The 72089-nt window shown below is 43.4% G+C and overlaps 1 protein-coding gene across 1 annotated transcript; it reads right to left on the bottom strand.

Annotated features, from left to right (window-relative positions):
* Nucleotides 1–20952: 20952 nt before the first annotated feature.
* On the bottom strand, nt 20953–58768 carry LOC118357491 (probable E3 ubiquitin-protein ligase HECTD2). The gene is made up of 21 exons (XM_035734636.2): nt 58216–58768; nt 56566–56683; nt 55484–55628; nt 55130–55232; nt 54643–54732; nt 54491–54555; nt 54280–54325; nt 53000–53109; nt 52532–52680; nt 51156–51279; nt 49673–49769; nt 44296–44403; nt 43892–44024; nt 43293–43381; nt 37064–37222; nt 33684–33758; nt 33471–33558; nt 33214–33320; nt 27758–27873; nt 24017–24160; nt 20953–23845 (listed from the first exon to the last, which is right to left on the bottom strand). Exons 1-21 carry the CDS (start codon nt 58306–58308, stop codon nt 23725–23727), a joined length of 2280 nt encoding a protein of 759 aa, XP_035590529.1. The 5' UTR covers nt 58309–58768; the 3' UTR covers nt 20953–23724.
* Nucleotides 58769–72089: the final 13321 nt, after the last annotated feature.

The following is a 72089-nucleotide window of genomic DNA, read 5'->3' as shown; positions in this document are numbered from 1 at the left end:
AGCATTGCATCTCAGTGCTAGAGGTGTCACTACAGACCCTGGTTTGATTCCAGGCAGTATTACAACTGGCTGTGATTGGGAGTTCTATAGGGTGGGGCACAATTGGCCCAGCGTCGCCGGGGTTAGGGTTTGGCCCGGGTAGGCTGTCATTGTAAATAAGAATTTGTTCTTAACTGACCTGCCTAGTTAATTAAATATTAATACAATTTGCCTTGATGACAGCTCTGCACACTCTTGGCATTCTCTCAACCAGCTTCACCTGGAATGCTTTTCCAACAGTCTCAAGACTGGAGTTCCCACATATGCTGAGCACTTGTTGGCTGCTTTTCCTTCACTTCCTGGTCCAACTCATCCCAAACCATCTCAATTGGGTTGAGGTCGGGTGATTGTGGAGGCCAGGTCCTCTGATGCAGCACTCCTTCACTCTAATTATTGGTCAAATAGCCCTTACACAGCCTGGTGTTGTGTTGGGTCATTGTCCTGTTGAAAAACAAATGATAATCCAACTAAGTGCAAACCAGATGGGATGGCGTATCGCTGCAGAATGCTGTGGTAGCCATGCTGGTTAAGTGTGCCTTGAATTCTAAATAAATCACTGACAGTGTCACCAACAAAGCACCCCCCACACCTCCTCCTCCATGCTGCACGTTAGGAACCACACATGCAGAGATAATCCGTTCACCTACTCTGCGTCTCACAAAGGCAAGGCGGTTGGAACCAGAAATCTAATATCCATTGCTCGTGTTTCTTGGCCCAAGCAAGTCTCTTCTTATTATTGGTGTCCTTTAGTAGTGGTTTCTTTGTAGCAATTCAACCATAAAGGCCTGATTCATGCAGTCTCCTCAGAACAGTTGATGTTGAGATGTGTCTGTTACTTGAACTCTGTGAAGCATTTATTTAAGCTGCAATCTGAGGTGCAGTTACCTCTAATGAATTTATCCCCTGCAACTCTGGGACTTCCTTTTCTGTGGCGGTCCTCATGAGAGCCAGTTTCATCATAGCGATTGATGGTTTTTGCGACTATACTTGAAGAAACTTTCAAAGTTCCTGAAATTTTCTGGACTGACTGGCCTTCATGTCTTAAAGTAATGATGGACAGTCATTTCTCTTTGCTTATTTGAGCTGTTCTTGCCATAAGATGGACTTTTACCAAATATGGCTATGTTCTGTATACCACCCCTACCTTGTCACAACACAACTGATTGGCTCAAACGAATTAAGGAGGAACGAAATTCCAGAAATGAACTTTTAACAAAGTACACCTGTTAATTGAAATGCATTCCAGCACCAGTACCTCATGGTTAAGAGAATGTCAAGAGTGTGCAAAGCTGTCATCAAGTCAAAGGGTGGCTACTTTGAGGAATCTAAAATAAAAAGTATATTTTGATTTGTTTAACACTTTTTTGGTTAGTACATGATTCCATATGTGTTAATTCATAGTGTTGATGTCTTCACTATTATTCTACAATGTAGAAAATAGTCCAAATAAAGAAAAGGCCTGGAATGAGTAGATGTGTCCAAACGTTTGACTGGTAGTGTACATTGAGTGCTAAACCCCCGTAGGTTAAAAGTTGGGTCAAAAAAATAAGAAAATCCCTTATGTTGATGATTTTTTCCCCAATCCAATCAGTTTTCCACATTGAATTGTTTTTGGGCCAGCGGGATAAGGTCTCTTTTGACATGACTTGTAATGATAAACAATAAACTGTAACATGTGTTCTGGGTATAAATAACAGCCTACAGAGTACAGATTATGCAATATATGTTTTTATCATAGTAAAAGCTAGCATATAGCCTTAGTGAAAAATATGTTTTTTTTTAATGAATTCGTAGGACTAATAAAAAGGGATAAAAACATAGGTGCTGGATGTAGGATAAACAGGGGTGGATGTAGGATAAACAGGATACCTATCACCAGACTGTGCTGTGACGCAGCAGATCTTGTTTACATGGAGAGGACAGTACAGGTTAAGGTTAAGGTGGAAAGCAAGACTCCATTGTTGTTTTGACATGACCTGACTCTCTTGTACCCACAACAGCAGATGAGACAGAGAGAGAGAAAGAGAGAGAGACAGAGAGAGAGAAAGAGAGAGAGACAGAGAGAGAGAGAGAAGGGTAAACCAGCCTTTAAGGGCAGAATCTGAAAGCACCCTCTGCTCCACCCTCAGGCCTGCACAGCACTTAAAGGGATGGGTGTGAATGAGTGACTAAGTGAGTGCATTCCCAGTGTGTGTTCTTCACTGAGCACTCTATCCTTTCTGACTGTGCTGCCCAGCCACAGAGGCAATGATGAATGTGGGATGACAGACATGTCTTGGAAACTTTCCCGTTTCTAAAACGATTCATTCAGATGTCTGCCTCAAAATGAATGAGTCTTGTTTAGGCATACCTCATGTCAGATGAAGAAAATGACAGAATGTCTAGATCATCCTTTCACCATCAAACTGTTGAATTAATGTCATCCATCCAACCATGTCAATGGTGTGATCTAGCTCAGACTCTGAACATGGGTGTTGATTTGATTTCTTTGTTTGGTTTTCAGGCCCGTACCTGTCCTGACAGATAGCAATTTTGATCTAAGTCCAAGCAGGAAATGGGTTTTATAACTCTATCTCGCTACAGGCAGATAACAAAAATGTCCTGCTTTGTTGGAATGTCGTGCATGCCTCTTCTTTTCAATAAGCATGAGAAGCTACTGAATAACTTGTTAATTCTACAGTACCCCTTTTCACTACTCCTTGACCACTGTCAAGGGCAGTGGGGTGGTGGTATCCATTTTATAATCTGTTGATTCACTCGTACATTAGTATGGAAGCATTTACTCTAACCATGCACAGTCAGTTCCATTATTATTGGTGCCCTTGATAAAGAGGAGCGAAAAAGACTGTATAAAATCAGTACAAATACTGAGCTATACTGTATGCTTAAAAAATATAAAAGATATATCACTACAACTCCTCAGTGAAAGCGACTTGTTTAACAACTAAATAAAACAATTCTCAAAATTATTGGCACCCCTGTTTTCAATACCTTTCAACATCAATCAATCAAATTGTATTCGTCACGTGCTTGCTTTGTAGACAACAGGTGTAGAATAATAGTGAAATGCTTACTTACGGATCCTTTTCCAACAATGCAGAGTTAAAGATAAGATAAAACATAAAATACAAAATGTAAATAGTCACACAGTGAATAACAAACACAAAATAAAGAGTCAAAATAACATGGCTATTTATAGGGAGAAGAAAATAAAGATGACTATGTACAGGGAGTACCAGTACCGAGTGGATGTGCAGGGGTACGCGGTAACTGAGGTAGATATGTACTGTACATACTGTATAGGTAGGGGTAAAGTGACTAGCAGCAGCGTACAGTATATGCTTGTGTTCCTAGCTCCAACAGTGCAGTAATATCTAACAATTCACATCAATACACACTCATCTAAAAGTAAAGTAATGGAATTAAGAAATATATAAATATTAGGACGAGCAATGTCGGAGTGGCATTGACTAAAATACAGTAGAATAGAATACAGTATTAATATATGAAATGAGTAAAGTAGTATGTAAACATTATTAAAGTGACTAGTGTGCCATTATTAAAGTGAACATTAATTCCAAGTCTATGTTATATAGGGCAGCAGCCTCTAAGGTGCACGGTTGAGTAACCAAGTGGTAGCCGGCTAGTGATGGCTATTTAACTGACCTTGAGATGGAAGCTGTTTTTTAGTCTCTCGGTCCCAGCTTTGATGCACCTGTACTGACCTCGCCTTCTGGATGATAACGGGGTGAACAGGCCGTGGCTCGGGTGGTTGATGTCCTTGAGGATCTTTTTGGCCTTCCTGTGACATCGAGTGCTGGTGGTGTCCTGGAGGGCAGACCGCACCACCCTCTGGAGAGCCCTGCACTTCATGATGACAGAAGTGAGAAGTGAGTCATCACTTTATGATGACAGATAGTCATTTAGTTCAGTTACCTTTGCTTTCTTGGATACAGGAATAATGGTGGACATCTTGAAGCAAGTGGGGACAGCAGACTGGGATAGGGAGAGATTGAATATGTCCATAAACACTCCAGCCAGCTGGTCTGCGCATGCTCTCAGGACGCGGCTAGGGATGCCATCTGAGCCGTCAGCCTTGCGAGGGTTAACATGCTTAAATGTCTTACTCACGTCGGCCACGGAGACGAGTGCCCACATTCCTTGGGAGCGGGCCGCGCCTATGGCACTGTGTTATCCTCAAAGCGGGCAAAGAAGGTGTTTAGTCTGTCCGAGAGCAAGACGTCGGTGTCCGAAACGTGGCTGGTTTTCCCTTTGTAATCCGTGATTGTCTGTAGACCCTTGAGACCATTGAGTTGCGACACCACTTTGTCTCTGCACCAATGTTTTACCTGTTTGATTGCCTTACGGAGGGAATAACTACACTGTTTGTATTCTGCCATATTCCCAGTCACCTTTTCATGGTTTAATGTGGCTCTCTGCACTTTCAGTTTAATGTGAATGCTGCCATCTGCTGCCACCGCAGTTTCTGGTTTGAGTAGGTTTTAATAGTCATAGTGGGAACTATATCCCCTATACACTTCCTGATGAACTAAGTCACCATGTCCATGTATACATCAATGTTATTATCCAAGGCTACCCAGAACATATCCCAGTCCACTTGAACAACAATCTTGAAGCCTGGATTCCGATTGGTCAGACAAGTGTTGAATAGACCTTAGCACGGGTACTTACTGTTTGTGGGTCTGCCTATAGGAAAGGAGGAGCAAAATGGAGTCGTGATCTGATTTGTTGAAGGGTGGGGGGGCTTGTAGGCATCCAGGAAGAGAGAATAGCAGTAGTCGAGTGTTTTCCCAGCCGAGTACTACAGTCAATGTGTTGATAGAACTTCTGTAGCGTTTTCCTCAAATTTGCTTGGTTAAAGTCCACAGCTGCAATAAATGTTGCCTCAGGATATGTGGTTTCCTGTTTGCATAAGTCCAGTGTAGTTCCTTGAGGGCCGTCATGGTATTGGCTTGAAGGGGAATATACACGGCTGTGACTATAACCGAAGATAATTATTTGGCGAGGTAATACGGCCGGCATCTGATTGTGAGATATTCTATGTCAGGCGAACAAAAGGACTTGAGTTTCTGTATGTGATCACAATCACACCATGAGTGGTTGATCATGAAACATACACCACAGCCTTTCTTCTTCCTGGAGAGTTCTTTATTCCTGTCTGCCATGTACTGAGAACCCAGCTCGCTTCATGGACAGAGACAGAATATCCAGGGAGAGCCATAATTCTGTGAAACAGAGTATCTTACAGTCCCTGATGTCTCTCTGGAAGGAGATCCTCGCCCTGAGCTTGTCTACTTTGTTGTCCAGTCACCCCTGAGGGGCCTCCATGTTGAAGGTCAGTGTGGCGCATGTGTTGTTGTACTGTATAAGATAAGTAATACAAATTCTGAGCTACAGTTGAAGTCGGGAAGTTTACATACACCTTAGGCAAATACATTTAAACTCAGTTTTTCACAATTCCTGACATTTAATCCTAGTACAAATTCCCTGTCTTAGGTCAGTTAGGATCACCACTTTATTTTAAGAATGTGAATTGTCAGAATAATAGAAGAGAGAATTATTTAATTCAGCTTTATTTCTTTCATCACAATCCAAGTGGGTCAGAAGTTTACATACACTCAATTAGTATTTGATTAGCATTGCCTTTAAATTGTTGAACTTGGGTCAAACGTTTCGGGTAGCCTTCCACAAGCTTCCCACAATAAGTTGGGAGAATTTTGGCACATTCCTCCTGACAGAGCTGGTGTAACTGAGTCAGGTTTGTAGGCCTCCTTGCTCACACACACCTTTTCAGTTCTGCCCACAAATTCTCTATAGGATTGAGGTCAGTGCTTTGTGGTGGCCAATCCAATACCTTGACTTTGTTGTCCTTAAGCCATTTTGGCACAACTTTGGAAGTATGCTTGGGGTCATTGTCCGTTTGGAAGACCCATTTGAGACCAAGCTTTAACTTCCTGACTGATGTCTAGAGATGTTACTTCAAAATATCTACAATTTTCCTCCCTCATGTTGTCATCTATTTTGTGAAGTGCACCAATCTCAAAGCACCCCCACAACATGATGCTGCCACCCCCATAATTCACGGTTGGGATGGTGTTCTTCGGCTTACAAGCCTCCCCCTTTTTCCTCCAAACATAATGATGCTCATTATGGCCAAACAGTTATATTTTTGTTTAATCAGACCAGAGGACATTTCCCCCCAAAATACGATCTTTGTCCTCATGTGCAGTTGCAAACCATAGTCTGGCTTTTTTAACGGTGATTTTGGAGCAGTGGCTTCTTCCTTGCCGGACGGCCTTTCGGGATATGTCGATATAGGACTCGTTTTACTTTGGATATAGATACTTTTGTACATGTTTCCTTCAGCATCTTCACAAGGTCCTTTGCTGTTGTTCTGGGGTTGATTTGAACTTTTCGCACCGCCTTCCTGAGTGGTATGACGGCTGCATGGTCCCATGGTGTTTACACTTGCATACTATTGTTTGTAAAGATGAACGTGATACCTTCAGGCATTTGAAAATTGCTCCCAATGATGAACCAGACTTGTAGAGGTCTACAATAATTTTTCTGAAATCTTGGCTGATTTCCTTTGATTTTCCCATGATGTCAAGCAAAGAGGCACTGAGTTTGAAGGTACTACATGAAATACATCCACAGGTACACCTCCAATTGACTCAAATGATGTCAATAAGCCTATCAGAAGCTTTTAAAGCCATGACAAAGTTTTTTGGAATTTTCTGAGCAGTTTAAAGGCACAGTCAACTTAGTGTATGTACATTTTGACCCACTGGAATTGTGATACAGTGAATTAAAAGTGAAATAATCTGTCTATAAACAATTGTTGGAAAAATTACTTGTGTCCTGCACAAAGTAGATGTCCTAACCGACTAGCCAAAACTGTAGTTTGTTAACAAGAAATGTGTGGAGTGGTTGAAAAAGGAGTTTTAATAACTCCAACCTAAGTGTATGTAAACTTCCGACTTCAACTGTGTATTGTATGCTTAAAAAATGAGAAATTATATTGTTTTATTTTAATACAATTGCTCGCTGAAAGAGATTCTGTTTAAGTAATAAAACAAATCACAAAAAGATAGGGTTCAAAATGATTGACAGCCCTGTTTTCAATACCTTTCCATATCAATCAATCAATCAATCAATCAATCAATCAAATGTTATTTGTCACATGCTTCATAGACAACAGGTTTAGAATAAAAGTGAAATGCTTACTTAGGGGTCCTTTTCCAACAATGCAGAGTTAAAGATTAAAAAATAGATTAAAGATTTACAAAAATATATATATGGATATAGTGACACAGTGAAAAAGAAATACAAATAAAGAGTAAAAATAACATGTCTATCTATAGGGAGTAGAAAATAACATGGCTATACACAGGGAGTACCGGTACTGAGTCGATGTGCAGAGGTACGAGGTAATTGAGGTATCTATGTACTGGACATACAGTGGGGCAAAAAAGTATTTAGTCAGCCACAAATTGTGCAAGTTCTCCCACTTAAAAAGATGAGAGAGGCCTGTAATTTTCAGCATAGGTACACTTCAACTATGACAGACAAAATTAGATTTTTTTTCTCCAGAAAATCACATTGTAGGATGTTTTATGAATTTATTTGCAAAATGGTACCGCTTGCCGGTGCAGTAGCAGAGAGAATAGACTCAGACCACTGGTGTGCTTGGCCATAGAGCTATATTTTCATGCCAGGAGGCTGAAACTTGGCCACAACTGTTTTCAAATATGGTTTCCATAACAACTTGATATAAAAAAGTCTCAAGGCCGTTGGGGTGTAAGATTAAAAAGTTGTTTATCTGATTATGATTTCCACCAACCAACCAGACGGCATTGATTTTCTGTGTCATGGAGAAAATGTTTGCTCCACAGATAAATTATTAGACTGTATTAGTGATTTTAATACTGGATGTCTCACAACTTCCTCCAGCTAATTCAAGACAAGATTGAGGTACTTTTTATTGGACCCCAAAGCACAGGGGGAGAATCTGGCCGCACATTTGAATTCACGGGCAATAAAGATGAAACACCAGGTAAAAAACCTAGGTGTCATTTTAGATTCTGACCTCAATTTCGAATCACACATTAGGTTTGTGACCAATGTAGCTTTTTACCACCTGTGGAACATTGCCACGGTGCGGACGTTTCTAACTCAGGCTGATAAAGAGAGCCTCATCCATGCTTTAATTACAAGCAGGCTTGACTACTGTAATGATCTCCTGTCTGAAAGTCATTGCTCAACTGCAAAACATACAGAATGCTGCAGCACGGGTACTGACCAAGACCAGACAGAGAGCACACATAACACCAGTTTTAAAGTCTCTGCACTGGCTGCCTGCGAGTTTGAGAATTAATTTGAAGGTAATTCTATTGGTTTTTAAATCGATTCCCGATTGTGCACCCCAATACATATCAGACATGCTTTTAAGGTAAGTATCCAATAGGTCCCTCAGGTCCTCTGGCACTGGCCTTTTAACTATCCCAAAGCCTAGGACCAAGAGGCATTTGCCCCCTGCCTCTGGAATAGCCTGACATAGAACCTGAGGGGGCCGAAACTGTGGACATATTTAAAAGATGTCTTAAAACACACCTTTTTAGCATTGCTTTTCCTTAGGGTGATATTTTTTCACTCCCGTTTTTATTGGTATTCTTTTGTTTTTTATCCTCTTACAGTATGTTTGTTATGCCCTGCATGATCCAAAGTATGTGGACACCTGCTCGTCGAACATCTCATTCCAAAATCATGGCCATTAATGTGGAGTTGGTCCCCCTTGCTGCGATGACAGCCTCCACTCTTCTGGGAAGGCTTTCCACTAGATGTTGGAACATTGCTACTGGGACTTGCTTCCTTTCAGCCACAAGAGCATTAGTGAGGGCAGACACGGATGTTGGGCAATTAGGCCTAGCTCGCAGTCGGCATTCCAATTCATCCTAAAGATGTTCAATGGGGTTGAGGTCAGGGCTCTGTGCAGGCCAGTCAAGTTCTTCCACATCGATCTCGACAAACCATTTCTGTATAGACCTCACTTTGTGCATGGGGGCATTGTCATGCTGAAACAGGAAAGGGCCTTCCCCAAACTGTTGCCATAAAGTTGGAAGCACAGAATAGTCTAGATTTCCCTTCACTGGAAGTAAGGGGCCTAGCCCAAACAATGAAAAACAGCCCCAGACCATTATTCCTCCTCCACCAAACTTTACAGTTGGCACTATGCACTCGGGCAGGTAGAGTTCCCCTGGCATCCACCAAACCCAGATTTGTCCATCGGACTGCCAGATGGTGAAGATTGATTAATCAGTCCAGAGAACGTGTTTCCACTGCTCCAGAGTTCAATGGCAGCGAGCTTTACACCACTCCAGCCGACGCTTGGCATTGCGCATGGTGATCTTAGGCTTATGTGCGGCAGCTTGGCCATGGAAATCCATTTCATGAAGCCCCCAGTGAACAGTTATTGTGCTGACGTTGCTTCCAGAGGCAGTTTGGAACTCGGTAGTGAGTGTTGCAATCGAGGACAGATGATTTTTACGCACCTCAGCACTTGGCGGTCCCGTTCTGTGAGCTTGTGTGGCCTATCACTTTGTGGCTGAGCCATTGTTGCTCCTAGACATTTCCACTTCACAATAACAGCACTTACACTTGACCGGGGCAGCTCTAGCAGTGCAGAAATTTGACAAACTGACTTGTTGGAAAGGTGGCATCCTTAAATGGTGCCACGTTGAAAGTCACTAAGCTCTTAAGTAAGGCCATTCTACTGCCAATGTTTGTCTATGAAGATTGCATGGCTGCGTGCTCGATGTTATACACCTGTCAGCAACGGGTGTAGCTGAAATAACCGAATCAACTCATTTGAATGGGGTATCCAAAGACTATTGTACAGATAGTGTATTTCTGTTTTTATTTATTTGTCTTTTTTTTAAATGTTTTTTTCTTTGAAGGGCATTTCAATGCATTGATGTCTGAAATGTGCAATATAAATTAAGCTTGATTTGGTTTGATGTAAGGATGAAATTCCTCAGAGCTTTCTCACTTTTATTGGGAAAGGCCTTAGCTTACACTATGTGTGCAAAGTCACTGACACTCATGCACATTATATTTTTTGTATCTGTGGTTTCTTGCAAGCCAGTATTCCCATTCAACTACTCTCATGTGTTCTTTTAAGAGTTTTGTGGTACGATTACCTCGATGGCGCCACAATCCACCTTGAAAGTCTGCCGAGTGATTTTGTTTTGCCCCCAAGTTTTTAGTGAAAAACGAAATTCAGCTAAAAATATGTTTAGTTTAGCAAATATTTTCCCACAAATAAAAAAAAGAGACATATGTGATAATGCCTCAATGTAATCGAAGTAAATGATTGTCACACACACACAGCCAACGCTGCTGTCCCATGTATATAGAGATATCATACACTGAACCGTTTCTTTTATACCATTTTTCACACTGTGTATTCATATACTATATTCTCCACATAGCTCATTCTAATATATCGACTGCTATAGCCTACATTGCATTTTGTTACACTGTTTATTTCTACACTGGATTCTCGGCATAGCTCGCTGCATTATATATGCTGCTGTACATATCATACTTAGTACTGTATACATCTTTGGTTTGTATACGCATAGATCACACTTGGATTACTGATACAGTGTATTTTTGTTTCTAGTTTTTGATTATTACTTGTGTACTTTTTTGCTGCACTGTTAGGAGCAAGTAATACAAACATTTTGCTGTACCTGCTATAACATCTGCTAAACTGTGTACGCAACCAATAAACTTTTATTTGATTAGAATCTTTTTTTTTTTTTTTTTAAATATAAAGACATTTTTTGGGCTGAGTTGTGGTCAATTTGCAGTATACAAATTATTATAATTCTGTTCCGTGCCCCCGACCATCCACTCCGACAGAAATTGTCGAGTTGCCTACCTCTGGTGTATTATAAGTGTCTGCCTTAGACAGTTACCTGAAGCTATCAACTCCTGACAGGTATCCCCTAAAGCAATTTTATGTAAGTATGCTATAACACACAATAACAAAGATTGTGCATTTTTTAAACCTTTATTTTACTAGGTAAGTCAGTTAAGAACAAATTCTTATTTACAATGACATTTTTTCTTATTTATTATATTTACAATGACGGCCTACCCCGGCCAAACCCAGACGACACTGGGCCAATTGTGCGCAGCCCTCCCAATTACAGCTGGATGTGATACAGCCTGGACTGAGCTTGCACTGAGATGCAGTGCCTTAGACCGCTGCACCACTCGGGAGCCCAAATGCAGTAACAATGATGTGCTGCTCATTGACAAAAACATTTGAAATGCATCACATTGATGGTCATTATAATGCTGTGTGATCCTTGAGCAACAAGTGACCAGCAATTATGAAACACTATGTTGCTGTATATTACATATGATTATGATTATACTTATAATGCATTAGGAGTATTGTAAATGGAATTAAGAGTCTATGAGTTTTTACACGTGTCTATAAATATACTTATATTGCATTATTACTCTATCATTATGCATTATGAGTATAATGCTGTATAATGCATATGGGCTTCATAGAAAGTGATACTAAAACCTCTAGGTCCTAGTTATGGGCTATATAGTTAGGGCCCAGAGTCTTTCCTGGTTAGGTCATGTGGTCAGATAAAAGCACTAACCCTATGTATAGGACCGACCTACAGGTATCCCACAGTATGCCTTCGTTACCATTTCTAAGTCTTGGTGCAATAGCATAACCTTTTCAGAATTGCATCTATATTTCACAAATTAAACAAGTGCACATTGTGCTGGAGCAACAAGTGTTCAGCGTGCAGAAAGCATATTTTCCTTGAAAAGACAGAACAGACTTCAGGCACCAGCGCTCATGATAAGCAACATGCACTGCGCCATTGTCATATCAGATAAGGCTGTTGGAAACAAGTCAACTAAAAAAGCTCAGAACAATCATATGTTCTTTAGGTGTCATGTGCTCACATCCACATGCCATGGGCGGCAGGGTAGCCAAGTGGTTAGAGCGTTGGACTTGTAACCGAAAGGTTGCAAGTTCAAATCCCCGAGCCGACAAGGTACAAATCTGTCGTTCTGCCCCTGAACAGGCAGTTAACCCACTGTTCCTAGGCCGTCATTGAAAATAAGAATTTGTTCTTAACTGACCTGCCTAGTAAAATAAAGGTAAAAAAAATGTGCCGGATTGAGAGAACAGTTCAAAGTAACGAAATAAACCTGAACACTGTTGTGTGCTTCCAAGTGATTTTTATCTTCACGAGGACAACAACATCCTTAGTACAATAGCCTGACCTATTCTCTCAACCCTAACAGCCACTTCTAGCCACAGAGATGAGTAGATGAAGCCATGAGCTATGTGCAGCTCTGTTTACTTTCCCTTACAGAAGAGACCTCCCCCTCTCTCTCACCCCCCTCTAGTGCTCTGTGTGGTTTGAGATCTGAATAGGACTGAGCAGGGTGGGTGCATTGCCTCCCGAACCAACTGATTGGATGGATGAGGAAGACAGAACCAGGGCAAGCCACTGCACATCAGTTCACTCTGGTCTGCCAGAAAATGTACTAGCTGTTAAATCCTTGCTTCCTCCATCCCTGTTGTCCCTTTTCATTTCCTATCAAAGGCCATTCGAGGAGGAGGTCTGAGTGGGAGACCTTGGAAGCTCTACTCCGATGTGTTTTGAAAGGAACTGAGGAAACGAATGGTTAATACAGGACTAAGATCGAATCCTACTGCACTGGCTCTGATGCTCGTCAGATGTGGCAGGGCTTGCAAATTATCACGGATTACAAAGGGAAACCCAGCCGTAAACTGCCTAGTGACGTGAGCCTACCAGGCGAGCTAAATGCTTTTTATCCACGCTTCGAGGCTAGCAACACTGAACCATGCATGAGACCAGCCGGTCTAAGATCCCTCCCAATGTGTTCTCCAATCTCACAAAACATTTTAGAAAGAGGCTCTGTGCCGTTATCCTCGTAAGGTGAGGTAACCTATCTAAATGACTATCGCTCTGTAGCACTCACATCTGAGCCATAAAGGCTGGTCATGGCTCATAACAACATCCTCATCCCAGACACCCTGGACCCACTCCAATTCGCATACCACCCCAACAGATCCACAGATGACGCAATCTCTATTGGTGTGGCAACTGCTTGGTATCCGGCTGTAAGGCGCTAGAGAAGGTAATGCGTATGGCCGAGAACATCAGTTGGGTCGAGCTCCCTGCCATCCAGGACCTCTATACAAGGCAGTGTCAGCAGCAGACCCTAAAAATTGTCTTAAACTCCAGCCACCCAATCATAGACTGTTCTCTCTGCTATCGCACGGTAAGCAGTACCAGTGCGCCAAGTCTGGGACCAAAAGGCTCCGGAACATCTTCTACTTCCAAGTCATAAGACTGCTGAACGGTTAATCAAATGGTTACTCTGACTATTTGCATTGACCCTCTTCTTGTTTGCACTGACTCTCTTGCACCGGCTCTACGCACACTCACCCACACACTGACACTCCAACACACACATACACACATATACTGTACTGTAGACAACATACAACTATATACGCTCACACAATCAAAACACACATATGCATAAAAAAAAAATCAAATCAAGAGTCGGCTTTCTATTCCGCAACAAAGCCTCCTTCACTCACGCTGCCAAGCTTACCCTAGTAAAACTGACTATCCTACCGATCCTCGACTTCGGCGATGTCGTCTACAAAATCGCTTCCAACACTCTACTCAGCAAACTGGATGCAGTTTATCACAGTGACATCCGTTTTGTCACTAAAGCACCTTATACTACCCGGCTGGCCCTCGCTACATATTCGTCGCCAGACCCACTGGCTCCAGGTCATCTACAAGGCCATGCTAGGTAAAGCTCTGCCTTATCTCAGTTCACTGGTCACGATGGCAACACCCATCTGTAGCACGCGCTCCAGCAGGTGTATCTCACTGATCATCCCTAAAGCCAACACCTCATTCCTTTCGTTCCAGTACTCTGCTGCCTGTGACTGGAACGAATTGCAAAAATCACTGAAGTTGGAGACTTTTATCTCCCTCACCAACTTCAAACATCAGCTATCTGAGCAGCTAACCGATCGCTGCAGCTGTACATAATCTATTGGTAAATAGCCCACCCATTTTCACCTACCTCATCCCCACAGTTTTTATTTATTTACTTTTCTGCTCTTTTGCACACCAATATCTCTACCTGTACATGATCATCTGATCATTTATCACTCCAGTGTTAATCTGCAATATTGTAATTATTCGCCTACCTCATGCCTTTTGCACACATTGTATATAGACTCCCCTTTTTTTCTACTGTGTTATTGACTTGTTAATTGTTTACTCCATGTGTAACTCTGTGTTGTCTGTTCACACTGCTATGCTTTATCTTGGCCAGGAAGCAGTTGCAAATGAGAACTTGTTCTCAACTAGCCTACCTGGTTAAATAAAGGTGAAATAAAAATAAAAAATAAAAATAATGACTCCACACACACACACACACACACACACACACTTTTTTACACGCTTCACATTATACTCGCTCCCTACCACTGAGGAAGTACAGTTCCCGCTCAGCCCAGTCAAAACTGTTCGCTGCTCTGGCTCCCCAATGGTGGAACACACTCCCTCACGACGCCAGGACTGCGGAGTCAATCACCACCTTCCGGAGACACCTGAAACCCCACCTCTTTAAGGAATACCTAGGACAGGATAAAGTAATCCTTCTCATCCCCCCCTTAAAAGATTTAGATGCACTATTGTAAAGTGGCTGTTCCACTGGATGTCATAAGATGAATGCACCAATTTGTAAGTCGCTCTGGATAAGAGCGTCTGCTAAATGACTTAAATGTAATGTAAATGTATACTGCTGCTACTCTGTTTATTATCTAATCCTGATTGCCTAGTCACTTTTACCCCAACCTACATGTACACATTACCTCAATGAACTTATCTACCTTGTACCCATGCACATTGACTCGGTATTCCTTGTATTCCTTGACTCGTTATTGTTATTTTATTGTGTTACACATTTTTTTTTCTTACTTTTTACCTCTGCATTGTTGGGAAAGGGCTCGTGAGTACGCATCTGACGGTAAAGTCTACACCTGTTGTATTCAGTGCATGTGACAAGTACCATTTCCTTTGATTTGACTAACAAGGAAAGGAGGAAGTAAGGTGTTGATGGACACAGCCAGTCTCTGTTAGCAGCCATAGCCTGTAGCCAGACCTCACCATCTATGTGGGGCAGGTCTCTGTGAAGAAAATAAGAAAGTGTAAAGCCTACGCATATCCTACAGGATTAGTGCAGGTGTTGGATACCCCAGGATGGACTCACTTTTACTGAGGAAAGAAGCTGCCCTGTTTAAATACTGCAGATGTGAACGCGTCAAATAATATCTCATCACGGCTATTCATTTGACTTTTGATCTGTTTAACCGTGACAAACTGATTTGTGCCCTGTCATGCCCAGAAGAACGGATGACTCAGCTGGCAGGTGAAACCACCAAATGTCAAATGATAACGCCTGATCATGCAAACATCACCTGACAAATTGACCTCATTATCCTTCAAGGACGCATCAAAAGTGGGCAATGCCAAATACAGTATGTTAACAATATGTCGTAAAATGTCCATTACCTATTGATTCATATTCCACAACTATGTAGACTTAATTCCACTTTTTTGTCAAGTATTTTCATCAGAATGGTTAGAATTACTGGGATGGAATCTGTCTCACTGAAAGAACACCATGTACAGTACCAAACAGCATTCAGAACATTTTTCATTTAGAGACTGTCGATAACTGACATATTAATGCTTGAGCAAAACTAGAGCATTCCAAAAAATAGTGCCACCAAGACTCAGTATAAACACTTTTTTGACCCTGAAATGTTTACATTGCACTAAAGGCATGTAATTTATGGATTGAAAAGTGGAAGCATTCATCATTCCCGTCCTATTGTGATGGCCCTAGGCTGGGTCAGTGTTCAGCCAGGACTCTATGGGAGTACAGAAAACAAAATGGCATCTCTGCACTGCTCAGAGGACAGGTGACATAGTTTCAGCAGAGAGGAAGAGTCGAAGTGAAAGGGCTCACTCTCGCCAAAATCTGTCCAGAATAAACCCAAAATACCCATTGCGTTTCAACTGGAATAATATACAGACCGAAACTTGTCGCCTGCCTTCCCACCTTTGGGACAAAGACTCCCATTGTTAGGGCGGAGACATGAACATCTTGTCATTATATTCAGATCTCTGGTTTCAGAGCCTCTTGTGAATTGGAAAGGAAAGTTGGCGAGCGCACAGTGCACTGTTATGATGCTGGATTGCCCTAAAGTTTGCCCTAATATTTCGCCCAAATTATATAATTACTCCTGTTTAACTGAAATCATTCAAATACTTCACCCGGGAGCACGATTTAGCCACAGAGCATCATTAGATACAATTTAAAAAAAAATAGCTATCGATTGTTTCAAATTACAAGTGTGTAATGTGGCCTATGCCTATTTGGGAAGACCGCAATTTGGGTAGTGCACCTGGCAATAGGTCTGATTGAGTTGCGGCTGTCAATGAAAAGCGTCTAAAATATTGAAGATAATGTGTCTCGAGGTTCATTTAAAATGTTGCATCAAGAAGGAGGGGAGGGGTGTGTAGCAAAGATATGGTGCGTCTCTCTCCAGAATGCATGCATATGTAGGAAAGTGCCCATCTGTCAATGTCTGATGTCTGACTGTCTTAACACACCACTAATAAGACCGCATTATCTTCCAAGAGAATTCTCTTCGATTATAATCACAGCCGTATATATCCCCCCCCAAGCAGACACATCGATGGCTCTGAACGAACTTTATTTAACTCTTTGCAAACTGGAAAACATTTATCCGGAGGCTGCATTCATTGTAGCTGGGGATTTTAACAAAGCCAATCTGAAAACAAGACTCCCTAAATTTTATCAGCATATCGATTGCGCAACCAGGGGTGGTAAAACCTTGGATCATTGTTACTCTAACTTCCGCGACGCATATAAGGCCCTGCCCCGCCCCCCTTTCGGAAAAGCTGACCACGACTCCATTTTGCTGATCCCTGCCTACAGGCAGAAATTAAAACAAGAGGCTCCCACGCTGAGGTCTGTCCAACGCTGGTCAGACCAAGCTGACTCTACACTCCAGGACTGCTTCCATCACGTGGACTGGGACATGTTTCGTATTGCGTCAGATGGGAATATTGACGAATACGCTGATTCGGTGTGCGAGTTCATTAGAACGTGCGTCGAAGATGTCGTTCCCATAGCAACGATAAAAACATTCCCTAACCAGAAACCGTGGATTGATGGCAGCATTCGCGTGAAACTGAAAGCGCAAACCACTGCTTTTAATCAGGGCAAGGTGTCTGGCAACATGACTGAATACAAACAGTGCAGCTATTCCCTCCGCAAGGCTATTAAACAAGCTAAGCGTCAGTACAGAGACAAAGTGGAATCTCAATTCAACGGCTCAGACACAAGAGGCATGTGGCAGGGTCTACAGTCAATCACGGACTACAAGATGAAATCCAGCCCAGTCACGGACCAGGATGTCTTGCTCCCAGGCAGACTAAATAACTTTTTTGCCCGCTTTGAGGACAATACAGTGCCACTGACACGGCCTGCAACGGAAACATGCGGTCTCTCCTTCACTGCAGCCGAGGTCAGTAAGACATTTAAACGTGTTAACCCTCGCAAGGCTGCAGGCCCAGACGGCATCCCCAGCCGCGCCCTCAGAGCATGCGCAGACCAGCTGGCCGGTGTGTTTACGGACATATTCAATCAATCCCTATACCAGTCTGCTGTTCCCACATGCTTCAAGAGGGCCACCATTGTTCCTGTTCCCAAGAAAGCTAAGGTAACTGAGCTAAACGACTACCGCCCCGTAGCACTCACTTCCGTCATCATGAAGTGCTTTGAGAGACTAGTCAAGGACCATATCACCTCCACCCTACCTGACACCCTAGACCCACTCCAATTTGCTTACCGCCCAAATAGGTCCACAGACGATGCAATCTCAACCACACTGCACACTGCCCTAACCCACCTGGACAAGAGGAATACCTATGTGAGAATGCTATTCATCGACTACAGCTCGGCATTCAACACCATAGTACCCTCCAAGCTCGTCATCAAGCTCGAGACCCTGGGTCTCGACCCCGCCCTGTGCAACTGGGTACTGGACTTCCTGACGGGCCGCCCCAGGTGGTGAGGGTAGGCAACAACATCTCCTCCCCGCTGATCCTCAACACGGGGGCCCCACAAGGGTGCGTTCTGAGCCCTCTCCTGTACTCCCTGTTCACCCACGACTGCGTGGCCACGCACGCCTCCAACTCAATCATCAAGTTTGCGGACGACACAACAGTGGTAGGCTTGATTACCAACAACGACGAGACGGCCTACAGGGAGGAGGTGAGGGCCCTCGGAGTGTGGTGTCAGGAAAATAACCTCACACTCAACGTCAACAAAACTAAGGAGATGATTGTGGACTTCAGGAAACAGCAGAGGGAACACCCCCTATCCACATCGATGGAACAGTAGTGGAGAGGGTAGCTAGTTTTAAGTTCCTCGGCATACACATCACAGACAAACTGAATTGGTCCACTCACACTGACAGCGTCGTGAAGAAGGCGCAGCAGCGCCTATTCAACCTCAGGAGGCTGAAGAAATTCGGCTTGTCACCAAAAGCACTCACAAACTTCTACAGATGCACAATCGAGAGCATCCTGGCGGGCTGTATCACCGCCTGGTACGGCAACTGCTCCGCCCTCAACCGTAAGGCTCTCCAGAGGGTAGTGAGGACTGCACAACGCATCACCGGGGGCAAACTACCTGCCCTCCAGGACACCTACACCACCCGTTGTTACAGGAAGGCCATAAAGATCATCAAGGACATCAACCACCCGAACCACTGCCTGTTCACCCCGCTATCATCCAGAAGGCGAGGTCAGTACAGGTGCATCAAAGCTGGGACCGAGAGACTGAAAAACAGCTTCTATCTCAAGGCCATCAGACTGTTAAACAGCCACCACTAACAGTGAGTGGCTGCTGCCAAAACACTGTCATTGACACTGACCCAACTCCAGCCATTTTAATAATGGGAATTGATGGGAATTATGTAAATATATCACTAGCCACTTTAAACAATGCTACCTTATATAATGTTACTTACCCTACATTATTCATCTCATATGCATATGTATATACTGTACTCTACATCATCGACTGCATCCTTATGTAACACATGTATCACTAGCCACTTTAACTATGCCACTTTGTTTACTTTGTCTACACACTCATCTCATATGTTGTATATACTGTACTCGATACCATCTACTGTATGCTGCTCTGTACCATCACTCATTCATATATCCTTATGTACATGTTCCTTATCCCCTTACACTGTGTATAAGACAGTAGTTTTGGAATTGTTAGTTAGATTACTTGTTGGTTATCACTGCATTGTCGGAACTAGAAGCACAAGCATTTCGCTACACTCGCATTTAACATCTGCTAACCATGTGTATGTGACAAATAAAATTTGATTTGATTTGATAAGCGGAGTATAGATGAATGTGATTGAAAGAACCGTAATTTTCATCAGGATTGTATGTACTGTTTTTATTTGTCGGCTTTAGGCCTATTATTTTACTTACAGCCAATGGATCACAGTGTATCAATGTGTCCATGTGAGGCTGGTGCTCTTCCCTTAGTTGAATTTGAACTTTTACAATTTTACTTCAGATTTTTTATGATTAACCACGTGACACTGACTTTGAGAAACAAAAACAGTATTATTGAAATTAAGCTGTTACACGAAAATGCACATATAAAAATAATCATAACAGGCAGCAGACCCGTAGAAATGGTAGGATAAATTGTAAGCTTCCATAAACGTGAAACTCAGGAGATGCCTATGGTATTTCCTATTATACCCATCATTTTTTTACATTTTTAATTACACACAAAAGGTCCCATGAAAAAACGTGCCAGTGGCCGACGGTGACGTTGAAGATCAAATCAAATCAAATTGTATAAGTCACATGCGCTGAAAATAACTTACAGTGAAATGCTTACTTAGAGCCCCAAACCAATAATTCAGTTAAAAAGTATATGGATAAGAATAATAAATAAAAGTAAAAAGTAATTAAAGAGCACCAGTAAAATAATGAGTCTATATACATGGGGGTACCAGTACAGAGTCAATGTGCAGGGGCACTGGTTAGTTGTACATGTCGGTAGAGTTATTAAAGTGACTTTGCATAGATAGTAACAACAGAGAGTAGCAGCGGTGTAATAGGGGGGGGCAATACAAATCGTCTGGGTAGCCATTTGATTCGATGTTCAGGAGTCTTATGGCTTGGGGGTAGAAGCTGTTTAGAAGCCTCTTGGACCTAGACCTCGATATCACTTGCCACGAGCATGGCTGGAGTCTTTGACAATTTCTGGGCCTTCCTCTGACACCGCCTGGTATAGAGGTCCTGGATGGCAGGAAGCTTGGACCCAGTGATCTACTGGGTCGTTCGCACTACCTTATGTAGTGCCTTGCGGTCGGAGGCCGAGCAGTTGCCATACCAGGCCGTGATGCAATCAGTCAGGATGCTCTCCATGGTGCAGCTGTGGAACCTTTTGAGGATCTGAGAACCCGTGACAAATGTATTCAGTCTCCTGAGAGGGAGTAGGTTTTGTCGTGCCCTCTTCAGGACTGTCTAGGTGTGCTTGGACCATGTTAGTTTGTTGGTGATGTGGACACCAAATAACTTGAAGCTCTCAACCTGCTCCACTACAGCCCCGTCGATGAGAATGGCGGCGTGCTCGGTCCTCTTTTTCCTGTAGTCCACAATCATCTCTACTGTCTCGATCACGTTGAGGTAGAGGTTGTTGTCCTGGCACCACACGGCCGGGTCTCTGACCTCCTCCCTATAGGCTGTCTTGTCATTGTCAGTGAGCAGGCCTACCACTGTTGTGTCATCTGCAAAATTAATGATGGTGTAGGAGTCATATGCCTGGCCGTGCAGTCATGTGTGAACAGGGAGTACAGGAGAGGGCTGAGAACGCACCCTTGTGGGGCCCCAGTGTTGAGGATCAGCGGGGTGGAGATGTTGTTTCCTACCTTCACCACTTGGGGGCGGACCGTCAGAAAGTCCAGGACCCAATTGTACAGGTTGGGGTTGAGACCCAGGGCCTCCAGCTTAATGATGAATTTGGACTATTGTGTTGACTGCTGAGCTGTAGTCAATGAACAGCATTCTTACATATTCCTCTTGATCAGATGGGATAGGGCAGTATGCTGTGTGGTTGCGATTGCATCGTCTGTGGACCTATTTGGGCGGTAAGCAAATTGGAGTGGGTCTAGGGTATCAGGTATAGTGAAGGTGATATGATCCTTGACTAGTCTCTCAAAGCACTTCATGGTGACAGAAGTGAGTGCTACGGGGCAATAGTAATTTAGTTCAGTTACCTTAGCTTTCTTGGGAACAGGAACAATGGTGGCCATCTTGAAGCATGTGGGGACAGCAGCCCGGGATTGATTGAATATGTCCGTAAACACACCAGCCAGCTGGTTTGCGCATGCTCTGAGGACATGGCTAGGGAGGCCATCTTTGCAGGGCAGCCTTGTGAGGGTTAACAGGTTTAGATGTTTTACTCACATTGGCCACGGAAAAGGAATCCGTGATTGACTGTAGACCCTGCAACATACATCTCGCGTTTGAGCCGTTGAATTGCGACTCTACTTTGTCTCTATACTGACGCTTTGATTGTTTGATTTCCTTTGCGGTGGGAATGGGAATAACTACACCGTTTGAATTCGGTCACGTTTCCAGTTTTGCGCGAATGCTGCCATCAATCCATGGTTTCTGGTTAGGGGAGGTTTTAATAGTCACAGTGGGTACAACATCAGCAACATCAGCACTAACCATATCAAACATAACATATCAAACTAATTTGAGTGTCCCAGATTTGTTTAAGATGTTAGTATAGTCCAGTCTAGTCTATAAGACACAGCTGATATTTTAAACAACTTCCATGACATTACAGTTGGTGGTATGCATTTCAACTTCACTTTCTCACTGTTGGGTAGAAAGATAAACAGCTGACATGGGCCCATAAATCAAAATAACAGCTTGCTCCTGTGACAGAAGCACAGGTAGTCATTCTGTTCTGTAAGTGTCCATTCTCTGAGGAGAGCGTGATGAGGGAGGCCTAAATCTAAGGCAAGATCTTCTAAGCCTGTTAACGTTGGTTACTATGAAGCTAAATGAAACAGGAGTGACACTTACATAACGGATGTGTTTAAACAAATACCTTTTTTTTAAATATTTTATTTGATAAACAATACAAAATATACACATACAAACGACAACATCATACAAAAATCCACAACTTCACCCCTGCCCAGACCCACATCTCCAGCACCCGCATCACTTTCCACTCCATGGCTTCAAACCGCACCATTTCAATTCTCTCCGTCACCCATGCACTATCAATGTTTAAATAATAAAGCAGTTTACCTTTCCACTGCGTTAACAAAGACCTTTTTCTTATCAAGATCATCATTTCAGAAGAGTCGTACAGTACATGAAATGTGGACATCCTGAGAGTGAGTTGACTACTACAACACAAGAGGTGTCACTTTACAATAGAGATCACTTTACAACCGCATTAAATGACATAGTTCACGATCATACACCCGTTTCATCATTCTAGCCTGCAGGTGTGAGAGGTCCATATAACTCTTATTTGCCTTGATATCAATCATGATCCTATTAATGTTTCGTAACCATTTCATACAATATGCCAAATGTACCAAGCGTATCCATTAGACGTAATCTGTATCGAGAGGCATCACCGACAATTGGGGGGGAAGAGGTATACCCAAAGTTCTCACATTAACAATGGTCATAAACCAGCACAACTACTGTAACATGATTAAACCCTACTGAAGCTTGATTCCCTTTCAGGCTCTACATTAAAACATCCTGAAAGGATGGTCTAAAAAGTATGCTCACAAATAACAGGAACTTCTTCCAAATGTTTTAAAACCACTGAGACCTCTGACAACAAAATATATTAGTATAAATACCAAGGAGACAATCTCTGTGTTCATAATTTACCAACAGTCTCAGAATGAGTTCAATCTTAAGCCTGAAAAGGCTTTCGTCAAAGAGAGAGTACAGGTACTCAGTTCAGGAAGAGAGATGGGCTCTGTCACTAAGAACCTACACCTCAGTACTGACAGACTGTCTAGATATTTTAGCACAGTCCAAAACAGCCCGGATCTAACCTACATTCAACCCCTTACTTTAATAAACTACTTCATTGTTACTGGACTGGGCAGAACCTTTTCCATGTCCATTTCGATTTCCAAAAGGCAAAGGTATTGAGCGCACAAACAAGTGTTCTGAAAGCTTTACCTGTAATATAACGTTTCACTCATATTTCTATACAAACAGATTGGTTAAGTTAATTGCTAAGAACAGTTGAAGCGGAGAGCTTACTGGTATACCAATAGCATGTCTGAACATATCCAAATGTACACACCCTACTGACCACAAATCAAGATAAATTACAGTTCCACCATTGTGGTTTGTAGATCAGAGTTCACTCCAGTCCAAACCCTTCTGCATTTGAAATGGCAATAGTTAACTTCTGCTTCAGTTCTTTTTTATTTTTGTATGTTGGCAGGCAGATCTGGTTGAAACATGTGTGAGATATAGGCAACCTGGAGAGGAAGAAAAGGTCAAATGATGAATTCACGTTTGTTCAAAGTTGCTGTTCTATACAAATCAAATGTGACAATAGCAACTGATTAAAGGAGGTCTGTTTTCAGTACTTTTCAAAATGTTTACAATTAATAAGAAAGAACACAGTGAGGACATCTGCAGTATCTAACCAGTCGGTGGATGCATCAATCTTGGAGATCTTGAAGTTGAGGTCGGCCATTCCTCCCACGGGGACACGGTCACTTCCTGTTGAGAAATGGAGCAGCTTCTTCTGGAGCTCCAGGGGGAAGGCCAGCACCACGTCCCAGAATGCCCTGACCACAAAGACAGACAATTTAACTCATTAGATACATTAACTTCAGATAGTTTTTTTTATAAAATATTTTTTTCCGTTGAATATTTAAAAAAGATCCAAAATACTTGCAGTGAAGCCGCTCAACAACTACATCACATTAGTCATCTAACAGATCATCCAGATCGACACACAGAAAAGCAACCAGGGTCAACAACCTGCTCACGGGCACGTCGACAGATCTCCCACAAGGTTAAAAATGGGGACCCGAAACAGCAATCCATCAACCACCAGTCCAAGCTCCCAATCGCCAGGCCACCAGCCCTCCAAGATCCCCCCACACAGTTCCCCAAGAGCTGCCCCTTAACCATCTGAGACCCCACCCCCACCAGTCCCCCAGTTGAAAACCGTAGTCTGGCTTTTTTAATGGCGGTTTTGGAGCAGTGGCTTCTTCCTTGCTGAGCGGCCTTTCATCTTATGTCGATATATGATTAGTTTTACTCTGGATATAGATACTCTTGTACTCGTTTCCTCCAGCATCTTCACAAGGTCATTTGCTGTTGTTTTGGGATTGATTTGAACTTTTCACACCAAAGTACATTCATCTCTAGGAGACAGAACGTGTCTCCTTCCTGAGAGGTATGACAGCTGCGTGGTCCCACGGTGTTTATACTTGCGTACTATTGTTTGTGCAGATGAACGTGGTACCTTCAGGCGCTTGGAAATTGCTCCCAAGGATGAACCAGACTTGCGGAGGTCTACAATTATTTTTCAGAGGTCTTGGCTGATTTCTTTTGATTTTCCCATGATGTCAAGCAAAGAGGCACTGAGTTTGAAGGTAGGACTTGAAATACATCCACAGGTACACCTCCAATGGACTCAAATGATGTCAATAAGCCTATCAGAAGCTTCTAAAGCCATTACATCATTTTCTGGAATTTACCAAGCTGTTTAAAGGCACAGTCAACTTAGTGTATTATTATTATATTATATTAGTGTATGTAAACTTCAGACCCACTGGAATTGTGATACAGTGAATTAAAAGTGAAATAATCTGTCTGTAAACAATTGTTGGAAAAATGACTTGTGTCATGCGCAAAGTAGATGTCCTAACCGACTTGCCAAAACTATAGTTTGTTAACAAGAAATGTGTGGAGTGGTTGAAAAATGAGTGTATGTAAACTTCCGACTTCAACTGTAATATATATATATATATATATATATATATATATATATATATATATACTCCACACATATTTTCTTATTAACAAACTATAGTTTTATATATATATATAGTTTTATATATATACACACACACACACACACACACACACACACACACACACACACACACACACACACACACACACACACACACACACACACACACACCCTGTATACTTAACAAAAATATAAACACAACATGTGAAGTGTTAGCATCAAGTTACATGAGCTTAAAAAAATATCCCAGAAAAGTTCCATACTCATAAAAAGCTTTTCCCTCTAATTTTGTGGACAAATTTGTTTAAATCCCTGTTAGTGAGTATTTATCCTTTGCCATGATAATCCATTCACCTGGCAGGTGTGGTATATCAGTAAGCTGATTAAACAGCATGATCATTACACAGTTGCACCTTGTGCTGGGGACAAAAAAATGGGACTCTAAAATGTGCAGTTGTCACACAAAACAATGCCCCAGTCTCAAGTTTTGAGTGAGCATGCAATTGGCATGCTGACTGCAGGAATGTCCACCAGAGCTGTTGTCAGAAAATTAAATAATACATTCTATACACCTCTATACACCTCTAATGTCTTTTTAGAGAACTTGGCAGTATGTCTAACTGGCCTCACAACCGCAGACCACGTGTTACCAAGCCAGCCAATGGCTTCCAGATCCGTCTTTTTCACCTGTAGGATCGACCAGCCACCCAGACAGCTGATGAAACTGAGGAGTATTTCTGTCTGCAATAAAGGCCCTTTGTGTCGAAAAATTCATTCGGATTGGCTGGGCCTGGTTCCCAGTGGGTGGGCCTGGCTCCCAAGTGGGTAGGTGTTTCCCTTTCCAAATCATGTCCAATCAATTGAATTTAACACACGTGGACTCCAATCAAGTTGTCCCATGATCAATGGAAACAGGATGCACCAGAGCTCAATGTCGAGTCTCATAGCAAATAATTTGAATACATTTTTAATATATTTGCAAAAATTGCTAAAAATCTGTTTTCTCTTTGTCATTGTGGGGTATTGTGTATAGATTGATGAGAAAAAAATAAATATTGAATCAATTTTAGAATAAGGTTGAAACGTAATAAAATGTGGAAAAAGTCAAGGGGTCTGAATACTTTCCGAATGCAGTGTATACCCTATATATAGTATGTATAAAAGTATGTGGACACCCCTTCAAACAAGTGGATTTCGGCTATTTCAATAACACCTGTTGCTGACAGGTGTATAAAAATCGAGCACACAGCCATGCAATCTCCATAAAAAAAACATTGTCAGTAGAAAGGCTTTACAGAAGAGCTCAGTGACATTCAACATGGCACCATCATAGGATGCCACCTTTCCAACAAGTCAGTTTGTCAAATTTCTGCACTGCTAGAGCTGCCCCGGTCAACTGGAAGTGCTGTTATTGTGAAGTGGAAACGTCTAGGAGCAACAAAGGCTCTGGCACAAAGTGGTAGACCACACAAGCTCACAGAACGGGACCACCGAGTGCTGAAGGGTGTAGCGCGAAAAAATTGTCTGTCCTCAGTTGCAACACTCACTAGCGAGTTCCAAACTGCCTCTGGAAGCAACGTCAGCACAATAACTGTTAGTCGGGACCATCATGAAATGGGTTTCCATGGCCGAGCAACCACACACAAGCCTAAGGTCACCTCAATGCCAAGCGTCAGCTGGAGTGGTGTAAAGCTCACCGCCATTGGACTCTGGAGCAGTGGAAACACATTTTCTGGAGTGATGAATCACGCTTCACCATCTGGCAGTCCGATGGACAAATCTGGGTTTGGCGGATGCCAAGAAAACACTACCTGCACGAATGCATAGTGCCAACTGTAAAGTTTGGTGGAGGAGGAAAATGATCTGGGGCTGTTTTTCATGGTCTGTGCTAGGCCCCTAAGTTCCAGTGAAGGGAAATCTTAATGCTACAGCATACTAGACGATTCTGTGCTTCCAACTTTGTGCCAACAGTTTGGGGAAGGCCCTTTCCTGTTTCAGCATGACAATGCCCCTGTGCACAAAGCGAGGTCCATATAGCAATGGTTTGTTGAGATCGATGTGGAAGAACTTGACTGGCCTGTACAGAGCCGTGACTTCAACCTCATTGAACATCTTTAGGATGAAATTGGAACGCCGACTGAGAGCTAGGCCTAATCGCCCAACATCCATGCCCGACCTCACTAATGCTCTTGTGGCTGAATGGAAGGCCTAGCTCGCGGTCGGTGATCCAATTCATCCCAAAGGTATTCGATGGGGTTGAGGTCAGGGCTCATCCCTGCGTTAAATGCACCATCTGGGATATTTCCTACTGTTCAATGGTCATTTAGAAACTTCGGATAATGGCTTTAATATCAGACCTTTTTACAAAATGAATGATGTGATGATGGGTTTACAGTACCTGATGGTGGGGTCAGTCTTGCTGTAGCCCTCATACTGGGCTGCCTTCTGCAGAGAGCTCATGTCCAGGTTGGGACTGCCACACACCAGGATCTCCACCTCCTCTGGCCTCAGCAACTAAAACAAGAGGGACAAGACAAGGAATCAATATCATGGTAGTCTGACAAGTAAAACTACAGGATATGAAAATACAGGACACCTGGGATTCCAGTGAAACTACAGGATTTCACAAGACAACCAATCACTACCATCCTGCTAGGCACAGACGTCAATTCAATGTCTATTTCACATTGGTTCAACATAATTTAATTGAAATGACGTGGAAACAACGTTGATTCAACTAGTATGTGCCCAATGGGAAGGAATTTTGTCCATTAAAGAGCAACTTCTCATTTAGAAAACAGCCTACGTGGCAACAATATGTGTCAGAAATATTTATTCTACAGTCATAATTGACTACAAAGTGGAAATAGGATCATTTTGGTCAGTCACTCTAATCAAAAACTGAGTTTTGTGAGACTTGTAGTCATTACTGCATCCCAGCGTAAATTTGAGTTTGTTTCAATCCTACCCACATAACCACAGCTGGCAGCACACAAGTAATCATCAATTCGGACTACAGCTGTAAGCAACCCAATTGCAATGCTTGCGGTAAATTTGGGTTGACTTTAGCTCCAAATTTCAATGACTTGAAAACCTCAAACTAATTAAACATTGTAGAAATTCAAATACAAATATTGAAAGCATTTTATGAGAAAACTAAAAGGTGTGCAACATGAAAATATTGTCTCATTTACATTGTGTTGACGGTCCCTAACTAGCCCCAGAGCTAGGCTATCCAAAGTCAAAACAACTTTGCCACAGTCGCACACCAGCCGGCTGAAGCTAATTGCTAGCATTTTTTAATGAAAAAAAAAAGGCTAAATCAGGAAGTGGAGTTGCCCTTTAAAACTAACCTACTGCATGACACAAGACAATTAGTTACGACCATGGTAGTCAATCATGAATCCTGTTCATTGCACTAGTGCAGCACAAAATGTGCACTTAAACAGAGCAATCAATGACTATGGTACAGTGTCATAGTAAGGGCATGGGGTGCATGATCAGCGTGCCATATGCATGGATCATTGTGTCACACACTGTCTTAACTGTATTTATCAGATACAGTATCCAATCTGTTGCTAACTTGATACATTTGGCCTCATTTTGCAAACCCTATTTGACATAGTTGCATATTTTCTCTGTATCACTCGGTCCTTGACCACATTCACTCCCATGCACTCTTCATATCTGTGACTCCACCTTATCAAAACACACCCAGACGTCTGTGTCAGGCAGTGCACGGTCTGCACAACCCCCTCACAGCAACAGAGTTTCACCGTGTCCGAGGAGTGCAAACAGAAAGACAACCCGGTGACGAGTTAGAGCAAGCCAAGCCAATGGTAAGTTCCAGCTGGGATATAGAGTTACTGAACAATCTGGGTCGGTTCAAACCCTGTCTGCCACACCCCCTCCTCCTTCACCCCACCAGGCAGCTGGTATAGCTGTCAAAGCAGAGTTGCATAACCAATGAAAGCGCAGACAACTGTTGCGTAACTGTCACAATGAGCTGGTTTGAAAGACGATTGCTTTTGCTGGCGTGGGGCTATGTGGGGGGGGGGCTATAGCTGACTTTTCCTACATGTACATTACATGTTTCTATCCCGCTGTCACACTAGCATTGACCAGCATGAACATACATGTATAGAAGGAGCCTGTTTATAGGTGCATGCACTGCCTTGGAAAGCAAAGAGGGAACTGAGTGGACTAATAAAAATGTAGGATATTAATTTGACCCAGTTTGCTGCAGCAGGGAAATAATCCAGCAGCAACAGGAAATGTGAATTATTATGTGGATTATAATTTATGCCTATTTTTGCAGGGGTTGATCCTGTTGAAAATGATATTGCTGGTACATGCATACTAGATTTCTACTTTTGTGTTTCTTTTCTATCTACAGTATCCAAAAAGGATGAATCAGCATGCTACATTTCTTGCAAAGGGAAAAGCAGTTAGGCTAATTAATGTTTGACTGTGGTTGGTGGTGGGGTCGGGTAGGTTGTGGCGTACAGTAAATACCAACTCTGGCATTCACTGACACGTACACCAAACAGATAATTGAACAGTCAAATATTTGATTTAGCTGGTACAGCAGAATCCTTGTCCAGACACATCCCTGAGCTCACTGCTGTCAGCTCATCTGACAGTTCACTACACACAGTTAATTGCAGTACCCCAGTCTATTTTAATCTTGTCAATTTTAATTGATTGATTACTTGGTGTAGTCCAGGGGTACTGAAATACTATTAGAAAGGGTCAATTCACACACATTTCCTAGGTGGCAAAGGTCCAGATGCACATTGCCATTTATCAGTGTAGTAATAAACCCCTACCCCAACACAGGCACTGTCCACGACAAACTGTTCACACACCTCTTGTTGGTGGAGAGAAAATGTTGCAATTTTAAAGCTAATTTCCTGCAATTCTTAACATTTTGGCATGGCTTAAATGTGCATATGTCACCTTCGGCCCAAATGACTCTGTTCTGGGTCCAGATATGGACCATGGTTTGCCAATTAAGGATGGTTGATATAGTACAGGTAACTGCCAAAATAATGGAAACACTTGAGTAAATGAGGGATACAAAAGCAGTGCGGCTTGGTTGGGTCGTATTTCGGAGGATGCATGGCTCTCGTCCATTGCTTCTCCCGAGTCTGTATGGGAGTTGCAGCGATGAGACAATTGGATACCACAAAATTGGGGAGAAAAAAGGGTCAAATATATAAACAAGGCAAAAAAAGAGACGTCCTATCATTTATTTTCAGCAAACTTAACATGTGTAAATATTTGTATGAACATAATAAGATTCAACAATTGAGACATAAACTGAACAAGTTCCACAGACATGTGACTAACAGAAATTGAATAATTTGTCCCTGTACAAAGCGGCGGTCTAAAAGATACAAGATACAGTCAGTATCTGGTGTGGCCACCAGCTGCATTAAGTACTGCAGTGCATCTCCTCCTCATGAACTGCACCAGATTTGCCAGTTCTTGCTGTGAGATGTTACCCCACTATTCCACCAAGGCACATGCAAAGTTCCCGAACATTTCTGGGAGAAATGGCCCTAGCCCTCACCCTCCGATCCAACAGGTCCCAGATGTGCTCAATGAGATTGAGATCCGGGCTCTTCGCTGGCCATGGCAGAACACTGACATTCCTGTCTTGCAGGAAATCACACACAGAATGAGCAGCATGGCTTGTGGCATTGTCATGCTGGAAGGTCATGTCAGGATGAGCCTGCAGGAAGGGTACCGCATGAGGGAGGAGGATGTCTTCCCTGTAATGCACAGCGTTGAGATTGACTGCAATGACAACAAGCTCAGCCCGATGATGCTGTGACACACCGCCCCAGACCATGACGGACCCTCCACCTCCAAATCGATCCCGCTCCAGAGTACAGGCCTCGTTGTAATACTCATTCCTTCGACCATAAACACGAATCCGACCACAAATCACCCCTGGTGAGACTCATCAGTGAAGAGCACTTTTTGCCAGTCCTGTCTGGTCCAGCGATGGTGGGTTTGTGCCCACAGATCGACGTTGTTGCCGGTGATTTCTGGTGAGGACCTGCCTTACAACAGGCCTACAAGCCCTCAGTCCAACTTCTCTCAGCCTATTACGGACTGTCTGAGTACTGATGGAGGGATTATGCATTCCCGGTGTAACTTGGGCAATTGTTGTTGCCATCCTGTACCTGTCCCACAGGTGTGATGTTCGGATGTACCGATCCTGTGCCACTGTTGTTACACGTGGTCTGCAACTGCGAGGACGATCAGCTGTCCGTCCTGTCTCCCTATAGCGCTGTCTTAGGCTTCTCACAATACGGCCATTGCATGCCTCCTTGCAGCATGCCTAAGGCACATTCACGCAGATGAGCAGGGACCCTGGGCATCTTTCTTTTGGTGTTTTTCAGAGTCAAGTAGAAAGGCCTCTTTAGTGTCCTAAGTTTTCATAACTGTGACCTTAATTGCCTACCAACTGTTAGTGTCTTAATGACCGTTCATGAATTGTTTATGGTTCATTGAACAAGCAGCATGGGAAACAGTGTTTAAACCCTTTACAATGAATATCTGTGAAGTTATTTGGAATTCTACTAATTATTTTTTAAAGACAGTGTCCTGAAAAAGGGATGTTTATTTTTTTGCTGAGCCATATGCCATGGCCGATGTAAGCCATATGTCATGGCCGTCTCAGTCACCAGATCTCATCCCAATTGAACACTTATGGGAGATTCTGGAGTGGCGCCTGAGACAACGATTTCCACCACCATCAACAAAACACCAAATGATGGAATTTCTCATGGAAGAATGGCGTCTCATCCTTCCAATAGAGTTCCAAACACTTGTAGAATCTATTCCAAGGTGCATTGAAGCTGTTCTGGCTCGTGGTGGCCCAATGCCCTATTAAGACACCTTATGGTCCTTCTGTAGCTCAGTTGGTAGAGCATGGCGCTTGTAACGCCAGGGTAGTGGGTTCAATTCCCGGGACCACCCATACGTAGAATGTATGCACACATGACTGTAAGTCGCTTTGGATAAAAGCGTCCGCTAAATGGCATATATATATATATATATATATATGTTGGTGTTTCCTTTATTTTGGCAGTTACCTGTATTTCACTCCTGGCTAGTTACACAGGTTTCTTTCAGCAGATCAGTGAGGATACTCACAGGGTTCACAGAGCCTAGCAACAGTTAAGGAACTATTGGGAAACCAACTGACAACGACCAGAGTGATCCAGATCCTCCCATGTTAAACCATGCAAATCTAACCCTAAAGCTGGGCTGGTTCTGCATGAATACAGCAGATTTGTGGTCTGTCTGATTGATATTCATGGTGGACGTCAACCCTGCCACTGTGGTTCCCTACGTACTCTTTAAATAGGCCACTCATATGAGCCTCCCCCTTTTGGCCCAAAGAGCCCTGGTCACTAAGTGGAGACAGAGCACACACACACACACAACACCCCCGTTAGGAGGCCTGTGCCAAGAGAGGGGGTGGGGAGCCTCTGTGAACAGGCAGCGAGGAACAGTAGACTCACTCACACACATGCGCGCACTCACAGTTGAGCTTCCAATCCTGCACTCCTCATTGCCTCGCCGGGCCTCACGATCACGATGCTGCCTAATCAGAAAACATTCTATAGGAGTTGACTAAACTCTTGGCTCCTGACACTTCAAACAGGACCAGCTGGCACTGAAATTATGTCCACTGAATTCTCAGTGATAGTGATATACTTAATTCCAAAAACCTACAATGACAGTTGGAATTCATAATGGTTTTCTACAGCTGTTCACACCAATTAGAATTAATGTATTAATTCACTTTGATAGTAAAAGTCTTGATATTCTTACCAACAAGGCGTCGGAGGCACACACACTGTGGAAGCCATAGAAGAAGGCAGCAAACTGCCTGTAAATGGACTTATTCAGCAGGAAATCTACGTACAGCTGGACATACTCTGCAAAGACAAGAATAATCAAACAATCATTCAACTATGAGAGAACAAGCAAATGCCACATAGTCTGAAAGGCACTGTTAGATATCACATGCTACTGCAGGACAGTTGTCTTTTCTCTGGTCTTTGTCAGTCTGTCTACTCCTCACTTACCCTTCCTGTTCTGGTTGGTGACAGGAATCTTATCTCCTCCTGGTTTCAGATTGTAGGACTTGATCACACCTAGTTCTTCCTGCGACACCTATAATGGTCATCACATTTAGTGGAGCGCTTCCCTTGTGCTGCAACAGTATTGATTATGGTGAAGTCAAAGATATTATGTTTCACAAGTGTTAATGTGAACAAGAACTTATGTGTTTTCCCAACCTGAAAAGTTGTGCAGAAGTCCTCCTCCACATTGCCTTCATAGCTGAGAAGTTCTGCCAGCCCATGAGCAAGATCCTGAAACACAAGACTAAATCTATAAGCAATGCTTTTATATACATAACCAGTCAAAAGTTTGGACAAACCTACTCATTCCAGAGTTTCTCTTTATTTGGACTATTTTCTACATTGTAGAATAATAGTGAAGACATCAAAACTATGAAATAACACATATGGAATCATGTAGTAACCAAAACAAGTATTGTTAAAAGTTAATGTGTGGATTTTTTTGAGCCAATCAGTTGTGTTGTGACAAGGTAGGGTTGGTATACAGAAGATAGGTAAAAGACCAAGTACACATTATGGCAAAAACATGGCTCAAATAAGCAAAGAGAAACGACAGTCCATCATTACTTTAAGACATGAAGGTCAGTCAATCCGGAACATTTAATTTCAAGAACTTTGAACGTTTCTTCAAGTGCAGTCGCAAAAACCATCAAGTGCTATGATGAAACTGGCTCGCATGAGGAACACCACAGGAAAGGAAGACCCAGAGTTATCTCTGCTGCAGAGGATAAGTTCATTAGAGTTACCAGCCTCAGAAATTGCAGCCCAAATAAATGCTTCAGAGTTCACGTAACAGACACATCTCAACATCAACTGTTCAGAGGAGACTGCGTGGATCAGGCCTTCATGGTTGAATTGTTGCAAATAAACCACTACTAAAGGACACCAATAAAAAACAGAGACTTGCTTGGGCCAAGAAACACAAGCAATAGACATTAGGTCGGTGTAAATCTGAGTCCAAATGAGACGCAGAGTAGGTGTTTCCCACTGTGAGGCATGGAATAGGAGGTGTGATGGTGTGGGGTGCTTTGCTGGTGACACTGTCTGTGATTTATTTAGAATACAAGGCACACTTAACCAACATGGCTACCACAGCATTCTGCAGCAATATGCCATCCCATCTGGTTTGTGCTTAGTGGGACTATAATTTGTTCTTCAACAGGATAATTACACAATACACCTCCAGGCTGTGTAAGGGCTATTTGACCACGAAGGAGAGTGATGGAGTGCTGCATCACCTGACCTCAACCCAATTGAGATGGTTTGGAATGAGTTGGACCGCAGAGTGAAGGAAAAGCAGCCAACAAGTGCTCTGCATATGTGGGAACTCCATCAAAACTGTTGGAAAAGCATTCCAGGTGAAGCTGGTTGAGAGAATGCCAAGAGTGTGCAAAGCTGTCTTCAAGGCAACGGGTGGCTATTTTGAAGAATCTAAAATCTATTTTGATTTGTTTTACACTTCTTTGGTTACTACACGATTCCATATGTGTTATTTCATAGTTTTGATGTCTTCACTATTATTCTACAATGTAGAAAATAGTGAAAATGAAGAAAAACCCTTGAATGAGTAGGTTTGACCAAACTTCTGACTTGCTACTGTAGATTGCAACTAGTCTTTATGAAGTATATGTCTTCTTCTAAATATGTGAAGGACTAATAGAAAAACACCTGAGAGGAAAACAAATTGCCATTTGAAAAAGTTGCCACGGTGGGAACGTCTGCCCTATGCAGCACAGTACACTATGTTCATAGAATGTTTCATGGAGGAAAATCTGACTTCATTTTATTATTGATATCTAATGACTGACTTTACTGAATTACAGTAATGGAATTGTAAGACAAAACAACAAGAGAATCATGTAAAGCCTTTGCCATTACACAATCTAGAAAACGTACTGAGGAAACAAAATAACCATTGTATGCTGTATGTATTTTACATGACATTATGCTTTCCAATCCATACCTCATAAAATGAAGTACATTTTACAATGCAAAAATCATTTGAAGAACAATTGCATGTGTTTGACGTCAGTGCCGGGCACTATTAGTGTGTCTTTTTAAAGAACTTGCAGTAGCTTTTTCCCTATCCTCCACCAATTTAGGAAAAAGTATTCAACGGGGAGCAAATAAACGCCCAGAGGCCGTTATGTAAGCAAAGAGAAGGCCAGCTGCCCAGTAAAAACCAACATCTGGCCTCAGCAAGGCTGACTCGACAAAACGCAGCGCAATGAGATGCATACCGCATAAAAAGCTATACAATTACACCAAAAGCAGGTAAATACTAGTCTTAGTGACAGTAATGTGTTGTGTGTGCATACAACATTTTATATGATCAATATAGATTTGGTTTGTTCTTTTGAGTTTGTGGACATCAAACATGCAAGTGGCGATGTGCAAAAGTTGGGCTTTGACACCCCTCTGCTGGTGAATATTGGAAAACGTCAAGGCTTCAATCAACATTTCATAGCAAATGAAAAATCAACATATTATGAGGAACTACAGGATTATATAAGGAAATATTATAACAACAAAGCATACATTTGATGGCAAATTGCAGAATATTCATTTGGGAGTTCATCAAAAAATATAAAGAAAAGCATGTCATGCCACGTGAACTGTATCTCCCCTCTCCATCTCTCCTCCTAGACAGCTAACAAACTACTGCTAGCCTGGTATCCTTGAATATTCCTGTTCAATAAAAAAATTTAAAAAGCTGCCATCATCAGGAGATCGTCATCAGCAGTGTTGGGCTCCTGTGTGTGACATCTATGGGCAGGGTGTGAGGTGATGATGGCTGTAACGGCACCTCTGAGACCTGGCTGCAGCTCAGTCTCATCTCACCTTGGCTGCAGCCATACTGTTATAACAAGACTGGTGGCAGGGTGAGACTCTGGGACTCTATGGAAGCCTGGTTGATTATTTCACACGCCTGTGACGCACAAGCATTTCGTTAGACCCCAGGCATCAATAGTGCAATGTACGTACTATGACTCACATCATTACAATTACATTATTTATGCGTATTGCATGTGTTTCTGCACATTTAGCTATAAGTATGAACAATGGCATATTGCAGTTAATCCGAACAGTCTTTTTAACTAACGTAACATCTTAGTCTAGCAACCATACATCACCCACTAGGCACAGACGTCAATTCAACGTCTATTCCACGTTGGTTCAACGTCACTTCATTGAAATGACGTAGAAACAACATCGATTCAACCAGTGTTTGCCCAGTGGACCATATTCATATACAGATCAACACTAAACCCTTCAGAGACCATGTACAGCTTTCTAAAACAATCCAGTACTCTCATAAGCATCACATCCATTCATTTGATTATGTACATTATTATTATTGAAAAGCGGAGTACTTTAGAAGCAAACAAATGTTACTTTCCCATGGTTTATTACCACTGCAAGCAATATTGTTGTGCTTGTGATCCTTACGAGAAGAGTGCAGTGTGATTGGGAAAGAATGCCGGTGAGAGAGGCTAACTAAGAGTGCTAAGTCACAGCTGGTGTCGTGTACATACAGGCATGACCTGCTGCAGGTCGTCCAGGGTGAGGGTCGCCATGCCAACGGGGGTATCGGGGTCACACGGCACCACTGGCGGGGTCAGAAGCTTCTTGTAGACACAGGGAGGGAAGCGGATGTCCAGGGTGATGCTGTTGTACACGGCCAGGCCCATGAGCTGACACATATACAGTTAAGTGTGTAACAAAGTACAGATCTTTTACAATTGAAAGCAAGTATCTTCAACACCAAAATAACTCACGGTTATAATCATATAAACCACTAGAACAGATTCAAAATGTGTCTAGTTATATTAATTTAATGTAGCATAGCATCCAGGTGAAAACCTTTTCACTTCATTGTTAAAGTATTCGGCTTCTGAGCTCTTCATACTTCGTAACAATGACACCATTTTATACCCGCTTCCAAGACCCCGCAGCATGTGCTAATGATCCCAATCATTACTCTATTATCACTGCATTTTGCCATGTACTTTATATTGGCTTGTAGCAGATCTGAACAGGGAATATAAACAGCAGGTGTATTACGCATTTAGAATGAAATTGTAGGGAGCCTGAACTCCTAAAGTGCTACCAGCTGCTTCTGGCAGATCTCCCTCCACGTGTCGTCCATATGGAACTTCTGTGGGAGAGGTTGAGCTGCAGAGCCCTCTCTCTACAAGCTACCTAACTTGCTAAATAGAGTTTGGAAAAATGCTTAAAGTTATATTGGCGCAGGCTTGGGGGAAATTCCATGAGAACTGACAGGCGGAGGATGAAACGCAGACCAGACTTGCAGCTCACAAAATAGGACACAACAAAACCTTCTGTTTCTATTACATCTCTCTCTTTCTCTCTCGCACCATTGTGACATGGGATTTTTTTGTCACCCTGCCCTCCCTGTTGTGTTCGCTTCAGATAGAGACACATAGCCACTTCAGTGTCTGTCAGTGTGCTGTAATTCTAACCGAGTGGCAGACAGACTGGTGAGGTGGAAGGGGTGCGAGTGTATGTGGGTGGACTGACTCAGACTCTCAGTCCACCCACATAACATACAGTGCATTTGGAAAGTATTCAGACCCTTTGACTTTTTCCACATTTTGTTACGTTACAGCCTTACTCTAAAATGGATTAAATTGTTTTTTCCCCCTCATGAATCTATACACAATACCCCATAATGACAAAGCAAAAACAGTTTTTTTATATATATATTTTTGCAAATATATTACAAATTTAAAACTGAAATATCACATTTACATAGTATTCAGAACCTTTACCCAGTACTTTGTTGAAGCACCTTTGGCAGCGAATACAGCCTTCGAGTCTTCTTGGGTATGATGCTACAACCTTGGCACAGCTGTATTTGGGGAGTTTTTCCCCATTCTTCTCTACAGATCCTTTCAAGCTATGTAAGGTTGGATGCGGAGCATTAATACACAGCTATTTTCAGGTCTCTCCAGAGATGTTTGATCGGGTTCAAGTCCGGGCTCTGGCTGGGCCACTCAAGGACATTCAGAGACTTGTCCCGAAGCAACTCATGAGTTGTCTTGACTGTGAGCTTAGGGTCATTGTCCTGTTGGAAGGTGAACCTTCGCCCCAGTATGAGGTCCCGAGCGCACTGGAGCATGCGTTCATCAAGGGCCTCTCTGTACTTTGCTCCATTCATCTTTCCCTCGATCCTGACTAGTCTCCCAGTCCCTGCCGCTGAAAAACATCCCCACAGCATGATGCTTGCACCACCATGCTTCACCGTAGGGATGGTGCAAGGTTTCTTCCAAAAGTGACGCTTTGCTTTCAGGCCCAAGAGTTCAATCTTGGTTTCATCAGACCTGAGAATCATCAAGACCTGATTGGTGGAGTGCTGCAGAGATGGGAGAACCTTCCAGAAGGACAACCATCTCCACAGAAGAACTTTAGAGCTCTGTCCTGTCAGAGTGACCATCGGGTTCTTGATCACCTCCCTGACCAAGGCCCTTCTCCCCTGATTGCCCAGTTTCGCCGGCCGGCCAACTCTAGGAAGAGTCTTGTGGTTCCAAACTTCTCCATTTAAGAATGATGGAGGCCACTGTATTCTTGGAGACCTTCAATGCTGCGGACATGTTTTGGTACCCTTCCCTAGATCTGTGCCTCAACACAACCCTGTCTCGGAGCTCTATGGACAATTCTTTCGACCTCATGGCTTTGGTTTTGCTCTGACATGCACTTTCAACTGTGGGACCTTATATAGACAGGTGTGTGTCTTTCCATATCATGTCCAATCAATTGAATTTACCACAGGTGGACTCAAATCCAGTTGTAGGGATGATCAATGGAAACAGGATGCACCTGAGCTGAACTGCGAGTCTCATAGCAAAGGGTCTGAACAGTTATGTAAACAAGGTATTTCAGGTTTTTATTTTTAATACATTTGCAAAATTTCTAAAAACCTGTTTTTGCTTTGTCACTATGGGTTATTGTATGTAGATTAATGAAGAAATGTTTGTATTTAATCTATTTTAGAATGAGGCAGTAACGTAACAAAATGTGGAAAAGGGGAAGGGGTCTGAATACTTTCCGAATGCACTGTAACTACCCACTGGGAACAAAGTGGTTAAATTAACGTTGTTTCATTGTCCTTTGTCAATGTATTGTGATGTGGAACCTACTTGGAAAATATATTGGATTCAAAGAAAGCCATCAACGTAGTAAACTGTTGTTTTGATGGTCAAATTACCACAGGATTATGTCATCATAACCAATTTTCAACATAGACAAACCTTGTATAAAATATGTTGAATTTGTACATTTGAAACATCTTACTGGAGATTTGATATATCTACATCTATTCATTTGGTCTCCAATCCAGAGTATTAACCAAGCCCAGTGCTGCTTAGCTTTGATATTTGTCACTGGCTATTACCAATGTACTGTACTATCATTACAAAAAATTGGGAGAAATCTCTACTTAATAGATTCACTGTTGCTATCGAAGTCATTCCAAAGAGTACTGTAGGTTCAACAGTGCAAATGAAATGGAACCCTACTTAATCATACATCAATGATGCTATTTAGGCCTTTCAAATGGAATCTACAAGTTAATAAATGTTGGATTCACGTCTCAATCTCAAACAAAAAATACAAGTTAACGAATATGATTAAATCAAATCAAACTGTATTTAAAGTTTGTTTTTATTTGATTTAGTCGTATTCTTTAACTTCGCTTTTTGGTTGAAATGAAGACGTGAATCCAAAATAAACATTAATTTGTAGACAGACTGGAATTAAAACCAGACTCAGTGGCACAGATGGAGCTATCCATGCAGAAGATATATCTCCTTCAAAAGTTGATATTTGGTTGAGTTGACAACCAAACACAATTCCATATCACTTTTACAATACGGTAAAAATATCTATATATATATGCCATTTAGCAGACGCTTTTAACTTGTCATGATTCTCTGCCTCTAACCCTATTTAAGGGGCTACAGAAGGACTGAATCAACCCTGGGGGCTGAATCACTGGCTGACTGGTGCACGCTGTCCCTAGGAGGGGTGCGTCACATGAGCGGGTTGAGTCATTGACGTGATCCTCCTGTCCGGGTTGGCGCCCCCCTCGGGCTCGTGCCGTGGGGGAGATCTATACTATACTCGGCCTTGTCTCAGGGTAGTAAGTTGGTGGTTTGAATATATCCCTCTAGTGCTGTGGGGGCTGTGCTTTGGCAAAGTGGGTGGGGTTATATCCTACTTGGTTGGCCCTGTCCGGGGGTATCGTCGGACGTGGCCACAGTGTCTCCCGACCCCTTCTGTTCTTGGCCTCCATTATTTATTCTGCAATAGTTTGTGTCGGGGTCAGTCTGTGGGTCAGTCTGTTATATCTGGTATGTATTTCTCCTGTCTTATCTGGTGTCTTATCTGGTGTACTGTGTGAATTTAAGTATGCTCCTTCTAATTCTCTCTCTTTCTCTTTTCTCTCGGAGGACCTGAGCCCTAGGATCATGCCTCAGGACTACCTGGCCTGATGACTCCTTGCTGTCCCCAGTCTATCTGGTTGTGCTGCTGCTCCAGTTTCAACTGTTCTGCCTGCGGCTATGGAACCCTGACCTGTTCACCGGACGTGCTACCTTGTCCCGGACCTGCTATTTTCGACTCTCTCTCTCTACCCACCTGCTGTCTCCAACTCTGAATGATCGGCTATGAAAAGCCAACTGACTCCAATTTACTCCTGAGGTGCTGAATAATGACAATCACTGTGATTATTATATTTTAACCCTGTATAGCACTTTGTGACATTGGCTGATAAAAAAAAAAATGATTGATTGATATGTTGGATTCACATCTCCATCTCAATCAAAAATCTATGTTAAAGAATAGGACTACATTTTAAATAGGAGCTCATTTTAAATACAGTTTGATTTGATCCTATTCTTTAACTTTTAATTTTGGTTGAGATGTTAAATAATAGGATTAAGCCAGTGGCTCAGATGGAACTGTCCCAGCAGAAGATACCGTACACCTCCTTTAAATGTTGATATTTGGTTGCGTTGTCAACCAAACACAATTCAATATCACTTTTACAAGACAGTAAATAGCCTAATGTTAAGGCTATCTTACAAACTAATGTAACAGTATTTCAACCATAAAATGAGTAACACTTCCATGGACACATTTTGAGGTTACTGTAACAATACATGTATTCTTATGTAATCGTAGAAAGCATTCAGGGTCTCAGGTCTGTGGAAATATTCACAATTGCTATAATAATCTGCACAAAATCTCAAACGGCATTGATCACTTGCACCATGTACTTTAACGTAATCTCAACTAACTGAAATCCAGGTTATTTGGTTGTGCTATTAGATCAAGCACAGCGATAACACATTAAGATGTTGTATTTAAATCAACTAAATATCTGACATTGAATTCCCATTTGAACTTTGGTGTGCTTTTAAATGGTTGAAAGCGCAGTGATAACACATTTAGGTGACAACTAATCCAAAAATCCTATATATTTTCCATTGGAATTTGGTTGTGCTTCTAGATGGTTGAAGGCAGAGGGATAACACACTGGGAATTCAATACACTTTTGGCTGTCTTTTGAATGGGTGAAAAAAGGGTGGAATCTCAATCTAGCCAGCTCTGGTCCAGTGTTAAGCTAACTCTCGGAAGTTCAGAGACATTCAAAGTCCCTTCATAGAAGCAGCTCATCCGTAGGTATAATTTTGTGGGCCAAATTCAGATAATGCATGTCATAAGAAGATGCATTTCAAGCCAAGCTTCCTCCTCCACCCTCTCTCCCTGTCTCTCCACCCGCAAAATGTCAGTCTCATCTCGCACCCTACACTTGTCTGTCCAATTCATATAAATAACTATAGCTTAACCCCACCATAGAAAGCTGTTCTATTCGCAGTGATTGGTGAAGTAATTTAATGTTAAAAGAAAATTGATTTCAAAAGGAACAGAAAGGAACTATATAAACGGTTACTTTTTTTGGTTCGAACCAGTTCAGAACTGTATTTTGCTGGTCGAAACAGTGGAATGGAACCAAAAACGTGCTAATGGTGCACTAATAATGGTGCACTAATAATGGTGCACTAATAATGGTGCTGTTCAGAAAAAAATTATTGGAAAATAATTTTGGTTCCAACCCCTGGTTAAAATAAGCCGGACAATCATTTGGGACATGCCAAAATTAGGGATTTTCCTCGGAAATAACTTCATGAAAACACACTACTATTGGAATTGTTTAACATAGTTTACTTAAGTTAGAGCGTAAATGTATTAGATCCAACAGTTAAATTGAGTGTTTTATCAAAATGTACACACAATGTCAAAAAGATATATAAGAGACTCTACTTGTGGAATGACCCGTTAACTTAACACAGTAATATTCTGCATACTTTAGTTATTCTATAAGATCACATCAGATTGCAATGCGTCCAATAGAAAAGCATTACAGTCTCCTCTGATTGGATCCACAGTTTAGAAGATAACAAAATTCTAAACAAATCCCCACAAAATTATAGTTCTAAAACTTAAAGCTATCATCTGCAAAGCAGCAATTAACATGGCGTAGGGAGAGTGAAGAACCTCAGAGTATCTATGATAAATGTGCAAAGATCCCCTTAAGAGTAACGCCAGGAGTTTTAGTCAGCTAAATATGTGACCTGATTCAAACGGCAGTTTAAAGGGTACAACTTGAGGACTGCTGCTGTACGTTGAGAATCTGTTTACAGTTCACTACAGGCTACACGGTATGGTACAAAAGGATACGGCTCCGACCAATCGGAACTCGGAGTAGTTGTCACACTTCCAGCTGCTGAACCAGTGACAGTGGGAATCCTTGAAGAATGTAAACATGCCTTCAGAGAGGAGACACAAATAAACTCTGCTTAAACACAACTCTGGCCCAGACATGACATAGAACACAGGCCTCCAGTCCAAGAAAGATAACAAATGGTCAGAATAGAGTACATGGGAATTTCCTTTTTGGACTGCTAGGACCCAGACTAAATGGGAGTTACTGTAATTGAATGGTTATCTATTATTGCAGCGCTATATGAACATCATACATTTGAGTTTTGTTCTTCATTTATGGCTATGTCAACATTCTTAGTCTTGGTACTTGTTGAAACTTTAGGATGAGATATATAATTTGTTCTTAACTGACTTGCCTAGTTAAATAAAGGTCAAATAAAATAAATCAATAAAAAATATAGACAGCTAGGGCTAAAGGTGAAGTAACTCCCATAATATTCTACTGTTATCTATGGAGAAAAAGATTCTTGTTGCAAACAAAACAGCTGTAACATCTGTATCTTTATGGCTCAGGGCAACACATATGCCTGATCTTTTTGTCCCATATGTCTCACCGTAGTCTGTATGGAAGATCTGCCGGATGAGAAGGAGAAACCACTCCTTGGTCAGACCGCCCATGTCTAAACCAGCCTCCCCCACAAACGTCACTTTCAGCTTCTTCTTCAAGTCTGCTCGGTTTCTAGCAAGCTAAAAGTAAGAGAACAAGTTAAGCTGTGGCCAACTCTTTTGAACTCATCAAACCTAGGCATGCTGCATGTCTGAACTTATACATATCTTGGACGTTTCAGTTTTGAAATGCACTGCATTGAAAGTAGTGGAATAACTGCTTCAAATTAATTGGCTCTTGTATGAACAGAAATAGCTATCAAGCTACTCTACCAGGGCTGGGCTGTCTTCTTAAGTAATGCTTGTGTGTCTGTGTGTACTGTGCCTAGATATAGATGGGAGATGGTATTACCTCATCCAGTGAGTCACTGACCAGCTGCAGCCGCCTGACTTTGATGTTGAGAAACAGCAGGCTCATGTCAACTCGCTGTCTGCGAGACACTTTGTCCACTAGGCTTTGCTGCAATAAATAACAAGTTGCATTCTTTATTTGCAGTTGCTCCCACAGTACATGCTGTTAGCATTGGACCACTGCTTTGCTGTCAGAGTGGGAGAGTATGTTTTCAGGCTGATACAGTGAGATACAATATTTACAGTGTGTATACTTATAGTTCAGGGTTATTCCTGATTTGAAGACTTGACCGGGAAATACTCTCGATCCAACATACTTCAATTATGTAAAATACTAATAATACTAATAATAATAAACAGTACCAGTCAAAAGTGTGGACACACCTACTCAACACCTACTCATTCAAGTGTTTTTCTTTATTTGCATTATTTTCTACATTGTAGAATAATAGTGAAGACATCAAAACTTTGAAATAACACATATGGAATCATGTAGTAACCAAAAAAGTGTTAAACAAATCAAAATATATTTTAGATTTGAGAGCCACCCTTTGCCTTGATGACAGCTTTGCACACTCTTCATATCAAATCCAATCCAATTTTATTGGCATTCTCTCAACCAGCTTCACCTGGAATGCTTTTCCAACAGTCTTGAAGGAGTTCCCACATATGCTGAGTACTTGTTGGCTGCTTCTCCTTCACTCTGAGCATGGGTGATTGTGGAGGCCAGGTCATCTGATGCAGATGGTCAAATAGCCATTTTACATAGCCTGGAGGTGTCGAACTAATCGCAAACCAGATTGGATGGCGTATCGCTGCAGAATGATGGCTAAGTGTGCCTTGAATTCTAAATAAATCACAGACAGTGTCACCAGCAAAGCACCCCCACACCATCACACCTCCTCCTTCATGCTTCACGGTGGGAACCACACATACAGAGATCATCCATTCACCTACTCTGCATCTCACAGGGACACGGCGTTTGGAACCAAAAACTCAAATTTGGACTCATCAGATCAAAGGACAGATTTCCACCGACCTAATGTCTATTGCTCGTGTTTCTTGGCCCAAGCAAATCTCTTCTTCTTATAGGTGTCCATTAGTAGTGGTTTCTTTGCAGCAATGCGACCATGAAAGCCTGATTCACGCAGTCTCATCTGAACAGTTGATGTTGAGATGTGTCTGTTACATGAATTTTGTGAAGCATTTATTTAGGCTGCAATTTCTGAGGCTGATAACTCTGGGTCTTCCTTTCCCTTGGTGGGCCTCATGAGAGCCAGTTTCATCATAGCGCTTGATGGATTTTGCAACTGCACTTGAAGAAACTTTCAAAGTTCTTGAAATTTTCTGGACTGACTGACCTTCATGTCTTAAAGTAATGATGGACTGTCATTTCTGTTTGCTTATTTGAGCTGTTTTTAACATAATATGGACTTGATATTTTACCAAATAGGGCTATCTTCTGTATACCAACCCTACCTTGTCATAATACAATTGATTGGCTCAAATGCATTAAGAAGGAAATAAATTCCTTTAACAAGGCACACCTGTTAATTGAAATGCATTCCAGGTGACTACCTTAATGCTATTTGCCTCATGACTCTGGCATGCTTTGTTGACTATGAACTTGCTTGTTTACTCAACCATGGGACAGTCTGTTTGTTCCCACACTCTGGACTCTGACTCCAAAATTCCATAAATTAACTTTAAACAAGACACACCTGTTAATTGAAATGCATTCCAGGTGACTACCTAGCCACTGCCAGCTAGCCTACTTCAGCAGTACTGTATCATTTTAATCATTTTAGTCAATAAGATTCTTGCTACGTAAGCTCAACTTTCTGAACATTCGAGACGTGTAGTCCACTTGTCATTCCAATCTCCTTGCATTAGCGTAGCCTCTTCTGTAGCCTGTCAACTATGTGTCTGTCTATCCCTGTTCTCTCCTCTCTGCACAGACAACACAAACGCTCCACACCGCGTGGCCGCGGCCACCCTAATCTGGTGGTCCCAGCGCGTACGACCCACGTGGAGTTCCAGGTCTCCGGTAGCCTCTGGAACTGCCGATCTGCGGCCAACAAGGCAGAGTTCATCTCAGCCTATGCCTCCCTCCAGTCCCTCGACTTCTTGGCACTGACGGAAACATGGATCACCACAGATAACACTGCTACTCCTACTGCTCTCTCCTCGTCCGCCCACGTGTTCTCGCACACCCCGAGAGCTTCTGGTCAGCGGGGTGGTGGCACCGGGATCCTCATCTCTCCCAAGTGGTCATTCTCTCTTTCTCCCCTTACCAATCTGTCTATCGCCTCCTTTGAATTCCATGCTGTCACAGTTACCAGCCCTTTCAAGCTTAACATCCTTATCATTTATCGCCCTCCAGGTTCCCTTGGAGAGTTCATCAATGAGCTTGATGCCTTGATAAGCTCCTTTCCTGAGGACGGCTCACCTCTCACAGTTCTGGGCGACTTTAACCTCCCCACGTCTACCTTTGACTCATTCCTCTCTGCCTCCTTCTTTCCACTCCTCTCCTCTTTTGACCTCACCCTCTCACCTTCCCCCCCTACTCACAAGGCAGGCAATACGCTTGACCTAATCTTTACTAGATGCTGTTCTTCCACTAACCTCATTGCAACTCCCCTCCAAGTCTCCGACCACTACCTTGTATCCTTTTCCCTCTCGCTCTCATCCAACACTTCCCACACTGCCCCTACTCGGATGGTATCGCGCCGTCCCAACCTTCGCTCTCTCTCCCCCGCTACTCTCTCCTCTTCCATCCTATCATCTCTTCCCTCTGCTCAAACCTTCTCCAACCTATCTCCTGATTCTGCCTCCTCAACCCTCCTCTCCTCCCTTTCTGCATCCTTTGACTCTCTATGTCCCCTATCCTCCAGGCCGGCTCGGTCCTCCCCTCCCGCTCCGTGGCTCGACGACTCATTGCGAGCTCCCAGAACAGGGCTCCGGGCAGCCGAGCGGAAATGGAGGAAAACTCGCCTCCCTGCGGACCTGGCATCCTTTCACTCCCTCCTCTCTACATTTTCCTCCTCTGTCTCTGCTGCTAAAGCCACTTTCTACCATTCTAAATTCCAAGCATCTGCCTCTAACCCTAGGAAGCTCTCTGCCACCTTCTCCTCCCTCCTGAATCCTCCCCCTCCTCCCTCTCTGCAGATGACTTCGTCAACCATTTTGAAAAGAAGGTCGACGACATCCGATCCTCGTTTGCTAAGTCAAACGACACCGCTGGTTCTGCTCACACTGCCCTACCCTGTGCTCTGACCTCTTTCTCCCCTCTCTCTCCAGATGAAATCTCGCGTCTTGTGACGGCCGGCCGCCCAACAACCTGCCCGCTTGACCCTATCCCCTCCTCTCTTCTCCAGACCATTTCCGGAGACCTTCTCCCTTACCTCACCTCGCTCATCAACTCATCCCTGACCGCTGGCTACGTCCCTTCCGTCTTCAAGAGAGCGAGAGTTGCACCCCTTCTGAAAAAACCTACACTCGATCCCTCCGATGTCAACAACTACAGACCAGTATCCCTTCTCTCTTTTCTCTCCAAAACTCTTGAGCGTGCCGTCCTTGGCCAGCTCTACCGCTATCTCTCTCAGAATGACCTTCTTAATCCAAATCAGTCAGGTTTCAAGACTAGTCATTCAACTGAGACTGCTCTTCTCTGCATCACGGAGGCGCTCCGCACTGCTAAAGCTAACTCTCTCTCCTCTGCTCTCATCCTTCTAGACCTATCGGCTGCCTTCGATACTGTGAACCATCAGATCCTCCTCTCCACCCTCTCCGAGTTGGGCATCTCGGGCGCGGCCCACGCTTGGATTGCGTCCTACCTGACAGGTCGCTCCTACCAGGTGGCGTGGCGAGAATCTGTCTCCTCACCACGCGCTCTCACCACTGGTGTCCCCCAGGGCTCTGTTCTAGGCCCTCTCTTATTCTCGCTATACACCAAGTCACTTGGCTCTGTCATAACCTCACATGGTCTCTCCTATCATTGCTATGCAGACGACACACAATTAATCTTCTCCTTTCCCCCTTCTGATGACCAGGTGGCGAATCGCATCTCTGCATGTCTGGCAGACATATCAGTGTGGATGACGGATCACCACCTCAAGCTGAACCTCAGCAAGACGGAGCTCCTCTTCCCCCGGGAAGGACTGCCCGTTCCATGATCTCGCCATCACGGTTGACAACTCCATTGTGTCCTCCTCCCAGAGCGCTAAGAACCTTGGCGTGATCCTGGACAACACCCTGTCGTTCTCAACTAACATCAAGGCGGTGTCCCGTTCCTGTAGGTTCATGCTCTACAACATCCGCAGAGTACGACCCTGCCTCACACAGGAAGCGACGCAGGTCCTAATCCAGGCACTTGTCATCTCCCGTCTGGATTACTGCAACTCGCTGTTGCTGGGCTCCCTGCCTGTGCCATTAAACCCTACAACTCATCCAGAACGCCGCAGCCCGTCTGGTGTTCAACCTTCCCAAGTTCTCTCACGTCACCCCGCTCCTCCGCTCTCTCCACTGGCTTCCAGTTGAAGCTCGCATCCGCTACAAGACCATGGTGCTTGCCTACGGAGCTGTGAGGGGAACGGCACCTCAGTACCTCCAGGCTCTGATCAGGCCCTACACCCAAACAAGGGCACTGCGTTCATCCACCTCTGGCCTGCTCGCCTCCCTACCACTGAGGAAGTACAGTTCCCGCTCAGCCCAGTCAAAACTGTTCGCTGCTCTGGCCCCCAATGGTGGAACAAACTCCCTCACACGCCAGGACAGCGGAGTCAATCACCACCTTCCGGAGACACCTGAAACCCCACCTCTTTAAGGAATACCTAGGATAGGATAAGTAATCCTTCTCACCCCCCCCCCCCTAAAAAGATTTAGATGCACTATTGTAAAGTGGCTGTTCCACTGGATGTCATAAGGTGTATGCACCAATTTGTAAGTCGCTCTGGATAAGAGCGTCTGCTAAATGACTTAAATGTAAATGTAAATGTAAATGTAATGAAGCTGGTTGAGAGAATGCCAAAGCTGTCATCAAGGCAAAGGGTGGCTACTTTGAAGAATCTCAAATATATTTAAATTTGTTTAACACTTTTTTGGTTACCACATGATTCCATATGTGTTATTTCATAGTGTTGCGGTTATTATTCTATTTTTCGACAATGTAGAAAATAATAAAAATAAAGAAATACCCTGGAATGAGTAGGTGTACAAACCTTTGACTGGCACTGTATATATATATATATATATATATATATATATATATATATATATATATACACTGTATATATGTCTGAGACTGTGAGGCACAGTCTGTGCTATACAATGACACTGTCATAGATGGATGACAAGGTGAGCAGTGACCTCTGTCTCACCCTGGCCATGCTGATCATCTGCTGCTCCGAGTCCTTCTGGATGATTGCTTTCTTCACCACCGTGGATAGAATGAAGGGGAACTGGCAGAATGTAAACCTGCGGATGGGGAAGGACAGGTAGGTAATCAGGGATTGTGTTCTCTTGGTGTATGATGCTCATTGGAGATCATATCATAGCTGGATATTATGATATGTCTGGGTTTAACTGTAAATTAAATATACACAACAAGACTGAAAGTATGTGGACACCTGCTCATCTCATTCCAAAATCCTGGGCATTAATATGGAGTTGGTCCCCCCTTTTGCTGCTATAACAGCCTCCACTCTTCTGGGAAGGCATTTTACTAGATGTTGGAACATTGCTGCGGGGATTGGCTTCCATTCAGTCACAAGAGCTAGGTTGGGCACTGATGTTGGGCGATTAGGCCTTGCTCACAGTCAGCGCTCAAATTCATCCCAAAGGTGTTCAACAGGGTTGAGATCAGGGCTCTGTGCAGGCCAATCAAGTTCTTCTACACCGATCTCGACAAACCATTTCTATATGGACCTCACTTTGTGCATGGGGTAATTGCCATGCAGAAACAGGAAAGGGCCTTCCCCAAACTGTTGCCACAAAGTTGGAAGCACAGAATTGTCTAGAATGTCATTGTATGCTGTAGCGTTAAGATTTCCTTCCACTGGAACTAAGGGGCCAAGCCCGAACCATAAAAAAACTGCCCCAGACCATTATTCCTCCTCCACCAAACTTTACAGTTGGCAGTATGAATTTGGGCAGGTAGAATTTTCCTGGCATCTGCCAAACCCAGATTAGTTCATCGGACTGCCAGATGGTGAATCGTAATTCCTCACACTAGAGAACTCGTTTCCACTGAGTCCAATGGCGGCGAGCTTTACTCCACTACAGCCAACGCCTGGCATTCCGCATGGTGATCTTAGGCTTGTGTAAGGACAGATGATTTTTACTCCTTACTTTCTTCAGCACTCAGCGGTCCCGTTCTGTGAGCTGGTGAATCCTACCACTTCGCAGCTGAGCCGTTGTTGACCTAGATGTTTCCACTTCACAATAACAGCACTTACAGTTGATCGGGGCAACTCTAGCAGGGCAGAAATTTGACGAACTAACTTGTTGGAAAGGTGGCATCCTATGACGGTGCCACATTGAAAGTCACTGAACTCTTCAGAGAGGCCATTCTACTGACAATGTTTGACTATGGAGATTGCATGGCTGTGTGCTCGATTTCATACTTCTGTCAGCAACGGGTGTTGGTGAAATAGCCAAATCCACTAATTTGAAGGGATGTCCACATACTTTTGTATATATAGTGTATAAACAATAAAGCTGCTGTTCTAAAGCTGAAAGCTGGCACAAGAGGGAGTTCCATTTATTTACAGGGAAACACAGGTATCATAACAACAAGGGTTGTGGGCAGAATTGAACAGTACTGGTCAACATAAGTTTTGCTCTGCTTTTGTCCTGCCTCACCTGGTAGAGTTTCCATGAGTCTGCCATGTGTGATAATCCTCCATGAAGTCAGTGTGGTCCAGTGTGAGGTTGTAGAAGTCAACAAAGGGCATGAAGGGAGTGCATGAAATGCTATTGGCTGCATCTACAATGAAGAAAACGTAGAAAAATACAAATGTATCGAGGTCTCTTGGAGACAGATGTTTGCTTGTTCCCTTGACACCTCCTGACCCTCAAACTATGTGTACCCAAGACAAATATGGATAGGAGATCCAGACATACAGTGCATTCGGAAAGTATTCAGACCGCTTGACTTTATCCACATTTTGTTACGCTACAGCCTTATTTTAAAATGTTTATATGGTTGCTTTTTTTCTCATCAATCTACACACAATACACCACAATAACAAAGCAGAAACAGGTTTAGACATTTTAGCACATTTATTAAATTCAAAACAGAAATATCACATTTACATTTGTTGAAGCACCGTTGGCAGCGATTACAGCCTCAAGTCTTCTTGGGTATGATGCTACAAGCTTGGCACACCAGTATTTGGGGAGTTTCTCCATTCTTCTCTGCAGATCCTCTAAAGCACTGCCAGGTTGGATGGGGAGCGTAGCTGCACAGCTATTTTAAGGTCTCTGCAGAGATGATTGATCTGGTTCAAGTCCGGGCTCTGGTTGGGCCACTCAAGGACATTCATCATCCCGAAGCCACTCCAGCGTTGTCTTGTCTGTGTGCTTAGGGTCGTTGTCCTGTTGGAAAGTGAACCTTCGCCCCAGTCTGAGGTTCTGAGCACTCTGGAGCAGGTTTTCATCAATGATCTCTCTGTACTTTGCTCCATTCATCTTTCCCTCTATCCTGACTAGTCTCCCAGCATGATGCTGCCACCACCATGCTTCACCGTAGGGATGGTGCAAGGTTTCCTCCAAACATGACCTTTGACTTTAAGGCCAAAGAGTTCAATCGTGGTTTCATCAGACCAGAGAACCTTGTTTCTCATGGTCTGAGAGTCTTTTAGGTGCATTTTGGCAAACTCCAAAAGGGCAGTCATGTGCCTTTTACTGAGGTGTGGCTTCCGTCTGGCCACACTACCATAAAGGCCTGATTGGTGGAGTGCTGCAGAGATGGTTGTCCTTCTGGAAAGTTTCCCATCTCCAGAGAGGAACTCTAGAGCTCTAAAAACCTGTTTTCACTTTGTCATTACAGGGTATTGTGTGTAGATTGATGAGGGGAAAAAATATTTAATCAATTTTGGAATAAGGCTGTAATGTAACAAAATGTGGAACAAGTCAAGGGGTCTGAATACTTTCCGAATGCACAGTGTATACGGTCAGGAGAATGCAATGTCTGTTGAAAGTATAGTTCAATCCATTATTGAAGATGTCCTACTCACTGAGGAGGGAGAGGACCTTGGTGGCGGAGGGGATCCACCAGTAGCACTTGGCCATGGGGGGCAGCTCCTCAGGCTTGGCTGGGAACAGACGGGTGGAGATGAAGAAGTGGAGCCGCTCCACCAGCTGTTTGAATCGTTTCTGGGACAGCCTGGGAGAGGAGGACACGAGTTAGATAATCATCATTAAAAAAATCGAGGCATTATCATGATCACCATCAACATCAGAATGACATAATGGAAAATAGATAATCTTTGTTTGAAAGCTACAGTATGACTGCTCAATACCTACCAACTGTTACTAAAGCAATTTCGAAAACATATTTTTAACATAATGGATTTAACTTTCCTGGATATAGAATAACAGCAGCGCTTTCTTTCTTAGGACTGTGTTCACTTTGTGGATAACAACTATACTGGCTTGAAAAAGCATGGGACTGCATAACACAGAGGAACAATTCAGACTCTTACTTCTTAAACCAGTGCATCAGGAAATTATGGTCTGCTTCAGCCAGCGCGGCTATTTGCCTCAGTAAGTGTGCATAGATGACATATGTGGCTGGGCTGGTGCACTGAGGATTCTGCAACAAAGAGGAGCTTTCTCAGCAGTGGCAGTGCATTTCAAAAAGGAAATATAGCTTTTCATTTGGAGCAGCAGCATAAGACGTCTGGCTTTTAATAAAGACTGACATTACAGAGCAAACCAGACTTTTCCACTCCAAACATGACCTCATCCGTTCCCTTGGCAGAGAGTGCGAGAGAGAGAGAGAGAGTAATAACACTGGTATTACCAGGGGCTGACTGATATCAACCAAGTCAGACAGACACGTCTACTAAGGCTGCTTCCCAAATGGGGCCCTGGTCAAAAGTAGTGCACTATATAGGAAATAGGGTGCCAATTGGGATACAAACCCAATAATTGCCTCGTGCCTTTCAATTTCACAGGATCCGCCACCGAAATATAGGTCAGAGAGCCTATCAACAGCGCAAAGACAAACGTATGTCATCATACACAAAATGTGGATGAAAGAGAAAACTGTAGAGGCTCAATAGCCACAAAAAGTTGTTGGTAAGAAAGGGAAAGAAGACGTGCTTTTTAATTTACTGCCCCATAAACCCCATAAAACATATGAAACAATAAAAACTATGAATGGGACAGAAACCAGAAGTCTCCAACCAAAGTCTCACTTTTTAGCAGACAGAAATCCTTCCAGTTCTATTCAGCCATTTCCCAGTCTGCCCCCCAAGTCTTCACCAGACTCTGTGTCTAATGGTCGTGTCCATATTTGGCCAGTGCCAAGCCTGCCTCTAGTCTGTTGCTCATGTGTGAAGTAAACACTCTGCTCTCATTATATCCAGAGCCTGACTAACTGCCTGGGCTATGACTGGAGTCAATGGGCCATGTGGCGAGGTAGCAGTTCGAGAGTTTCCTGTGTTTCCGATTCGCCTTTAGATGGAGGGCTGCTGTGTTTAACATACTGAGGCCCCAAAACAAAGAGATTTTGTAAGATGTCTGTGGAGCACATGCGTGCGTGTGCTTAACGCACACATTTGCCTGCAGAAACTGTCTCACTTCTAACAGGGAAATTGCCGTTGTTACTGGAAAGTACACCATGTTCTCTTGTTACGTAATGAAATGGTTTGCTATATATAGCGTGGAATTAAGTATTAGCGGTCAAAAGAGCTCCCTGGCCAAATCTGTATGTAGTTTCTACCAGCAGTATGTACATGTAGATAATGCATGAGGTCACCTGAACTAGAATGAAATACGCTCTCAGGTCATCCTTCGTCCGTCGACTGCAAAACAAAGCAGATAATATGAAGTTCATTTAAGTTCTCATCCAGTATGTAACGTTTGCATTCATATTCAAGTCACAAAGTATAGAGCTTTACTATGTAGAAAGGAATTGCTTGATTTGAGTGAGAAATATAAGAGCACTAATGTAGGAGAGTGCCACTCACCCCTTCCATTCTCTTAACAAGCTGTTAATGATCCCCTTCAGCACTGCTCTCTGGGTATCAGGAGGCTGTTGAAGCAATGTTGGATCAACGTCAGGGAAAGGTTTTCATTTCAGCATGAACACGGTTATGCGTTGCTCTATCATTCTACATACCGTGAGCAATAACGCGTCATAGACAGCATTGACAAATTTGGTATTGATTCCTGAGTCTTCAATCGTGTTGAACGGAGCGTTTGCTTCTTTCTGAAAAGAGAAATGAAGAACACGTTTAGATTAGGACTTAACACATGAGCTCGTTAAGTCGACCATCACATGTGCTAAACATTTACCCAACTGTTCCTTGCCATATATGATCATACGCTTTCTTATAGGTTCGGCTCTCATGATTAATACTCTCTATGGAAACCACACACATGTGCTCTTTTTTTTTTTTACAACCTTCTGAATGACTTCATTCATTCATTTACAGACTCAAAAACAACTCTCCAAATTCCCCTTTTCCTGGCTCCCAGAAAGACTCTATTCACCGACTTTAAACACCAAAACAATGGTCACCTTTTATTTGCATTGATCAGTCATATTTCAAAATGATCACTGTTGCTTTAGGATTGGATATGGCACACACATAGGGATCCCCCACCTTAAAGGCAGCATTCAGTTCCAAAAAGGAGTCGAATGTGGTCAAGTAGAAGTCATGGACGTGTTTCCAATCGCCGGAGACCGTGGCCCTCTCAATGTCCTCCCTAGTGAAAGTTAGATGAACATTAACAGCTGTTTCTGTTTGAGTATAATATTGATGATAATGATGACACAGGTGTGTGTGTGTGTGTGTGTGTGTGTGTGTGTGTGTGTGTGTGTGTGTGTGTGTGTGTGTGTGTGTGTGTGTGTGTGTGTGTGTGTGTGTGTGTGTGTGTGTGTGTGTGTGTGTGTGTGTGTGTGTGTGTGTGTGTGTGTGTGTGTGTGTGTGTGTGTGCGTGTGCGTGTGTGTGCTTACTGAAACTCTTTGGCTGTCTTGGTGCGGATGGGGATGACAGGATCGGAGGCAAAGCGAGCCCTGACCTCAGGAGACAGAATGTCAATGGTGATGCGATGTTGATGCTTTTGTCTGACATCAGGACAGATGGGGGGAAGATCTCTGCCTGCAGGGGGAATAACAACACATGTAACCACATAACCAATTCCTAAATAAAACAATGGCGGTAATTCATATTATCAACCCTACTTACTGGCAATGAGAGCCCAGGTACCAGAGTATAAGGTGTATAAGACAGGTACTCTAATCTACAATATTATAGTTTAACAATCTCAGTTAACGTTGATATAACAAGATGGACAGACTTGCAACCTTGGACTTTTTAAGCCATTAGATGAAACCTGCATAACATTTTTTTTTTGCATGGGTCAATGAACTCTCCATACTTACAAGTATAAGTGACAACAACATATTAACATCTTGTATTTTGAAAACACAACACTAGTGCTCATTTTACCCAGAACAAGTTCTCCCTCTAAAGGATGAGCAGCTCTGAATGGCCCTTTGTCTCTCTCATCTGCATCAATCAATGATTTTCAAGTCTCTTCCAACGTCTTTGACCTCAAGAATATGAAGCCATGACAACACATCTGCCTGGTGTATTGTTCATTATTTCAAAGCAGCCTGTTTGGGTCACTTTGAAATTGTAACAAGCCGTTCTTTTGTGAGCGCTGTGAAAACAATTTCCTTGTAAACTTCTCAGCGATATCTCTAAGTCTCAATGTGTTCCTCTTGAACACTTTGTTCATACTCAGCCAAGGTGCAGTCTATCCCAGGACAGTACTGTTTATCAATTAGAGATGATTGATGCCACAGACGATATCTGTTCATCGAATCAGCTTTGTTAGACACCCTGTACCTGAAGGTAGGAACATCAGAAATGTGCTAGGTAGCCATACTGATAGCTCACGTTGGATATGCCATTGGGATCAAACTGGAGTAAGTTATTCATGTCTGCACTTTGATGTTGGTTCAGTATGAGCTTCACAATCTCCAGACGGACTCTTGAGTGAAGTAATTAGGGTTACCATGACGGGACCTACCATGCCGTATGCCAGGAAGAATAAACTGGGAGGAGAAGCTGTGGCTACCAGCCTCCTTTTTGTGGTTTGAGATTAAATTGAGGGAAGGATATGGCTGCTTTGGTCCACGATCAGTACCCTATGACAAAAAAAAATAAATAATCATATTATAGACATCATGGAGTCTTGGGTATTCAAATATTGACATTAAGTCCTGGATTTAATCATACTTATAATAGTATAGATGAGAACTATGACAGCATAGAATACTGTTCATTCACAGCAAGTACTTAGGCACTTAGGCTACAGAAATAAAAGTGGGATACATGAACAAAATGTACAGTATAATATGTGGGCTTTGTTTTAGTGATAATGTGTTGGGGAGTAATGAACTACATGTAGTTCAATTAGCAATGTAACAACATTTTGCAGTAGCTTGGTGGTAGTTGAACTAAATTCAAATCTTGGTAGTGTTTCAGTAGTTAATTATTTATTTAGCCATGTAGTGCTGTAGCTGACTACTGGAATTACATCCAACTTTTTTAAATTAAATGAAAATATTGCCTAATTGAGTTTCTTTTTCGACATCAGACCTGACTAATTCTCAATTGAAACTTAATAAACTAAATTACACATTCTGTTAACTCCAGGGTGATCTGTTCGTGCAATTTGTAGTCGATGACATTTCAGATTTGTATGATAGGATCATTTTTCACGAAGTAGTTTGGATGTAGTGAACTACTTTTTCATAGCGCTACATCTGCATTTGCTTTCTGTTTGGGGTTTTAGGCTGGGTTTCTGTATAGCACGTTGTGACATCGGCTGATGTAAAAAGGGCTTAATAAATACATTTGATTGATTGATAGTAACTTGAATTAAGTAAACTATATTTTCGGGGTAGCTTTGGTATTTGAATATGTATTTATTATGGATCCCCATTAGCTGGTGCCAAGGCAGCAGCTTCTCTTCCTGGAGTTCAGCAAAATTAAGGCAGTTATACAATTGTAAAAACATTCACACACTGTGTACCCTCAGGCCCCATACTCCACCACTACCACATAACGTTATCTACAACATAAAATCCATGCGTACGTGTGTATAGTGTGTACATTATCGCGTGTGTATGCATGTTTCTGTGCCTATGTTTGTGTCGCTTCACAGTCCCGCTGTTCCAGATGGTATATTTGTATCTGTTTTTTAAAATCTAATTCTACTGCTTGGTATAGCTTAACTTCTTTCAGTGTAAAGCAATTGGTAGCTTGGTGAACTATATTTTCGGAGTAGCTTCCACAACACTGCATATTATTAGCACTCATTACTCACAGAGTTGCGATGCTGTTTTATAGCATAATAGGGTAGGAAGAGCTGTCCAAAAGTTCCACCCTCAGTTTTAACGTTAACACATTTTCCCAAAAGGACAAGCTCTGAGATCATTGAAATGCGTTAGTACGTTACTATTATGCATTGGAAAAACACATTTTTCTCAATCCAAACCTTTTTCTAAACGTTTTATTGTATTTTTACATTATGACTTAATTAGTATGACATTGATCCCAAATTATTATTATTTTTTTACTTTTAAACTTTTTCATTTTTATTTGATGTCTTTGTTAATTGAACATGAAAATATTTATTTGTCATATTTAATATTTTAAAAAAAATCATACTCACAGAGGAATGATTTGAAATTGGAGGGAGTCTATCTCTCTCCCTTTCCCCCTGGTGCAGTTGTGTGTTGTTTTCTCTCATAATGTTGAGTAGCATTTCTTCATCCGTTGAAGTCTGGTTAAGGTCGCAGTCACATAGCTTTTTTGTGCTTTTTTCTTAACTAAAACAAGTTAAAAGAACTCACAGTACCCGCATACACGGTACCCGCAGTAACAAAACATTCGATCTGAAACGAAGTAACGGTTCAGGACCTGAAAGGCTCTCTCGTCTTCATGGTAAACAGGTGAGCTCGCGCAAAGTTGTCAAAGCGCGCAGAGACTGATGCTGTTTGTCAAAGTAAACAGGCGCGAGCGTCTGCATCCGATCGTGTCGCCGAAGTCTATTTTAGGTGCTAGGTGAGCATAAATGGCTCATTTCCCACCTAACTGGATGTATCGTCTATATTTGCAGCGCAGCTGTACACATGCGCCATGTTGTTTAAGAGGAGGTTCATAGTTACGAGCTTGGATACCATGGATGTCCTTACGTAAGTGCGCGGGTTTGCTGTGTGCACTGCACGGTAGTGCTGACTGATTTACTTCTCCCAGCCAGGGTCTGTTTAAACTTCGAGGAAACGGCTCGAGCGATTAATTTATGACTATGTACAGTAGGCTACTGATATACTACATTTGAGTTTCTCTGTAGGCCTATTCAAGGAATCCAAGTGATACGATATAGACTAGGTCTACTACCCTGCCCTACTGGCCTACTTTATAAACTCAACACGTTATTATAACGGTGTTATTACACGTGGTGACTTGGCCCCGCTTTTGCCTTTTCTAATAATAATACAGTACTACAAAGTTGTTTGTGAAGATAGACACTTTCAGCATCTCAGCAGGCTACTGGTAAGTTTCACGGGTAAGATAACCAGAGCAGAGGAGCCTTCTCCACCCTTTACCACAACTCTGTCATTAGTGCCAACACAAACTTCAGATGAGTGCCAGGCACATCATGAGCATGAACTAAGCTTTAAATAATCTGTCAGTTGAGTAATGAGAATAATTACAGCCTCTTCATCACTGTAGATTGGGGTGATTGTTGCGGATGCAAACAAATTGCCATTATGGAACTTCTCGCTGACAGAGTGGGATCCTCACAGCTTCATCACTGGGCACTGAGTCCGAGTCCTATATGCTATAGCTATTCCCCCTATCCACATGTTCAAGCCACATGTTTGAGACGATTGTGAAGGGTTTTCCAACACAGCCAGAGTGGAGCCAGAGCCTGAATACAACCACTGGACTAGTGATCAGCACCACTTGGTGGTGAAGATCATGGACACTGGACAAAGCAATCAACTGCTGCTATCTGAGGAGGATCATGCTAGAATATTATTGATTACATTACTGGTGCAAATTGCACTAGATTATCCACACAGAGGCCAATTTGATTTACTATATGATTTTGGGGGGGCTATCATTTCTAATTCTCTTTGGGATGCTGAATGACACAGTGGAAGAGACAGAAATGTGTTCATAATTCCTAATGAAGATAGTCGATCAGTCAAATAACATATCACAAATGTACAGAATACAATGGCACTGTGGTGCCACATGCCACACATGCTATGGTGTAAGTGTCTGACTCAACCAGTAGGTGGTAGACTGGATCTGTTTTCAAAACGTTCCAGGCCTATTGTATTTGAACTAGGGTATTTTTCTATGTTGCAGTGCTATACATGACCTCATTCTATTCCTTGAACAGTTCTTCTGTAAGGACGACAAGGTCGAGCAGAAGCGTCACATCTAGTTTCTCCTCGCACTGCATTTGGTTTCCTGGATGGCTTTGTATTTACAACGGACTCTTCCAGATGTACCTTCTCACTGTAAGAGCTCCGTAGGCAGGGAAATGCAATCCTTGTCCAGACAAGAGATGGATCATTCACTCGCAGTTGACCCCCCTCCCCTGCTGAAATACAGAAGGGAACATCTGGCTGTTCTTCCATAACATTACACATGGAACTGCAAGACCAGATTTCCATCTGTGAAATCTAGGAAATCTATGTCACTCAGTCATTACAAACAAAGGAGTCATTGTTTGAATACTATGTAAAGGACATAAGCTCACTTTATCCATCTTATCCAATTGTTGTCAAATGTCATCATTTGCGGTGAAGAACACACATGCTTCAGATTACAGTAGCTGTTATATAACTATTACAATCACATCTAATATTTGAAGCTTATAACGTTTTTTTTTGCATATTTATTCAAGCAAAACTACAACCAAGGCTGACTCACACATCAGTAATAAAGAGGTGATAACATATCGCATGTTCCTCGTAAAGATGTGAATCACGCATGATGTTCCCGCATTGCCTCGACTGATACGTTAGCATACCTAAGTGATGTTCAGGCAGCTTCTGTAAACTGTACAGAGTGCTCCATGTGTGCACCTATCCCCGCTCCACCCTGACCAATACACATTACTGCCCACCTGTCGGTATCCAGTAGGTCAGACAGACATTTCCAACCGTAACATGACTGTGTGTGTACACAGCCAAGACCCTTGGTGCTTGCTGGCGCTGCGGCTCTGGCCCCATGCAGGGGTACATGGCTCGGATGACACTGGCACCTTTTCTCAGCGTGATACAAATCCCTGTGGAACGACACCCGACTGTCACCATGACTTAAGCCTATCTGTAGGGTCTTAACACGGTACTTTACGGTTTGATATGTTTATGGCCTCAGATTACCATGTTTGAAAAACTTGGCTCTTAGGTAGTCAGACCCTGAAACTGGATCATTACATTTGAATTAACAAGACAGGCTTTATTGGTGCATTCCACAGAGACACCCGAGAGGTGGGGACTGGAGGGCCATGTTAGGGAACATACTTTTGTTTAGAGCCTGTTTTAATGGGGCTAAATGCACATGCCGCCATTGACTATGGACTAAGTCGGCATGCCCTGCGATTTTCTTGGCAGAGCTGGAATTTGAATGAAGTCTTAGCAGCAGCAATGACGAGGTTGGCTTTTGTGAGGCGCTGACTATTCAGAGTCATTGTGGGAAAGACGCCTGCAACTCACCACAAGCCACACTGGAGACTGGTCATCTGAAGCACTGTCAATCTGTATTCCCAAAACTTCTGCACACACTTTATGAGGTGTACAGGAAATATGACAACTCATATTAGTGACAACACCAAAGAAACTTCAATGTGGTTGAATGGTTTTACCATTACCTCTGCCCTGAGTCATTGAGTTGGCCTGAGACTGAAAGCCACATCAGGTAAGGAATGTGCTATCAATGCACAAAAGTCAAACCAATTTCCAGGACAAAGAAAATAGAGCATGTTCAAATGTCAACATAGCTTTTGTTCTCCACATTCCAAATAAGCATTTTCAAGCCTCCTCTCTCACTCCGACCAAGGCCCTTATAGTTTCAGGAAACAGCAGAGGGAGCACCCCCCTATTCACAGAACTGACTCCTGCAGATGTATCTTCTCATTGTAAGAGCTCCATAGGCAGGGAAATGCAATTTACTGTCCAGCCAAGAGATTGGTTAAAAAGATCACCAAGGACAACAACTACCCATGCCATTGCCTGTTCAACCCTTTATCATCCAGAAGGAGAGGTCAGTACAGGTGCATCAAAGCTGGGACAGCGAGACTGTAAAACAGCTTCTATCTCAAGGCCATCATACTGTTAACTAGCAATCAAATCAAATGTTATTAGTCACATGTGCCAAATACAGTGAAATGCTTACTCACGAGCCCCTAAAAATAAAATATGGATAGGAATAAGAAATAAAAGTAACAAGTCATTAAAGAGCAGCAGTAAAATAACAATAGCGAGACGATATTGTCACGTTGTTTCAAAATCGAACCCAGAAGCAGACCAGGACAAGGTGAGTAGGAAGAAGGTGAGTATTTATTTACAAGTGAATGTGAATGGGTAGATATATCCAGGTGGCGTAGCGGGAAGCGGTGGTGAGTTGATGGGAGTAAATAGGTGGATCCAATGGGGTAGCGGAATCCTCCGACGACCAGGCGGGAATGGGGTAAATGATCCGGGTGAGTAACTGAAGACAGAACAAACAGAGGTAAGTTTAAGGCAAGCAATACGTAAAAAACAACAAAACAAATTCTATCCAACTTGAGGCTGATACTATGGCACAACATACTGTTCATGGCTAACGATCCGGCAGGGAATGGATGTCAGGTCCGGGCTTATGAAGAGGAGAGATGATGATCAGGACCAGGTGTGCAGATAGTGGATGGGATACAGGTGTGGGTAATCAGAATTACCAACTGGCTACATTGCCCGGCAACCAGACAGGGTGCGTTCCAGGACGCCGGAAAAAACACTCCAGGACAGAGCACAGGCAAAAAACAGACTCAGGAAACGGGATTTGTGACAGTACCCCCCCTCCGACGAACGCCACCGGGCAGACTACCCGGAGCGCCAGGGTGGAGGCGGTAAAAGTCACGAAGCAGATCATCGTCAAGGATCTGACGCCGAGGAATCCAACTCCACTCCTCAGGACCATATCCTTCCAAATCCACTAAATACTGGAACCGTCGACCCCGCCGTCTGGAGTCCATGATGCGGCGCACTGTGTAGACAGGACCACCTCCGATCATCCGAGGAGGACGAGGACGAGGAGGAGGGGGCAACAGAGGACTGAGGAGAACCGGCTTGAGGCAGGAGACATGAAAGGTTGGATGTACTCTTAGTGTAGCAGGCAACTTGAGTCGGACCACAACAGGATTAATGATCTTCTCCACTACAAACGGACCAATGAACTTCGGTGACAGTTTCCTCGACTCAGTCCGTAGAGGAAGATCTCGTGTAACCGTACAGGCACTGGAAGGGAGACATCCCAGTGGCAGATGAAGGGAGAGTATTATGAGCATACTCGACCCAGAGTAATTGAGAGGACCAAGAGGTGGGATCAGAGGAAACAAGACAGCGCAGCGTGGACTCCATCTTCTGTTTGGTTCTCTCCGCCTGACCATTAGATTGGGGGTGAAATCCAGATGTGAGACTGACTGTAGCTCCAATGGCCAAACATAAGGATTTCCAGACAGCAGAGGTAAACTGAGGACCACGGTCAGAAACAATGTCACAGGGCAACCCGTGGACCCTGAACACCTCCCTAACCAGGATCTCGGACGTCTCAGTGGCAGAAGGCAGCTTGGAGAGGGGAACAAAGTGGGCAAACTTGCTGAATCTATCCACAATGGTCAGAATAACCGTGTTACCAACAGAAGAGGGCAACCCAGTGACAAAATCCAGGGCCAGATGCGACCAAGGTCGCCGGGGAATAGGTAGGGGGTGAAGAAGCCCAGAGCTGGCCCGATTGGTACTCTTATTCTGCGCACAAACAGGACAAGCGGCAACAAACCTCCGGGTATCTTTTCCCATGGCAGGCCACCAAAATCGTCTGCGCAGTAGCGCCATAGTCCGAGCAACACCAGGGTGACAAGCTATCTTGCTGGCGTGGGACCACTGAAGGACAGCAGAAAGAACCGACTCAGGCACGAACAACCGACCGGGTGGACCGTTACCGGGCCTGGGCTGTGTCCGAAAAGCCGCCATCACCTCCTCCTCAATCCTCCATGTAACGGCTCCCACGACAACGTTCTGGGGAAGAATCGTCTCAGTATTGGCCCCACTCTCCTCCGTCTTGGAGAACATCCGGGATAGGGCGTCCGCCTTCTCGTTCTTCGACCCAGGTCGGAACGTCAGGGAAAAATTGAAGCGTCCAAAAAACAAAGCCCACCGGACCTGACGGGAGTTGAGACGTTTAGCCGATTGCACATATGCCAGATTCTTGTGGTCAGTCCAGACCACAAACGGTTGCTCCGCTCCCTCCAACCAGTGACGCCACTCCTCCAAGGCAAGCTTCACAGCGAGAAGCTCCCAGTTACCCACATCGTAGTTTCTTTCAGCTGGAGAAAGACGACAAGAGTAGAAGGCGCAGGGATGGAGTTTACCGTCAGTGGAGGTACGCTGGGACAGGATGGCGCCCACCCCCACATCAGACGCATCCACCTCCACAACGAACTGACGGGAAGTGTAAGGTTGAGAGAGAATCGGGGCGTTGGTGAATCGGCTCTTCAAATCTAGAACTGCTCGGTCTGCCTCAGGAGACCAATAGAACTTTCTGGTGCAAGACGTCAGTACAGTTAAAGGGGCGGCCACCCGGGTGTAATCACGGATAAACCTCCGATAAAAATTTGCAAACCCCAGGAATCTCTGGAGCTGCAATCTCGTACCGGGCTGGACCCAATCCCGAACCGCCCGAACCTTCTCTTGGTCCATTTTGATCTCTCCCCTGGAGATGATGTACCCGAGGAAGGACGTCGTGTGGGAGTGAAAATCACACTTCTCAGCCTTCACGAACAGACGGTTCTCCAATAACCGCTGCAGGACCTGCTTGACATGCTGAACGTGGCTAGAAAGCTCCTTCGAGAAGATGAGGATATCATCCAGGTAAACAAACACAAAAATACCAATCATATCTCTCAGAACGTCATTCACCATACTTTGGAACACAGCAGGAGCGTTGGTCAGTCCAAACGGCATCACCTGGTACTCTAAATGTCCCATCGGAGTATTGAACCCAGTCAACCACTCGTCCCCCTCTTTGATCCGAACCAAATGATAAGCATTACGTAAATCAAGCTTCGTAAAAACCATAGCACCCTGTAAAGAATCGAAAGCCGAGCTCATCAAGGGCAGGGGATACTTGTTATTGACCGTAATATCATTCAAACCCCGAAAATCAATACACGGTCGAAGAGAGCCATCCTTCTTGCTCACAAAAAAAAATCCTGCTCCCAGAGGTGATGACGAGGGCCGAATGAGACCTGCAGCTAGAGACTCCTTGATGTAGGTCTCCAAGGCCTCACGTTCAGGTCGAGAGATACTGTATAACCGTCCCTTGGGAAAGGCAGCTCCAGGAAACAGATTAATCGCACAGTCATAAGGTCGGTGGGGAGGAAGGGACAGAGCCTTCTGTTTACTGAATACTTCACCCAACTCGTGATATGTTTCTGGAACCAAGGACAAATCAGGAGGAGCAGAGTCACTGACCTGACTGGAAACGGCAGGAGAACAGGCAGTCCTAAGGCAGTTAGCATGACAATCAATGCTCCAACTAGTTACCTTACCCGTCACCCAATCAAACGAGGGATTGTGTTCCTTCAGCCAGGGGTAACCAAGAACCAGAGGAACATGGGGCAAGAACAGAATGAAGAAGGAGATAAACTCTGAATGATTCCCCGACAACAACATCTTAACCGGTTCAGTCCTCATAGTGATCCGTGCCAGGCTACTGCCGTTCAGAGTGGTTGCTTCAATGGCTTCCGGCAATTACTCCTTGGAAAGCCCCAGCTGTTCCACCAAGTCGGCATCAATAAAGCTGCCATCGGCACCTGAATCGATAAAAGCGTTCATCTCTAAGCTCTGATCCTTATTCATAAGGGTCGCAGGAAAACAGGGTCTGACAGGATCTTTGAGAGGTTGAAACTGGCTCGCTAAAATTCCTCCCAAATCTAGCGAGCCGGGCAGTTTAAGGGGCGCTGTGGACAAGCAGAGATGTAATGTCCCGAGCTACCACAGTAGAGACAGCTGTTGGTCTCACGTCTACGTTGGCGCTCCTCCTTAGTTAGCCCGTGTCGCCCCACTTGCATTGGTTCAGGATCTGGTGGCAAGACCCCTCCACTAATCCCGTGTGGGGAATAACGATCAATACGTTCTGGTTCACTTCCTGAACCGAATGGTAACCGAGTTGCTGATTGATTGGATGGGCCCCACTGCTTCTCCCTCCTCTCTCGGACTCTATTATCTACCCGAATAGATAAAGTGACCAAGCTGTCTAGGTCACTAGGCTCTGGATAGGATATCAGCTCGTCCTTGAGTTGCTCCGACAACCCCTGGTAAAAAGCTGCTTGTAGTGACTCCTCATTCCAACCACTCTCCACAGACAATGTCCTGAACTCGATCATAAAGTCTGCCACAATGCGAGCTCCTTGGCGAAGAGTGAACAAACGTTTAGCTGCGTCCTTACCTCGGACCGGATGGTCAAAAAGCTTTCTCATCTCTCCCGTGAACTCCTGGTATGAAGCCATGCAGGTCTCCTGTCGTTCCCAAATGGCTGAAGCCCATTCCAGAGCTCTTCCACGCAGCAGTTCAATAACAAAGGCTATCCTAGCCTTGTCAGTGACGTAAGAATGGGGCTGCAGATCAAAAACTAACCCACACTGCATAAGAAACTAACGGCATCTTCCCAAATCCCCTTCATATTTATCAGGTGTCGGTACCTTGGGTTCACGGAAGGAAACCGCACCAGACACGGCAGGTGAGATGGGTGAAACAAGTGGTGAATGAATCGCCAGCAAACTGAGCTGATCCTGGATTTGTATCAAGCTAGCAGATAAGTTCTGGATTGAACCCGCTATCTCATGTAGCGCCGTCTTGGTTTGTCCCAATGTCTTCCCCTGCTGGGTAATGGCATGGCAAACGGAGTCCAGGTCCGCTGGGTTCATCCTTGGCCGGATCGTTCTGTCACGTTCTTTCAAAATCAAACCCAGAAGCAGACCAGGACAAGGTGAGTAGGAAGAAGGTGAGTATTTATTTACAAGTAAATGTGAATGGGTAGATATATCCAGGTGGCGTAGCGGGAAGCGGTGGTGAGTTGATGGGAGTAAATAGGTGGATCCAATGGGGTAGCGGAATCCTCCAACGACCAGGCGGGAATGGGGTAAATGATCCGGGTGAGTAACTGAAGACAGAGCAAACGGAGGTAAGTTTAAGGCAAGCAATGCGTAAAAAACAACAAAACAAATTCTATCCAACTTGAGGCTGATACTATGGCACAACATACTGTTCATGGCTAACGATCCGGCAGGGAATGGATGTCAGGTCCGGGCTTATGAAGAGGAGAGATAATGATCAGGACCAGGTGTGCAGATAGCTGATGGGATACAGGTTCGGGTAATCAGAACTCCCAACTGGCTACATTGCCCGGCAACCAGACAGGGTGCGTTCCAGGACGCCGGAAAAAACACTCCAGGACAGAACACAGGCAAAAAACAGACTAAGGAAACGGGATTCGTGACAGATATACAGGGGGGTACCAGTACAGAGTCAATGTGCTGTGGCACCGGTTAGTTGAAGTAATATGTACATATAGGTAGATTTATTAAAGTGACTTTGCATAGATGATAACAACAGAGTAGCAGCGGTGTAAAAGAGGTGGGGGCAATGCAAATACTGTAGTCTGGGTAGTCATTTGATTAGGTGTTCAGGAGTCTAATGGCTTGGGGGTAGAAGCTGTTTAGAAGCCTCTTGGACCTAGACTTGGTGCTCCGGTACCACTTGCCATGTGGTAGCAGAGAGAACAGTCTATGACGAGCATGGCTGGAGTCTTTGACAATTTTTGGGGCCTTTCTCTGACACCGCCTGGTATAAATGTTCTGAATAGCAGGAAGATTGGGCCCAGTGATGTACTGAGCCGTTCGCACTACCCTCTGTAGTGCCTGCAGTCGGAGGCAGAGCAGTTGCCATACCAGGCAGTGATACAACCAGTCAGGATGCTCTTGATGGTGCAGTTGTAGAACCTTTTGAGGATCTGAGGACCCATGCCAAATGTTTTCAGTCTCTTGAAGGGGAAAAGGTGTTGTCGTGCCCTCTTCACGACTATCTTGGTGTGCTTGGACCATGTTAGTTTGTTGGTGATGTGGACACCAAGGAACTTGAAGCTCTCAACCTGCTCCACTGCAGCCCTGTCGATGAGAATGGGGGCGTGCTCGGTCCTCTTTTTCCTCTAGTCACCAATCATCTCCTTTGTCTTGATCACGTTGAGGGAGAGGTTGTTGTCCTGGCAACACAGTGTCGGTGATCAGGCTGTTGATACTGTTGTGTCATCGGCAAACTCATCGACAAACTTAATGATGGTGTTGGAATCAGGCCTGGATGTGCAGTCATGAGTGAACAGGGAGAATAGGAGTGGACTGAGCATGCACCTCTGAGGGGCACCTGTGTGGCGGATGTGTTGTTACCTACCCTTACCACTTGGGGGTGGCTCGTCATTAAATGCTTCCCTTTGTAGTCTGTAATGGTTTCCTGCCACATCCGAGGAGCATCAGAGCCAGTGTAGTATGATTCAATGTTAGTCCTGTATTGATGCTTTGCCTGTTTGATGATTCGTCGGAGGGCATAGCAGGATTTCTTAGAAGAGTCCTGCTCCTTGAAAGCGGCAGCTCTGGCCTTTAGCTCAGTGCAGATGTTGCCTGTGATCCAAGGCTTCTGGTTGGGATATGTACGTACGGTCACTGTGGGGACGACGTTATCGATGCACTTATTGATGAAGCCAATGACTGATGTGGTATACTCCTCAATGCCATCGGAGGAATCCCGGAACATATTCCAGTCTGTGCTAGCAAAACAGTCCTGTAGCTTAGCATCTGCTTCATTTGACCACTTTTTTATTGATCTAGTCACTGGTGCTCCCTGCTTTAATTTTTGCTTGTAGGCAGGAATCAGGAGGATATAATTATGGTCAGATTTGCCAAATGGAGGGCGAGGGAGAGCTTTGTATGCATCTCTGTGTGTGGAGTCCAGAGTTTTTTTCCCCTCTGGTTGCACATTTAACATGCTGATAGAAATTTGGTAAAACGGATTTAAGTTTCCCTGCATTAAAGTCCCCGGCTACTCGGAGTGCCGCCTCTGTGAGCATTTACTTGTTTGCTTATGGCGGAATACAGCTCATTCAATGCTGTCTTAGTGCCAGCCTCTGACTGTGGTGGTATGTAAACAGCTAAGAAAAATACAGATGAAAACTCTCTAGGTAGATAGTGTGGGCTACAGCTTACCATGAGATACATCAGGCGAGCAATAGCTCGAGACTTCCTTAGATAGAGTGCACCAGCTGTTATTTACAAAAATACATAGTCTGCCGCCCCTTGTCTTACCAGACGTCGCTGTTCTTTCCTGCTGGTACAGCGTATAACCAGACCACTTGTATGTTGATAGTGTCATCCTTCAGCCACGACTCTGTGAAGCATAAGATATTACAGTTTTGTTTAATCTTGCACGTAGGTAATCGATTTTATTCTCCAAAGATTGCACATTTGCTAGCAGAATGGAAGGAAGTGGGGGTTTATTCGATCACCTACAAATTCTCAGAAGGCAGCCCGCCCTCTGACCCCCATTTCTCCGCCTCCTCTTCACGCAAATCACGGGTATCTGGGCCTGTTCCCGTGAAAGCAGTATATCTGTAACGGCTCTCGTTGGTAGAAGGAGACCAAGGCACAGCGTGGTAGGCGTACATCGTATTTTTATTGATAACACCAAACAAAATAACAAAGACAAAAAAAATGAAAGCGCACAGTTCTGTAAGGCAGCAGCAACTAAACAGAAAACAAGATCCCACAAACTCAGGTGGAAAACATGCTGCCTAAGTATGACTCCCAATCAGAGACAAGGATAGACAGCTGCCTCTGATTGGGAACCACACTCGGCCAAAAACAAAGAAATAGAAAACATAGAATTTCCCACCCAAGTCACACCCTGACCTAACCAAACATAGAGAATAATAAGGATCTCCAAGGTCAGGGCGTGATAACATTGTTTGCGTCGGGATTCATCAGACTCGTTAAAGGAAAAAAAGGATTCTCCCAGTTCGTGGTGAGTAATCGCAGTCCTGATGCCCAGAAGTTTTTTTTTTGTCATAAGAGATGGTAGCGGCAACATTATGTACAAAATAAGTTTAAGAAAAGTTATAAACAAACAGAAAAACACAATCGGTTGGGGACACGTAAAATATCTGCCTTCTTCTCTGGCGCCATTTTATTGGCTGCTGCCCTATAAACTGTACATAGACTTCAAATCACTGACCACTTTAATAATGGAACACTAGTCACTTTAATCATGTTTACATATTTTGCATTACTCATCTCATATGTATATACTGTATTCTGTTATATTCTACTGTATTTTAGTCGATGCCGCTTCGACATTGATCGTTCAAACATTAATATATTCAAAATTCCATTCCTTTACTTTAGATTTGTGTGTATTGTGTGTATTGTTGTGAAATTATTAGATTATTGTTAGATTATAATTAGATTATTATTATTATTATTAGATTACTTGTTAGATATTACTGCACTGTTGGAGCTAGAAATACAAACATTTCGCTACACCCGCAATAACATCTGCTAAACGTGTATGTGACCAATACAATTTTGATTTGATTTGAGTTTATAAATAACTTGTCATGTCCAAAAATGGAGAACTGAAGCTGGATGTGTAGTCTCAACAAGAAGTCTGTTTATCGCAGATTATAATTTCCTATGTTAATATGAGTCTGTGGTTTGAATTGTGCATGAAAGTGTTGAAGGCAAAATGGATTTGAACAGTGTTTACTGTAACTATGGCAAGTTTTTTTTTTACAAAAGTGTGGATGGACCAGGAAGAAATCTGGGTCATAGTTTTAGAAACAGAGTGTTTCCAGTTAGGACCTGACCTGACGTTACATAACCATAGCTACTGTAAAACACAATACAGGATATGGATGTGCATATCAAGTTCAACTCTGATAGGTGAGCTGTCGATGATTAGTTATTATAGGGATACCAGAAAGTAATTGAAAGGTATCACTTCTTCAGCTTGGTTTGAGTGCCTCTCTGTCCTGCTTTCTATCCCTACTCACATCCTTGATGCTTAGCAACGGCCTTGGAACATCACATGATGTATGAATCATTCTCTTCGCCTCCAAGAGGTGTGTGGTAATCTCCACCTGCATTTGGCAGCTCTATGTTTCAACATAATTGTCTGTTTTATTTTAACTCTGTGCTGTACTCTCTGTGCTGTTTCCCTAACAGTACAGAGAGGTACCACTCTAACTACTGTACTTCTGGTACATTTGATCAATATGGTCTAGCTTTAGCCAGCCTGTAGTTATATCTGTACTGTATCCATTACTTAAAGCAAAAAAAATGGGAACATGTCTACTGAACCTGTGCATGGGGTACATTGATCCAAGACACCTGATTTCACATACCATTAACATGACACATAATAGTCACAGTGTCACTTACGCGCCACCAGTGTTAATAATGGGAAGGATTAACTTTACAGGCTGACCCTGTGGGTAATGTCACCATATCGGACGGTACATGTATATCTGTCACTAGCATCCTCTTTGGTGGTGGCGTGTTGTACCAGGTCGTCTAGGCTGAAGTATAGCAGGTCTAACCAAGTTTTAAGGTACCGCCCTCTTCAATAGGCTACATTTTGGGAGTTGTTCCCAAACAGTGAGTGATGTCATGGCTGAGCGTGGATGGCTTTGAAAGAAATGACATTCTGTGACTAAGCGATGCTGGCTGAATGCTAATTTTAGCCCTCCCGGCTGGGATGCCATCATGGTTTCGTAATGAGATCTATTCGTCTGAATTCACTCTGAAGGTTTTGCTGATTTACAGTTGCAGTAGTCAGGTGACTTAGCACTGGATTCTTAGGTTAATGATAATATTTTCATAGGTTCAGCTCATAATTGGAAAGAGTGATTGCCTACAGCCTTAACTACAAGGCAATCCGATTATCAGCTATTTGACGTAATCAATTACTTTTTGAGTTCAGCACACCCTTACACACCCTCATGTGGATGGCTTACTTTCTAAGGCTTTTACTATGTCTGACTTAGGATGGGAAACCGCACATAAATTTGTGAAATTAAAGAGTGTGTGTGTCTGTCCATCCGTGTGTGTGTGTGTGTGTGTGTGTGTGTGTGTGTGTGTGTGTGTGTGTGTGTGTGTGTGTGTGTGTGTGTGTGTGTGTGTGTGTGTGTGTGTGTGTGTGTGTGTGTGTGTGTGTGTGTGTG

The sequence above is a fragment of the Oncorhynchus keta genome, chromosome 24, assembly GCF_023373465.1.
Source record: "Oncorhynchus keta strain PuntledgeMale-10-30-2019 chromosome 24, Oket_V2, whole genome shotgun sequence".
NCBI classification, from domain to species: domain Eukaryota; kingdom Metazoa; phylum Chordata; class Actinopteri; order Salmoniformes; family Salmonidae; genus Oncorhynchus; species Oncorhynchus keta.
This window is presented reverse-complemented; position numbering and strand designations above follow the sequence as displayed.

What these genes read in the sequence shown, in the direction of transcription:
- LOC118357491 (XM_035734636.2), bottom strand. Translation starts at nt 58,308, where the DNA reads ATGCTACTCAACATTATGAGAGAAAACAACACACAACTGCACCAGGGG. An exon ending in CAAGGTCCTCTCCCTCCTCA is followed by an intron (nt 51,280 to 52,531) that starts GTGAGTAGGACA and finishes TCTTCATTGTAG; the next exon opens with ATGCAGCCAATAGCATTTCA. An exon ending in GTGCCTCCGACGCCTTGTTG is followed by an intron (nt 27,874 to 33,213) that starts GTAAGAATATCA and finishes CTCTTGTTTTAG; the next exon opens with TTGCTGAGGCCAGAGGAGGT.